At 37.6% G+C, this 72,089-nt stretch overlaps 3 protein-coding genes across 3 annotated transcripts; 1 reads left to right on the forward strand and 2 right to left on the reverse strand.

Moving 5' to 3' along the window:
• The first annotated feature begins 29,668 nt into the window (after nt 1-29,668).
• On the forward strand, nt 29,669-30,428 carry LOC110606263. The gene is made up of 2 exons (XM_021745017.2): nt 29,669-29,987; nt 30,084-30,428. The coding sequence occupies exons 1-2, from the start codon at nt 29,841-29,843 to the stop codon at nt 30,207-30,209; spliced, it is 273 nt and encodes a 90-aa protein (XP_021600709.1). The 5' UTR covers nt 29,669-29,840; the 3' UTR covers nt 30,210-30,428.
• Nucleotides 30,429-32,157: 1,729 nt separating this feature from the next.
• Nucleotides 32,158-33,688, reverse strand: LOC110605938. The gene is made up of 4 exons (XM_043953114.1): nt 33,502-33,688; nt 33,325-33,400; nt 32,634-33,227; nt 32,158-32,564 (listed from the first exon to the last, which is right to left on the reverse strand). Exons 1-4 carry the CDS (start codon nt 33,571-33,573, stop codon nt 32,158-32,160), a joined length of 1,149 nt encoding a protein of 382 aa, XP_043809049.1. The 5' UTR covers nt 33,574-33,688.
• Nucleotides 33,689-33,762: 74 nt separating this feature from the next.
• LOC122721188 lies at nt 33,763-35,187 on the reverse strand. The gene has a single exon (XM_043953115.1). It carries the CDS (start codon nt 35,185-35,187, stop codon nt 33,763-33,765), a length of 1,425 nt encoding a protein of 474 aa, XP_043809050.1.
• Between the last annotated feature and the right edge of the window lie 36,902 nt (nt 35,188-72,089).

Below are 72,089 nucleotides of genomic sequence, written 5' to 3' on the forward strand. Positions count from 1 at the left end.
CTTAAACAACTCCCCAAAACCCCTTTAAAAGCTCATAAAACAATCACATAAAGTATGCATAGGAAAAGCTAGGCAGGACACCTTCGGCGGCACCTTCGGCGGCCGAATGTGCTGGACAGATCCGAAAGTCCATTCTTTCGGAGGCAACCTTAGGCAGCCGAAACTGCCTTCACAAGGGGTTCGGCGGCCGAATCCTCCCTTCGGCGGCCGAACCTGAGTTCATCCAGAACTCAGCTTCGTGCACAACCATCTCCTGCCAAGCACCAACTCTATACAATCCTGCATACACAACTCCTCAACTTGCATATACTCTGGTATATGCTCAAAGGGGTCCAAAACTACCTATTAACCCCAACAAAACAGCAACTATAACACATAATCATGCTTACACCATTAAAACATCAAAAACTCAACTTTAAAACCTAAACATGCCACTCTACCCTTAACCACTTTAAAAGCTATAAGAAATCATTAAAACAAGTATAAAGACTTCCCTTACCTCCTGAAAACAGAAGCTGGACAACCTAAACACCAAACTATGCACCAACACCTCTTTCCCTTCACCAAAACCCCAAAACTCTCTTCTTTTGTTTCAAAACGTTCTAAACACTTTACCACCCTCAAACCTGTGCATGAGTGATTAAAAGTGTATAGATGAGTCATGGGAGACGTGGCATAACCCTCTAGCCATGATCTGGAGGCAACAGCTGGCCAAACCACGGACCGAGGCGCATGCACAGCTTAGCCGACCACCCCAGCTTCGGCTGCCGAAACTGCATGCAAAACCATGCAACTTTCGGAGGCCGAACATAAACTTCGGGGGCCGAACATTGGGCACTTTCGGCGGCCGAACTTAACATTCGGGGGCCGAACATGACAGAAACTCCTTTGGCCATTTCTCCCGAAAACTCAACTATTTCCTAATCAAACCGTGAAAATACTTTAAAACATTTTAGAAAACCTTCACTCTACCCTCAGGAAACCTCTGACATCCTTGAATCCCACAGGACGGTAAGAATTCCGATGCCGGGTTTAGCCGGGTATTACAATCTACCCCCCTTACAAAAACATTCGTCCTCGAATGTTAAAAACAAACAAACAAACAAAGAACATCAAGCTCTTAAACTACTCTTAAACTTCACAGCTTCCGCTGCGCTACTCTGATCATTACTCCTCTTTCTCTTTATCTTTTCTTAACTTTCATTTCCTAACTCTCAATAGGTGATACTCAAATCTCGGATTACATCAAAATAATAATCAACTCTTTTATCAAATCAGCTAGTAGATCATCATTCTTACCTAAACTAATCTCTTGGTGAAACTCTCAGTCTTTAATTCTTTCAACAGATACCAATCTGTACTCTGATCATACCAATCTGTAAAACCACTCAACTTTAATTAGAACAGCTAGTAGATCATTCAATCCTATCTAGGAATACCTGTAACTGCTTAGTAGTGATCTTGTTACCTGACAACAGTTATAACAAAATCCCAAGAGTCTATCTTTCGTTTTCCACAACAACACTGGAATCTTCCAGGGTGAGGTACTAAGTCAGATACACCCTTTATCTACTAAGCTCTCTTATACTTTTCTGACTCTTCTGAACTCTCTCTTTCTCTGCAGGTGCCATCCTGTAGGGTAGAAGGAAAGAAATGATTCCGCGTCCAGATATCATTCTCATTCCAAACTCTAATTCCCTAACAGATGGTAAACCTGACAGCTATTCTGGGAAACATCTAGAACTCTCTTCTAGTAAAGGGCACTGAGGCTGATTCCCTGTCCTGACAAACTTACTCACAACCCTCTGATATCCTTTCCTGAATAACCATGAGCCTGATGGACTGACATTAACTTCTAGGCACCACTAGACACTGTCCCACTAAAGGACTGCCTCTGATCCATCCTTAGCTCTGAACGTTGCTACCTTGTCTCTGTGGACTCAGGTAGTACTGTGAGTAGCTAGCCAATCCGCCCTAGGTTGACACTAAGAGTCACCCCTAGAACCATAAGGTCAGCTGGAAGGCATCGCCTACTCTCTATACACTCTGAACTGTACTATCTGACTCTGCATCAGATGGATCATACTCAGGTCCACTGACCTAAAGAAAACACTCTAAGCCTAAAAGTCATCAAACCCATCCTATCAACAGCTCACAACAACAAGAAAAGCGAAACACTAGGGTCCAACACAAACAGCATACACATCCGAATACTCACAAGCAAACGTACCTAACGTCGCCGTATTCGATATGTTAGCCTCCTATTACGTCAGGGTAAAGATCCAGGCTAAAGCTAATGGAACTTCTCTCGGGAATCTGCTGAAGGAAAGGCTCACCCTTTTCCTTGCCTCACTACCACCCAATCCCAGACTAATTCTAATCTCTTTCTAAGATCACTGTTACTTTTTCTTTTCCTCTTTTTCTTTTTCTGATCTATCTCTCTCAATCCCACTAGGGTCCACAAAAGAACCATACACATCAAAACTCTCAAAATGAGCATACCTGGCATCACTGAATCTGATGGGACTATCCCCTGCTGAACAGCTCTACCAGAAAATGTCTGCCGGGACTGAATCATCCAAGGCATCGTACGACACTCACGAATCACATGTCCCTCCTGACCACATCTATAACATCCTGTCATGCCAACAAGACAAACTCCCTTATGAAATCTTCCACACCTCAAACATTTTGGTCTATCTATACCAGAACTCGAATCAACACCACCACCAGAACTAAGTTCTTTCCTATCCCAATATTCTCTTTTCTTTTTCCCTTTAAGACCCCTAACCTTTTTCTTTTTAGCTTTCCCCCACTTTGCTCCTTTCCAGGTAGCTGTACTCCAAGTGGAAGGATCATTTTCTCCTGTACCTGACATTTTGGTATCCTTGGTCTGAGCATCATCTAAAGACTCGTCATCCATATTCACCTGTAATCCTACATCCTTTCTTTGCACATCTATTCCCAACTCTCTCCTATTTCCTAAATCCATGCCTCCTCTATTTTCATCAAAAGATGCTTCAGACGGATCTGAATCAATCTGCGGACTAACACCACTCATCTTAGCTATCCTGAAGAACAACACAAGAAACAAACATTAGCACACATAGAGTTCATATGAAACACATGAACATCAAACATATACATGCATACATAGCATCACATTAATACCCATGAATATACATGTGCATTTCACATCAGTATGCAAAACAAAATTCAACATCCTTATTTTAGTGGACATGATTTTCCTTAATGTGCTTGCCTTACTATGATTCTAGACCAACCTCTTTCCGATGTGGGACCTCGCTAATCCTTGAACAAAAATGCTCAACACACCGTACTTAAGAGGCCCTATGCTCTGATACCATCTGTAACAGCCCGGAAACCGGTACCCTCTTTGTAACGGCCCAAACTGCTCGGCACTAGGATCCAGATCGGCTTAAGGCCGCCGGGACCCGTAGTAAGCCTGCTATGAACTCTGTGTACCTGTTAAAATCCCATACATGATCCGACTGGACTATTACGTTTTAAAACTTGTCTTTAAAACTACCAGACTTAACCTTTAAAACACTGTACCATAGGTCCAATCATATGAACCAAATGCTCAGATATACTAATCTGAACTAGCCCTCTGGCTATCTATAATACACCAGTGATGCTTTACCAAGTAACCTCCATACCCTATGCGCTCTGCAGCATAGAACCCACTCTGTAAGGGTCAGCATATCATAAGTTAACTTGGCTACCATAGAGTCACAGGAATCAAACCTGATCTTCTCTATTGGCCTCTCTATGGATCACAGGAATCAAACCTGGTCTTTCCTCCGCACTGGTCTTGGGTCAAGGGAATTAAACCCTGTCTTCCCTCACAGTTATAATTCACTGGGTTTTCGAAACACAACATGTTATTAAGCCTGGTTTGACTCATTGCTCATCATTAAACTGAAAACAGGATACATGCATAGACAAGGGATAAAACATACTATAGGCAAAGCACATACTAAACCACAAGCACACTATCTAACTGTTTATTACATCTGTAATACATAGCTCTTTAATTTACATCATGTCCACACTAACTATACATAAGCATACTGAAGCCATAACTCTGTTGCTTCTCACTTCCCAGCTACTCTGACCCTGCAAAAACTGGGATTAAGGGAAAGGGATGAGCTTCTAAAGCCCAGTGAGTAGAAACACTGAAAACAGTTCATTCATACGCACTATATATAAAAATGCATCACAACACAAACATCTCAATATATCTTGGATTAGACATGACCCCAAAACTCCCTCGACGGGCTATTGAAGTCGCCTTGGTCCAATCCCCACTAAGGTAGACATGACCCCAAAAATACCCTCTGTCAACACTGGCCCCCCCAAAGGAGCTACACAGGGCATTCCAACAAGTAATTGCCCAACTGACCTGACACAATGACAGGAGCCGAAGCTTAGGCTATTGGAGTCGCCTGGGTCCACCTAATCTCTGATCACATAATATGCAATGCTTCACATTCGTGATTCTAATGCAATCACCCTAATACATATCATAGCATTCATGATGCATGAACTATGCTAAAGCATTATGTTTCTTTAATAAAAGATTAAGTTTAGTTCTACTCACCTCTGCTCCTCTGGCAGAAACTGTACTGACTCTGCAACTGCTAATCCTGACGACCTCCCTGAACTGTCGGGTCCACTCCTACACAAATGGACTCGAATGAGGTGTCAAGCATACTCTTACCAACTCTTAAACAACTCCCCAAAACCCCTTTAAAAGCTCATAAAACAATCACATAAAGTATGCATAGGAAAAGCTAGGCAGGACACCTTCGGCGGCACCTTCGGCGGCCGAATGTGCTGGACAGATCCGAAAGTCCATTCTTTCGGAGGCAACCTTAGGCAGCCGAAACTGCCTTCACAAGGGGTTCGGCGGCCGAATCCTCCCTTCGGCGGCCGAACCTGAGTTCATCCAGAACTCAGCTTCGTGCACAACCATCTCCTGCCAAGCACCAACTCTATACAATCCTGCATACACAACTCCTCAACTTGCATATACTCTGGTATATGCTCAAAGGGGTCCAAAACTACCTATTAACCCCAACAAAACAGCAACTATAACACATAATCATGCTTACACCATTAAAACATCAAAAACTCAACTTTAAAACCTAAACATGCCACTCTACCCTTAACCACTTTAAAAGCTATAAGAAATCATTAAAACAAGTATAAAGACTTCCCTTACCTCCTGAAAACAGAAGCTGGACAACCTAAACACCAAACTATGCACCAACACCTCTTTCCCTTCACCAAAACCCCAAAACTCTCTTCTTTTGTTTCAAAACGTTCTAAACACTTTACCACCCTCAAACCTGTGCATGAGTGATTAAAAGTGTATAGATGAGTCATGGGAGACGTGGCATAACCCTCTAGCCATGATCTGGAGGCAACAGCTGGCCAAACCACGGACCGAGGCGCATGCACAGCTTAGCCGACCACCCCAGCTTCGGCTGCCGAAACTGCATGCAAAACCATGCAACTTTCGGAGGCCGAACATAAACTTCGGGGGCCGAACATTGGGCACTTTCGGCGGCCGAACTTAACATTCGGGGGCCGAACATGACAGAAACTCCTTTGGCCATTTCTCCCGAAAACTCAACTATTTCCTAATCAAACCGTGAAAATACTTTAAAACATTTTAGAAAACCTTCACTCTACCCTCAGGAAACCTCTGACATCCTTGAATCCCACCGGACGGTAAGAATTCCGATGCCGGGTTTAGCCGGGTATTACAGCGGCCGAACCTGGAAATGTCTCCTTGGTCTTTTTCATTTAAAACTCAATTTCTTTTTTGCTTAAAACCATAAGATACATTAAAACATTTTATAAAAACATGATTTTACCCTTCTAGAGGTTTCCGACATCCGAGATTCCACCGGACGGTAGGAATTCCGATACTTGAGTCTAGCCGGGTATTACATTCTTCCCCCCTTAAGAACATTCATCTCCGAATGTTCACCAAACAAACACATGGCATAGGATAAAACATAAACATTCATACAAAGCACATAAAAACTCACCTTAGAAGAGATGAGGATATTGCCGGAGCATAGACTCCCGTGTCTCCCAAGTACACTCTTCGATGTTGTGGTGATTCCAAAGGACTTTCACCATCGGGATTTTCTTGTTCCTTAGCTTTCTGATCTGGGTGTCTAGGATCCGTACTGGCTGTTCAACATAGGTGAGATCCTCTTGGATCTCCACATCAGGCTCACTAAGAACCTTGCCCGGATCTGACACGAACTTCCTTAACATGGAAACATGGAAAACCGGATGGATTCTCTCCATTGAAGCAGGCAAGTCCAGCTTGTACGATACATTCCCAATCTTTTGCAAGACTTCAAAGGGTCCGATGTACCGTGGAGCTAGCTTACCTTTCTTCCCAAACTGAATCACCCCTTTCATTGGAGACACCTTGAGCAATACTAAATCCCCCTCCTGAAACTCTACTTGCCTTCTGCGGATATCTGCATAACTCTTTTGCCTGCTTGCAGCAGTCTTGATTCTTTCTCTGATTATGGGCACCACTCTGCTGGTGATCTCTACTAGCTCAGGCCCTGCCAAGGCCTTTTCTCCAACTTCTTCCCAATAGACAGGCGACCTGCACTTCCTTCCATACAAAGCTTCATATGGGGCCATCCCTATGCTGGCACGATGGCTGTTATTGTAGGCAAACTCCACTAAAGGTAGATGCTGCCTCTAAGAACTGCCAAAATCCAGCACACACATTCTGAGCATATCCTCTATTGTCTGGATGGTCCTCTCTGATTGTCCATCCGTCTGTGGATGGAAAGCAGTGCTAAAATCCAACCTGGTACCCATAGCGTTCTGCAGACTCCGCCAAAACCTAGAGGTGAACTGGGGCCCTCGATCAGATACTATTAAAACAGGAACCCCATGCAGCCTGACGATCTCATCAACATACACCTGCGCCAACTTGTCCACAGAATAGCCACTCCTGACAGGGATGAAGTGAGCAGATTTGGTCAGTCTATCCACAATCACCCATATGGAGTCCAATCTGTTGGACATTGCCAGTAACCCCACCACGAAGTCCATAGCTATATTATCCCATTTCCACTCTGGAATAGGTAGTGGGTTAAGCATTCCAGCCGGCTTCTGATGTTCCAGCTTCACCCTCTGACACACTTCGCAGGCTGACACAAACTGTGCCACTTCTTTCTTCATAGCTGGCCACCAATACACTTTCTTGCATACTGCATTATCTGCACCTGAGCTCGAACCACTTCCTAATCCCAGACCAGACTTGATCTTATTCCAGAACTTGTTCTTCTTTGGCTTCTTGGTGGTACTGCTCCACCTCTTACTAGCTGAACTCAGAGGAGAAGGGTCCATCCTTCCCCCACCTGGGGTCTTGGAACCAGAAGGTTGTGCCACTGACTGTTTGACTTTTCCCTCGATGATTGCACTAGCCTCCATCCTTCGAGCCATATCCACAATGGCATGGAAACTCTCCCTCTCTGCTGATTGAATCAAGGAGGAATACCTGGAATGGAGCTTCATGATATACCTCCTTGACTTTTTCTGATCTGTATCCAGATTTTGCCCGGCAAACGGCAACAGCTCCAAAAACCTGTCTGTGAACTCATCCACACTCATCTCATCCGTCTGCCTCAGCTGCTCGAACTCAATCATCTTCAATTCTCTTGAACTGTCAGGGAAAGCCCATCCTGCAAACTCATTTGCAAACTCCTCCCATGATAGGCTGTCCAACCTCGGGTTCACATAGTTCTTAAACCACTCTTGGGCCTTCTTGCATTTTAGTGTGAACCCAGCCATCTGATTTGCTCTACTGTCATCAGCTCCTATCTCATCTGTAATTGTCTTGACCCTCTCAAGGTACACAAACGGGTCATCACCAGTTTCAAACTGGGGAGCACCCAGCTTCATGTAATCGGTCATCTTGACCTTGCTCCCCCCAGATGAGCTAGGTTTAGGCATTTGGGTTTCTGGGACGGTAGGTGCTGCTGGTGGTGGAGGAGGTGCAGCATCCCCTGGGGTAGGGCTTGCTGTACCTGGATGGTAGGGTAGGGGTGGATACATAGGGTACTGTGGGTACGGTGGGTAGAAAGGTGGGTATGGCATCTGTGAGTGATAAAGGTTGAAACTGGGGTAATCCGATGTACCTCCCATCGAATACCCGGGATTATGTGAAAAGGGTGGGTAGTAAGGTGGCTGAACAAATCCCTAGGCCTGAGTGCCTCCTTGGGACTCTCCCATTCCCTCTTCCGACATACTTACTCCGAGACTGCCATCCCTCCTTTGATCCACATCCATCTGATCCCCCACATCCTCTGACATATCCCCTTGCACTGTTCCCCTCACTGATCTGCTTCTACCCAGATCCAAAGACCTTCTAGGGTCTCTTACTGCTCTTTCTCTGCTGGACCTACTTGACATTGCCCTAGGCAATGCAGGAGGACGGGCATCAGTGCCCTCGTCCTGGGGTGGTACTCCAGTCAATCGTGCAGATCGACGAGTTCCTCTCATCCTGTTTTCTAAAAAACAGCATACATCACATAGAACATTAGAATCAAATGGTTCATGTGCAAACACATGAACCCGCATCACATACATCATATATCAAAGCATAACATTAATGCACATGCATAAAATCATGGCATTTCACATCATCATTCAAGACAGGACTCTTCATCCTATAATAGTGGACATGATTTTCCTATTGTGCTTGACCTTCTAGAACATCTATGAGCCCGACACTCTAGGTCCGACCATATGAACCTAGGGCTCTGATACCAATCTGTAACGACCCGAAAATCGGACCGCTACCGGTGCTAGGATCCAGATCGGCTTAAGGCCGCCAGGACCCGTAGCAAGCCAAACATTCATCCTGTGAACCTGTTTAATCCCATACATGATCAACAACATACATAAAAATTTTGAACTTTTCTTTCCATTCAATCACCAAACTCAACCTGTGCATGCACTATTCATAAACATAAACATTAACCCCACCTTGGAGTCCTCATCAATGCTCCAATGGGGTGACATAACATAAATTAAGTTTGGTTTACAATAATCATCATTAAACATTAAGATCATATACTAGAAAGGGATTAACATAATAGTATGGTCAAGCATAACTCTAAACTTTCATAAGCATCATTACATAACATTTCTATATCATACTTTTACATTACATCATATCCATGTCCACATCTAGCTATTACATAACACATGACTCTACTCCTGCTGACCTCCTGGTCTATCCTGTACCTGCAAACCTGGGGGTTAAGGGAGAGGGGTGAGCTATAAAGCCCAGTGAGCAGAATAATTAAACATTCATTTTAAATTTCATGCTTTCATGAAATGCAACATATCACAAACAATCCACATCAAGGATGAACTTGTCACCAATAGCCCACTACTCATTCCAATAGTGCCAGGGGCATAGACTGGGCCTCACTGGTCTTTCTCTTACATTACATTCATAACACAACATTCCAATATGCCAGGGGCGTAGAATGGGCCTCACTGGTCTTCCATACCGTATCACATCATATCATAACGTAGTGCGGCTAAAGAATCATCCAACATTCACCCACATCAACAACATATTATGCAATGCAACATATTCGCAAATTCTAATGCAAGCACCCTAGTATATCTCATGGCATTCATGATGCGTGTATCATGCTCAGAATTTATTTATTTACTTTGAAACGAAATAAGATATTCCACTCACCTCTGGCTGAAGCTCTAACAGACTCAGAAGCAGCTGAACTCACTACTGGGGTCCTCGGTTCCTCGGGTCTGAACCTACACAGGTGGACTCAAATGAGGGACCTAACATACATAAACATGACTCTAAAATACTCCCCAAAAACCCCCTAAAACACCTTAAAACAATCACATAAATCATGCAAAGGAGGGCTGAACAGGGCACTTTCGGCGGCAGGTTCAGCGGCCGAAAGGCCCTCCAGAGCCGAAAGTCATGCACCTTCGGCGGCACTTTCGGCGGCCGAAGGTTCCCTCCAGAGACGAAACTCATGCATGTTCGGCGGCACCTTCGGCGGCCGAAACTCCCTTCCAGAGCCGAAAGTCCACTTTCGGGGGCAGGGTTCGGCAGTCGATACATGCTACCAAAGGCAGGTTCGGCGGCCGAAAGAGCCTTCGGCTGCTGAACCTGAGTTCTTCCCAAAAGGGCAGAAACTCAGCTCAACATGCATAAACGCCTCCCAACTCATTCAATCATGCATTTTCCTATTCTACAACATGTATACTCAAGCATACAAGATCCTAGGGGCTTCAAACTATCCTAAACCCCATCTACAACACATCAAACATGCATATCCAACATACATTGTTCATAAACGCATAGTAAACCCATAAACTCCACATAAACCTACACATGCATTTCTACCCCAAGAAACTTCATAAAACTTACTTAAAACATTAAAGGAACTATGGATCTACTCTTACCTCTTGAAGAACGAGAGGAGAGACGATCCAACTTGGAGATGGGAGAGATCTCAACTCTTTGGTCTCCAAGCTTCCAAAACTCGCTCTTTTGTTCAAATATCTTCAAATAAACATAAAGCTTGTTAAAACATGAAAGATCGAAGGAAAAACATCTAAAATGAACCATGGGAAAGCAAGAACTCACCATGGCCAAAAATGGGGAGAAAACTCGCCCGTTTCGGCCATGGAGCTCTTATATAGGGACTGGCAGACCACCTTTCGGCAGCCTAAGGTGCCTCCAAAACTCATGCAAGTTCGACGGCCGAACATGAGGTTCGGCGGCCGAACCTTTGAAACTTTCGAAAGCCTAACTTGCCCCCCTAAACCATCCCACGTTCGGCGGCCGAACTTAGGGTTCAACAGCCGAACCTGGAAATGTCTCCTTGGTCTTTTTCATTTAAAACTCAATTTCCTTTTTGCTTAAAACCATAAGATACATTAAAACATTTTATAAAAACATGATTTTACCCTTCTAGAGGTTTCCGACATCCGAGATTCCACCGGACAGTAGGAATTTCGATACCGGAGTCTAGCCGGGTATTACACAAAGAATCCTGGAGAGATGCAAGTAGCGTTTGGAAGCCCCTGGTCTTTCTTTCAATAGGGGCCTTGGCCCATTTCCAAAAGCAACTAGATCAAGGAAATTCGTAATTGTGGTAATGGATCATTTTAGTAAATAGGCTGAGACTAAGGCAGTTCAGTCCATTATCACCCAATAAATGATCTCTTTCATTAGCAAGAATATTTTCACTCAGTTTGAAATCCCACAGGTAGTAATCACTGACAACGGAACTCAGTTTGCGAGTTCTAAGTTTAAAGATTTTTGCAGAAAATGGGAGATTGACTTAAAGTTTAGTTTGGCCTATCACCCACATACCAATGGAATAACTAAGGTTACAAACAGGACTATCCTGCAAGGACTAAAGAAAAGACTCAATAAAGCCAAGGGCAATTGGCTTGAGAAATTGCCCAAAATACTTTGAGCATACAGAACAATCCTGAGAACAACCACAGGGGAAACACCTTTTTCTCTTGTGTAGGGGGTCGAGGTAGTAATCCTCATGACAATCTAAGTAAGCAGTTTCAGGGCACAACACCCTAAGATTTCAGGAAGTCCTGAAGAAATGCAATTCAATTTGGATCAAGCCGAATTTTTATAAGAAAAGGCTACAATCAGAATAGCGGTTTATAGGAATAAAATATCCAGAATGTTCAATAATAGAGTCAAGTCTCGTGCTTTTAATGTGGAAGATTTAGTCCTTAAAAGAACAGATGTAACTGGTGGTAGTATCGAATATAGTAAGTTGCGCAAAAACTAAAAGGACCATTTAGGGTCTCAAAGGTGATTCGCCCAGAGTCTTAAAAGCTGGCCGAATTAGATGGCCGAATTATTCCACATTCTTGAAATATTTATAGTCTGAAAAACTTTTATTAATAAAAATTAACGATGTATTTTTTCATGTGTTGTGTTATTCAGGGACAAGGAACGATAGGGTTGCCTTCTTCAAAAGGATTAATAAGCATTCGTTAAAGGCCTTAAGGTGGGTTCTGCCAAGCCATAATATGGGTGTTAGTCCTACTAAATAAGGCATTCTATGCCAAGCCCACAAGATGGGTTCCGCCAGACTATAATCCAAGTGTTAATCCCGCTAAAAAAAAGGCATTCTATGCCAAGGCAATAAGGCGGGTTCCACCAGGCCATAATCCAGGTTTTAGTCCCACTAAATAAGGCATTTTATGCTAAGGTCACAAGGTGGATTCCGCTAGACCATAATCTAGGGATTAGTCTTGCTAAACAAGACATTTCATGCCAAGACCACAAGGTGGATATCCGCCAGGCCATAATCCAAGTATTAGTCCAGCTAAACAAGGCATTTTATGCTAGGCCACAAGGCGGGTTTCGCCAGGCCATAATTTTGTATTAGTATCGCTAAACAAGACATCTTATGTCAGGCCACAAAATAGGTTTCTTGAAGTCATAATTCAAGTGTTAGTCCCGCTAAACAAGACATCTTATACTAGACAACAAGGTGGGCTTCACCAGGCCATAATCCAGGTGTTAGTCCCGTTAAACAAGGCATTTTATACTAAGGACATAAGGTGGGTATCCGCTAGGACACATGACCTGGTGTTAGTCCCACTTCATAAATAGTTTATAAGGCATTTTATACCCAGGCCATAAGACAAGTGTTAGCCAGGCCATGCAATTAGCCATTAGTCCCATTTTGCAAAAAGTTTTCGAGGCATTTTACACCTAGACCATGCGACCTTAGCCTCGTTTTGCAAAAAATTCTCTAAGGCATTATATGCCTAGGCCATAAGGTGGGTATTCGCCAGGCTACATGACCGGTTGTTTTCCTCACTTATAATTTTCTAAGGCATTTCATACCCAGGCCACAAGGCGGGTACCCGCTAGGCCACATGTCCAGGTATTGATCCTATTTTTGTAAAATTTTTCAAGTTATTTATTTTATAGCCACTAGTTAGGCCTATGAATGGGTGTTATGGTCGAGTGTTAACCCCTTAACAATCTTTTAAAAGAGATTATATAAGTCTTATTTAATGATGGTTGGATGAGGGTTATGAACGAGTGTAGAGTGTATAAACACTTAGTGAAAATAATGACAAGATATTTTCATTAAAATCATGGAAGATTACATAGGAGTAGGATCTTCAGGTTCCTCCTCCTAATTCTCCATTACATCAGTATTTTCTACATCTACTATGTTGTCTACAGAGACCTAGTCGATGGAATTGTCCTCAGCTTGTCCCTCTTCCTCTTGCTCATCCTCATCTCTCTCCTCCTTAGGGAATATGTCATCTATTCAGGAAAAAGCTTCAGAGGAGAACCATTTCACTAGCTCTTTCTTAACCATGTCTTGGCCCTCGAAAAACATTTCCCCTTCCCGAGCCATCGTCCCTTGAAATTCTACTTCTAATTCAACAATCCTGGTAGAGGTGGCCTGATTCTCCTCAACTTGAGATTGCAGCTCCTGGACCTGGCATTGAAGTATGGCCACTTGATCCTCATCTACTTTTGCTTGATTCTCAATGGCTGATTTTGAAGTATTTGCCTAGTCCAGGTCCACCTGGAGCTTATCCACCGACTCTAGTGTCTCTTTCATCGTACCCTCTGCTTCCTCAATCTGAGCCTTCAGCCTCGAGCATTCCTTTTGCAGGAGACCTTTGTTTGTCTCTTGGGCCCCAAATTCTCTCATCAAAGCCTTATTTTGCTCCTGGACCATATATGTATAGAGGACACTCTCCATGGAAAAGTGCATGATATTGTTGAAAAGGTCGTCTGTCTCAATTGTGTTCAAGCGATGATGGTCCTAGGGCCTCAAAGCATTCTTGGCTATAAGGACTGATAAGTGTGGTTCCTCAAGAAGAGAGGTCATCAGAGTCAATGCCAACACCAAGTATTGGATTCTATGAGGCCACAGGGATTCCACACCAGCATTCTTGGATGAGGGCTCAATAAAGACAAGGATTGCTGCAGAGTCATCCCTTATAAAAGACTTGAGCTGAATAGGGGCCGATTTTTCTGTTATATGAGGGTGGAGGAGGAGGAAGCATAATAATCTCCTCGGTACGACGAGCCATTTAGGAGGTGGACCGGTGGTTCTAGAAACTAGTTTGCCCTTACAAGCGGCGCGTGCTGCCTTGGAAAACTTATTTCGTGACCCGACCATATTTGCATAAAACACAAGGTAAGTAAGTAAGGCAGTTTCAAAAATAATAGTGTTAGAAAGAAAAATACCTTGCACACTAGCATGTGACATGCTTTCCTAACTAGTTGGAAGATTGGGCGGGTGAGAAGTCTGAGCCTGGTCAGCCTGGGTATGGCTTTGTTAGGACTAAAGGGCATTCCTCACCGTGATAGTGATATCGATCCTCTGTGTTAAGGCCATCCTCTAGAGGAAGTCTAAAGACTCTTCCTCATCCTGCCGTGGTTAGACTCCATCCTTTCGAAACTCCACATATACGTTTCAGACAGTTTGGAGCTGCCTAAAATCCCCGAATACATGGTGACGTAGGATAAAAAACTTTTTTTTTCAGTGTTTGAGGGATGAGGGTATCCGTAAAAAGGTTTTGACGTTTTCTCCCGCTGAAGTACCAGAACTCTTTGTTCTTTCGGATTCTTAACTGGTACAACTGGGAGAATGGAGCAACACTAAGCTTGATGCTATTGTTGAAGCATGGGAAGCAGAAAGCCACCAAGATCCTCCAACTGTTGGGTTGCAGTTGGGCGACTGCCAGCTTATGAAAATGAAGAATTTCAATGAAAAATGAGTCAATAAAAAATCGAAAATCCGCCTTCAGCTACTCCTTGTAGACCATGATGGTATCCTCAGCGGAGATTTAATCATCCATGCGAATGCTCGAAGATAGAGCTAAGAGATGAAAGATTTCTTGAAAGATGTGGTATTGATTGTAAAGATGGTCTACATCCTTCTTAGTCAACATGGAAGGAGTATCGTTTACCAGGATGGTTTCGTGGTCATGGATTGCCCTCAGCGGGGAAACGGGAGCAAGAGCACGAATGGGGTTATCAGACGAGGAGCTGGAGGTTGAACTTTCACCAGAAGCAGAAGAAGAAGTATTCCTATTCATTGCTATGAAACTGAAAGTGAATAGGTGTAACATTCCAAAACCTGCAGATAGAAATAGAGCAACCATTAGCTTTCAATTGTACCATTCCGAAGTTAGAGTAATTAGCTTCAGGGGAGGTGCTAGCTTGACCTCGAGCTAAATAGGGGAGGTGTTAGCTTATCCATAGCCGTCTGACACACAATTGGTTTATAGATAGAGCACTAAAAGTTGTGTTTAGAGGTCTAACTTGCATTTCATATAGAGTTATTCGTCTAAAGGTAGAGTTAAAATAAGAACGACCAGTAATAGTATTTTAACATCTTCAAACTGTAATAACTGAATCATAGAAAACCCAAATAAGAAAACAGACATATCTTAAAATAAAGTATCTAATGCGATAAGCAGGTCGGAATCAAGTTGCTATCGGGAGGTGCTTAAGGGTTTCCCGACGTGCTAGCTTGAGGTGCTTCCTACAACCGACGTGCTTGCTTAAATGAAATGAACTTCTAAATGTTAAAAATGTAAGTTTAGTAGGTCAATCTATGAATATTGAAAGTTTAAAAACTAAATTGAAACATGTGGAAAAGTTTAGTAGGTGAAAGTGTGAATATGGAAAGTTTAAAAGTAAAATTCCAAGTTTGCCCTCCACCTTTTTCTATATTTACACCTAACCCACCATATGACACCTAGCCATGCATGACTAAGCATGAAAGAAAAGAGTTGTCATTCATTTGGTCCATCATTGCCGTGGCTACACCAAAAGGAAAGAGAAAAAGCTTTTGCTTTCTTATCTTCCATTTCCACCATAGTTCATCAAAAAGATAAAATCTCCAGCCACACAAAATCTGTTCTTAAGTGTAATAACCAGCAAGGAAACCATAGAAAGGGAGGAAAGAAGGAGAGAAGTTAAGGTGCTTTAGTGGTAAGTGATGAAATTGAAAACTAGGTTAGGTAAACATATTCTTTCATGTTTCAATTAATTATATGTTGTTAAATGAATTAAAGCTCCTGTTTTTCTTATTCTTTGTAAAGAACAAACTCAAAGGGAGGAAGGTACATCAAAGGGGAAAGGCAAGGAAAGAGAGTAACTAAGGTGTACCTAAAGCTTTTGAAAAGATTGTGCAAAAGGTTTGGTGATTGTATGAACTTCTGTTTTTCCTTTGATTTTCTCATGAATATGTAACATTAGGGATTGGTTTTGTTTGCTGGAAATGCTCTTTTGATTGTATGGATATGTAATATGAATGTTGAAATGATGATTGGAAGGCTTAAAGTACATAGATACAACATGGAAGCCAAAAACATAAAACTGGCAGAATAGGTTCCAACAGGACAGTCTGTGTTAGAAGCCTCATAACTTATTGTGTGATCATTGAAATTAAGCCTAACATATACCAAATGAAAGCTAAGACACAAATCTCAAACTTTCATGAAGTGACCAAATTCTGAATCTGTAGCTAATTATGTGAAAATGGCTAGTGAACCTAAGCTGGTCACAGGGAATTGTGCATCCGGAGCAGTATGTATCTCCTAGATCATAACTAATGATTTACTCAATGAAATGAATTAATACCAGTTCCAAATGAACCCTGACAAGTATACCTAAAACTTTGTACAAGAAAGTTAAGCTTGAATCTGTATGAAAATGTATGCATATGATAGGTTTTGTTAGATTAAAAACAGATACCAAAACTGTACTGGTTAGGACCTGATTGAGCAGCTTGCAAAGAAAAATTCATAACTTAAGTTAGAAAGGTCAGAATTAGATGTAATATATCTTGTTAGAAAGCTAAGACATAAATACACAACGTTCATGAAGAAAAGTGAGTCTAATTGTGTCCATAAGATACTTAAAAATGTGATACAATCTCAGACAGAAACAAAGCTAAATATAAATATTGACCTAAAAGGGATTGACATGCTAGCTTTGTGGCCAAATTACGCACATGCTACCTTGACATGCCTGCTTTACGCACGTGCTAGCTTAAGAGACTAAAACTTTTCATGCATATTCTTGATGACATAGTAAAATGTTTATGGCTGAATAATATGCTCATAAGTGAATATGTTCTATTACATATATATGAATGCTTTTAAGGACTCTTTTTATTGATGTGATTGCTTATTTAGTACCAATAAATATTTAACATAAAACTATGCATTCTTGGCCCTAGTAAACCTCAGTGGGAGTCATAGATAGCATAAGGGTATGGCATGCCATATACAGTTTAGCAGTACTGCGCCCTAATGGGCTACATGATATGATCTTATCGACACATTATGTGTCATACAGTTTCCCGGCTTTTTAGCCATACAGGCACAACATTCGGCCCCTGGGCCATACAGTTTGGCACTTTGTGCTATACAGATACAGTTTCCCTTATCTAGCTAAATGATCCTGTGAAGAGTTTATAGGGGCTAAGATTTAATTATATGACTTGTTAATGCTTTACTAGCATGCACATAAGATGGTTACAAAAATATAAATGACCTTACGTTTATACAACTGCATGACTTGATTTGGCACTTATCACCCACTGACACATAAAAATTTCATTTGCCTTATAAAATGATTTCATTATATCTGTCATGAGTATTCCTATTATATGTGAATGAGTATATATGTTGTTATTCACCCACTGGGCATAAGCTCAGCGCATTGGACTTTTCCATGCGCAGGTAATAGATAGAGGAAGCAACAGTTAGGAGGTCTGGTTCTGCATCAGCACAGAGACATCATCATAATCAGTCAGTCACAAGAATTGTACAGAGGTTGTTTATGGTTGGCATGTACATTAATAGTCTACCAAGAGTCTGTAAATGAGTGTTGTAAATAGTACAAATATATACAAATGTGTTGACTAATTTAAGTTATTATGTTCTATTTATGGATTTGATAATGTGAAATGAGCAAATATTGAGATTTTATGACTAGTTTTCACAGGGATAATTGCTAATAAACAGGGGAGACTTTTGTGGAGAAACCATTGAAAATTATTTTGTGAATCAATATGCATTTAAACAAACTAAAGAACAATTTATAAGGTCAAAGCTATCTTAAGTCCACATATGTAATTGCATATAGTATAGTATGTGGCATCCTTTACTAAGTTATTGTATAGACGGGTAAGGGGTGTTACATTTTTTGGTATCAGAGCATAGGTTTAGGCGGTTCTAGGATATAGCATAATTTAATGTACATGCCAAGTGTGTCAAGGTTATGATGTATCTCTGTAAAATTGATGCAGGCCTATTTTGTGTTTTTAATTGTTTACAGAGGATGTCTGAGGAATCACAACGTGCTATAGATGAGGAGGTGGGAAGTCATGCCCCCTCAGAACCCATTGAGCCAGCAGTTGCACCAGCCCCTCATGGCGAAGATAGGCCAGGACAGGATGCATTTTTACAACAGTTGGCAGATATGTTTAGACGAGTTTCAGGGGCAGCACCTCAGGTGCCACCACCAGTTGCAGTACCTATGCAGGCTCCTACTAGACCACCAATAGACAAGCTTAGAAAATATGGAGCTATGGAATTCAAAGGCAGAAGAGAAGATGATGCTCCAGTAGCAGAGTACTGGCTGCAAAGTACAGAGAGAGTGTTGCAGCAGCTTCAGTGCACACCACCAGACAGTGTGGCTTGTGCAGTTGCTTTGTTACAAGAAGAGGCCTATCAGTGGTGGGACACCACATCACAGATAGTTCAATCTGAGCAGCGGACTTGGGAATTCTTTCTGGCTGAGTTTCGAAAGAAGTATATAGGAGATTTGTATATGGATGAGAAGAGAAAAGAGTTCCTATATTTGAGACAGGGCAGGATGACTGTTAGCGAGTATGAAAAAGATTTCATCAGACTGAGTAAGTATGCCCGGGAAATGGTGCCTACAGAGGAAGCTAAATGTAAGAAATTTGAGCAGGGTTTGCATAATGACATTAGGGTGCTTTTGGCAGCCCATTCCCTCAAAGAGTTCTCTACTCTGGTAAATGCAGCGTTGAATATAGAGAAGATAAAAGAAGAAGAACAGAGCTGGAGACAGAAAGGGCAACAGAAGAGAGGGCAAACCCAGATGCAGGGGCAATCCTCAGCCTCTCAAGCACCTATGAAGAGACAAAGAGGTGCTCAGTCATCAGGGCAGAGTCAAGTACAAAGACAAAGGCAGCCACTAGCGCAGAGTTTTGCAGGGAGGTTTGGGCAGCAAACTAGTACTTCTGTAGCCAGTTCAGGAAGTGCAGGCAGGGGACAATACCCTATATGTGAGCACTGTGGTAGAAGGCATTTGGGACCCTGCAGAAAACTAACAGGGGCATGCTTCAGGTGTGGATCCACTGAGCATCTTATGAGAGACTGTCCTAGGGGACAGGTATCATCAGCACCACCTATAGAGAGGCCTATTCCTGCTGGATCTAGAGGAAGAGGAAGGGGTAGAGGTAATCAAGGGGCAACTTCAGCCAGTCAAAGGGTGTCTGAAACAGTAGATAGACCAGACTTCAGAACACCTGCTAGAGCATATGCCATCAGGGCTAAAGAGGACAGAGACTCCCCAGACGTGATTGTTGGTACATTCTCAATCTTTGATAAACCTGTGCATGCATTGATAGACCCAGGATCTACACATTCATACATATGTTTACCCATTGTCAATGAGGGGAAATTACAGGCAGATTCTCTAAACCAAGATATAATAGTAACCAACCCCCTTGGTCATAGTGTGATAGTGAGTAAAGTATATAGGGATTGTCCTATATCCATTCATGATCAGACTTTCCATGGTGATTTGATAGAGTTACCCTTTAGAGAATTTGATGTAATCCTTGGCATGGACTGGTTATCTAAGCATCGGGTAATAGTAGATTGCAGATCAAAAAGAATTACATTAAAAACACTTGCAGATCATGATGTGGTAGTTGTAGGGGAGAGATCAGATTACTTGTCTAATATTATATCGGCCGCTACAGCTAGGAGATTAATCAGTAAGGGTTGTGAAGCCTACCTTGTTTGTGCACTTGAAACCAAAAAGGAGAATCCAGGTGTGCATGACATATCCACAGTGTGTGATTTCTCTGATGTTTTTCCTGATGATCTTCCTGGGTTACCACCAGAGAGAGAGGTGGAATTTGCCATAGATGTTATACCAGGCACCGCACCTATCTCTATTGCTCCTTATAGGATGGCACCTACAGAATTGAAAGAGTTAAAAATACAATTACAAGAATTGCTTGACAAGGGTTTCATACGACCTAGTATTTCACCTTGGGGCGCACCTGTATTGTTTGTAAAAAAGAAGGATGGGACACTAAGGTTGTGTATAGATTATAGGCAACTAAATAAGGTGACAATTAAAAATAAATACCCTTTGCCCCGAATAGATGACTTGTTTGATCAGCTAAAAGGAGCCAGTGTCTTTTCTAAAATCGATTTGAGATCGGGTTATCATCAATTGAAGATAAAAGAAACAGATGTCTCTAAAACTGCTTTTAGAACCCGATATGGACACTATGAATTTCTTGTTATGCCTTTTGGGTTAACTAATGCTCCTGCAGCTTTCATGGACCTGATGAATCGCATCTTCCATCCCTACCTGGATCAGTTTGTAGTAGTGTTCATAGATGATATCTTAATATATTCAAAGACTAAGGAAGAACATGATCAACATTTGAGGATAGTATTACAAACTCTGAGAGAGAAACAACTTTATGCCAAGCTTAGTAAATGTGAGTTTTGGCTAAATGATATATCCTTTCTTGGACATGTTGTGTCAGCTGAAGGAATCAGAGTAGACCCTAAAAAGATAGAAGCTATCCTTGAGTGGAAACCACCTAAGAACATAGTAGAAATTAGGAGTTTTCTGGGTTTGGCTGGATACTATAGGCGGTTTGTAAAGGGATTTTCAATCATTGCTGCCCCGTTGACTAAATTGCTACACAAGAATGTTAAATATGACTGGGATGACAAATGCCAGAAGAGTTTTGAAAAGCTTAAAAAGATGCTTACAGAGGCACCTGTCCTTACACAGCCAGAATCGGGTAAAGATTTTGTGATCTACAGTGATGCCTCACATAATGGGCTGGGTTGTGTACTCATGCAGGAAGGAAAGGTAGTTGCTTATGCTTCAAGACAATTAAAGCCACATGAGAAGAACTACCCTACCCATGATTTAGAGTTAGCAGCCATAGTCTTTGCATTAAAGATATGGAGGCATTACTTGTATGGAGAAAAATGTTATATCTATACAGATCATAAAAGTTTAAAGTATTTGCCCACACAAAAGGAGCTTAACCTGAGACAGAGAAGATGGTTAGAGTTGCTTAAGGATTATGACTGCATTATTGACTATCATCCAGGTAAAGCCAATCTGGTAGCAGATGCACTTAGCAGGAAATCCTTTGCTGCTTTAAGAGCTTTGAATGCCCATCTATCTTTAGCTAATAATGGGGCTATCATAGCAGAACTAAAGCTTAGACCCAATCTACTTCAACAAGTCCAGGAAGCACAGAAAGGGAATACTGAAACAGCTTTATGGATAAAGCAAGTCCAAGAGGGGAAAAAGCAGAAACATGTGGTTCAGGATGATGGCTATTTGTATTATGAAGGCAGAATATGTGTACCTAATGTTGATGACCTGAGGAAGAACATTCTGGAGGAAGCACACAGTAGTTCATATGCTATGCATCCTGGTAGCACTAAAATGTATCAAGATTTGAAACTGCATTATTGGTGGCCAGGTATGAAGAAAGATATAGTGGAATTTGTGGCTACATGTCTAACTTGTCAGCAGGTGAAAGCTGAGCATCAAGTTCCATCTGGTCTTTTACACCCTATTTCCATACCAGAATGGAAGTGGGATAGGATCACTATGGATTTTGTTGTGGGATTGCCACTGACACCAAGGAAAAAAGATGCCATATGGGTGATTGTAGATAGATTGACTAAGTCAGCTCATTTCTTGCCAGTGAGAACTAATTACTCATTGGAGAAATATGCAGAATTATATATCACTGAAATAGTTCGATTACATGGAGTACCTCTTTCCATTATTTCAGATAGAGACCCGAGGTTCACTTCCAGATTTTGGGAGAAATTGCATGAAGCACTGGGTACTAAGTTGAATTTTAGTACAGCTTTTCATCCTCAAACAGATGGGCAATCTGAAAGGGTAATTCAAACACTGGAAGATATGCTTAGAAGTTGTGTTATTGAATTCGAAGGGAGCTGGGAGAGATACCTTCCATTGGTTGAATTTGCATACAACAACAGTTATCAAGCAAGTATCAAAATGGCACCTTATGAAGCATTATATGGAAGGAAATGTAGAACTCCATTGTGCTGGACAGAACTCAATGAAGCGAAAGTGATAGGTCCAGACTTGGTGAGGGAAACAGAAGAGAAAGTGAGAACTATCAAGGAAAGGTTGAAAGCAGCTTCAGATAGACAGAAGTCTTATGCAGATTTGAAGAGAAAAGATATAGCATATGAAGTTGGAGATAAAGTGTTTCTTAAAGTCTCTCCATGGAAAAGGGTGCTCAGATTTGGCAAAAAGGGAAAGTTAAGTCCTAGGTTTATCGGTCCATATGAGATAATTGAACGTGTGGGTCCGGTAGCCTACAGGTTAGCATTACCCCCTGGATTAGATAAGATACATAATGTCTTCCATGTATCCATGCTGAGAAGATACAGATCTGATCCTTCTCATGTCATTTCTTCTGAGATAATTGATATTCAACCTGATTTGACTTATGAGGAGGAACCAGTGAAGATTTTAGCACGAGAAATAAAGGAGCTTAGGAATAAGAAGATTCCATTAGTGAAGATTCTTTGGAGAAACCACAAAACAGAGGAAGCTACATGGGAAAGTGAGGACTTAATGAGGCAACAACACCCTCAGCTATTCATGACAGGTAAATTTCGAGGACGAAATTTTTTAAGGAAGGGAGAATTGTAACATTCCAAAACCTGCAGATAGAAATAGAGCAACCATTAGCTTTCAATTGTACCATTCCGAAGTTAGAGTAATTAGCTTCAGGGGAGGTGCTAGCTTGACCTCGAGCTAAATAGGGGAGGTGTTAGCTTATCCATAGCCGTCTGACACACAATTGGTTTATAGATAGAGCACTAAAAGTTGTGTTTAGAGGTCTAACTTGCATTTCATATAGAGTTATTCGTCCAAAGGTAGAGTTAAAATAAGAACGACCAGTAATAGTATTTTAACATCTTCAAACTGTAATAACTGAATCATAGAAAACCCAAATAAGAAAACAGACATATCTTAAAATAAAGTATCTAATGCGATAAGCAGGTCGGAATCAAGTTGCTATCGGGAGGTGCTTAAGGGTTTCCCGACGTGCTAGCTTGAGGTGCTTCCTACAACCGACGTGCTTGCTTAAATGAAATGAACTTCTAAATGTTAAAAATGTAAGTTTAGTAGGTCAATCTATGAATATTGAAAGTTTAAAAACTAAATTGAAACATGTGGAAAAGTTTAGTAGGTGAAAGTGTGAATATGGAAAGTTTAAAAGTAAAATTCCAAGTTTGCCCTCCACCTTTTTCTATATTTACACCTAACCCACCATATGACACCTAGCCATGCATGACTAAGCATGAAAGAAAAGAGTTGTCATTCATTTGGTCCATCATTGCCGTGGCTACACCAAAAGGAAAGAGAAAAAGCTTTTGCTTTCTTATCTTCCATTTCCACCATAGTTCATCAAAAAGATAAAATCTCCAGCCACACAAAATCTGTTCTTAAGTGTAATAACCAGCAAGGAAACCATAGAAAGGGAGGAAAGAAGGAGAGAAGTTAAGGTGCTTTAGTGGTAAGTGATGAAATTGAAAACTAGGTTAGGTAAACATATTCTTTCATGTTTCAATTAATTATATGTTGTTAAATGAATTAAAGCTCCTGTTTTTCTTATTCTTTGTAAAGAACAAACTCAAAGGGAGGAAGGTACATCAAAGGGGAAAGGCAAGGAAAGAGAGTAACTAAGGTGTACCTAAAGCTTTTGAAAAGATTGTGCAAAAGGTTTGGTGATTGTATGAACTTCTGTTTTTCCTTTGATTTTCTCATGAATATGTAACATTAGGGATTGGTTTTGTTTGCTGGAAATGCTCTTTTGATTGTATGGATATGTAATATGAATGTTGAAATGATGATTGGAAGGCTTAAAGTACATAGATACAACATGGAAGCCAAAAACATAAAACTGGCAGAATAGGTTCCAACAGGACAGTCTGTGTTAGAAGCCTCATAACTTATTGTGTGATCATTGAAATTAAGCCTAACATATACCAAATGAAAGCTAAGACACAAATCTCAAACTTTCATGAAGTGACCAAATTCTGAATCTGTAGCTAATTATGTGAAAATGGCTAGTGAACCTAAGCTGGTCACAGGGAATTGTGCATCCGGAGCAGTATGTATCTCCTAGATCATAACTAATGATTTACTCAATGAAATGAATTAATACCAGTTCCAAATGAACCCTGACAAGTATACCTAAAACTTTGTACAAGAAAGTTAAGCTTGAATCTGTATGAAAATGTATGCATATGATAGGTTTTGTTAGATTAAAAACAGATACCAAAACTGTACTGGTTAGGACCTGATTGAGCAGCTTGCAAAGAAAAATTCATAACTTAAGTTAGAAAGGTCAGAATTAGATGTAATATATCTTGTTAGAAAGCTAAGACATAAATACACAACGTTCATGAAGAAAAGTGAGTCTAATTGTGTCCATAAGATACTTAAAAATGTGATACAATCTCAGACAGAAACAAAGCTAAATATAAATATTGACCTAAAAGGGATTGACATGCTAGCTTTGTGGCCAAATTACGCACATGCTACCTTGACATGCCTGCTTTACGCACGTGCTAGCTTAAGAGACTAAAACTTTTCATGCATATTCTTGATGACATAGTAAAATGTTTATGGCTGAATAATATGCTCATAAGTGAATATGTTCTATTACATATATATGAATGCTTTTAAGGACTCTTTTTATTGATGTGATTGCTTATTTAGTACCAATAAATATTTAACATAAAACTATGCATTCTTGGCCCTAGTAAACCTCAGTGGGAGTCATAGATAGCATAAGGGTATGGCATGCCATATACAGTTTAGCAGTACTGCGCCCTAATGGGCTACATGATATGATCTTATCGACACATTATGTGTCATACAGTTTCCCGGCTTTTTAGCCATACAGGCACAACATTCGGCCCCTGGGCCATACAGTTTGGCACTTTGTGCTATACAGATACAGTTTCCCTTATCTAGCTAAATGATCCTGTGAAGAGTTTATAGGGGCTAAGATTTAATTATATGACTTGTTAATGCTTTACTAGCATGCACATAAGATGGTTACAAAAATATAAATGACCTTACATTTATACAACTGCATGACTTGATTTGGCACTTATCACCCACTGACACATAAAAATTTCATTTGCCTTATAAAATGATTTCATTATATCTGTCATGAGTATTCCTATTATATGTGAATGAGTATATATGTTGTTATTCACCCACTGGGCATAAGCTCAGCGCATTGGACTTTTCCATGCGCAGGTAATAGATAGAGGAAGCAACAGTTAGGAGGTCTGGTTCTGCATCAGCACAGAGACATCATCATAATCAGTCAGTCACAAGATTTGTACAGAGGTTGTTTATGGTTGGCATGTACATTAATAGTCTACCAAGAGTCTGTAAATGAGTGTTGTAAATAGTACAAATATATACAAATGTGTTGACTAATTTAAGTTATTATGTTCTATTTATGGATTTGATAATGTGAAATGAGCAAATATTGAGATTTTATGACTAGTTTTCACAGGGATAATTGCTAATAAACAGGGGAGACTTTTGCGGAGAAACCATTGAAAATTATTTTGTGAATCAATATGCATTTAAACAAACTAAAGAACAATTTATAAGGTCAAAGCTATCTTAAGTCCACATATGTAATTGCATATAGTATAGTATGTGGCATCCTTTACTAAGTTATTGTATAGACGGGTAAGGGGTGTTACAATAGGAATTACCCTAAGTGTGTGAATGAAAAAGTGCGTGGTCAAATCTTTTCTAAAGCAGAAAAGTCAGTTTGTGAGCAAAAGTGATATATGAAGGAGAAGTAGGATTTTTTATATGACGGTTTCGATGGTAGGTTTTGAATGCAGCTCAAAGAGCAAGACAATTGTCATTGATGATCAGAGGCAGGCAGAGCGATGCTAGTGTAGAAAGGCAATCTAGATATGCCACGTGCCTAAGATCGTGAAGACAACTACCACCTTCGAATCTGAAGAATCGAGGACCAGCGGGGGACCTATGATGTAACACAACAATTGTAATACCCGGCTAGACTCCGGCATCGGAATTCCTACCGTCCGGCGGAATCTCGAATGTCGAAATTCTCTAGAAGGGTAATAATATGTTTTTCTAAAATGTTTTCAAGTGTTTTAAGGTTTTAAATAAGAAAGAAATTGAGTTTTTGAAAGAAAAGCACCATGAAGGAAAATTCAGGTTCGACCGCCGAACTTGGTGGAGTTTTGGAGTCACCTTTGGCTTCCGAAGGTGGTCTGGCCAGCCACCTATAAAAGGCCCCATGTCCGAAAATGGGCAAGCTTTCTTCCCCATTTTCGGTCAGAGGTGAGTCCATGTCCTCCCATGGTTAGTTTTGATGCTTTCCCTCAAATCCTGCAAGTTTTTAACAAGTTTTAGCTTGGTTTTGAAGTTTTTAAGCAAAGATCAAAGTTTGGAAGCTTGGAGACCTCCGGAACCCATTTTCCCCAAATCTCCAAGTTGGGTCACGTTTTCTCTCGATCTTCAAGAGGTAAGCGTCGATCCTCGCCTCCTTCGATATTTTAAGTAAGTTTTATGAAGGATTATGGGGTAGAAATGCATGTCTAGGTTAGTTGTAAAAATGTTAGTTTAAGGATAAATGTGTGCTTAAATGAGTTGCCATATTGTTGTTTGTTGGGGTATAGGATAGTTTGAGACCCCTATATGCTTATGAATGTATTTATGCATGTTTGGGAGTGTTGTGCATGAGTTTGGAAGGTTTGGAAGGCAAATGTGCATGTTGGTGGCTTGGGTTCTGCCTGCTGGAGGACCCAGGTTCGGCTGCCGAAACCATGTTCGGCCGCCGAACCTGCCTGTGGAGGCAAGCTTTTGGCTGCGGAACCCTGCCCCCGAAAGTTGGACTTTCGGCTCTGGAGGGAAGTTTCGGCCGCCGAAGGTGCCGCCGAACATGCATGAGTTTCGTCTCTGGAAGGGACTTTCGGCCGCCGAAGGTGCCGCCAAAAGTGGCTGAGTTTCGGCTCTGAAGGGACTTTTGGCCGCCGAACCTGCCGCCGAAAGTGCCCTGTTCAGCCTTCCTTTGCATGATTTCTATGATTATTTTATGATGTTTTGGGGGGGTTTTTGGGGAGTATTTTAGAGTTATGATTAGAGTTGTTTGGCACCTCATTCGAGTCCACCTGTGTAGGTTTGGACCCGAGAAACCGAGGAGGCCCACAGTGCTAGCTGTTCAGAGTCAGCCTGAGGTGAGTAGAAAAAATCTTTATGTTTCTAAGTAAATGAATTTTGAGCATGTTCATGCATCATGAATGCCATGTTATATATACTAGGTTGTTTGCATTAGTATTCACGAATATGTTGCATTGCATACTATGCTATTGATGTGGATGGATGTTGGATGACCCAGTAGTTCTCGATATGATATGATGACGATGATACGGTATGGAAGTCCGATTGACCCATTCTACGTCCCGGCATAATGTAAGAGAAAGTCCGTTTGACCCATTCTACATCCCAGCACATTGGAATGTTATGATATGTGATGTTTAAGAGAAAGTCCGGTTGACCCATTCTACGTCCCGGCACATTGGAATGTAGAGGACTATTGGTGACAAATCCATCCTTGATGTGATTTGTTTGTGATGTGATGCATTTCATGAAAACATGAATTTTAATATAATGTTTTACTATTCTGCTCACTGGGCTTTTTAGCTCACCCCTCTCCCGTAACCCCCAGGTTTGCAGGTACAGGATAGACCGGGGAGTCTTCCAGGTTGAAGTTGTGTATATGTAATAGATAGATGTGGACATGTATTGTAAAATGTTATAATGTGATGTAATGTAAAGAATTGTATTAAGGATAGAATTGTGCTTGGCCCTAGTGCATGTTAATCCCTTTTGGTACATGATCTTTTTAATGAAATGTTTTAATGATGAGAAATGATAGTCCAAGCTTGATGTATGTTATGATAACCCACTAGAGCATTTAATGAGGGCTCTAGTTTAGGGTTTTATGTTTATGATGTTAGTGCATGCAGGTCAGGCTTGGAATATTGAAGGTTTTTTTAAATTCTTATGAGAATGTATGATCATATATAGGATATTATCAGGTATATGGCAGGTATAGGAGGCTTGCTACGGGTCCCGGTGACCTTAAGTCGGTCTGGATCCTAGCGTCGGTAGCGGTCCGATTTCGGATCGTTACAACAATCATCCAAAGTAAGCCATGAGCTATCACTATAAGATAGGACCATGTGACAAGAGTCTGATAAGCCAATACGCGGTTCTACCTAGTTCTTCATCAAGACTCGTCATCTCCTGAATAGGTTGAGTTTTCACATAAAGTTATCGTTACTGGATATAATTCGGTATATCTCCATTACATCTATTATGAGATTCCCTATTAATTAGCCAGTACCAACCGGATTATTAGGAGATTCGATAATTACCTCCATCTTCTTATAGTATAAAAGTTAATGATCGCAAATACCAAAATATGCATTCTTACACAACTACTCTTGAGTTTTAAACAATTCCTTACATTCGTTCTTTTCTTCAGTTTACTGACTTGAGTATCGGAATGACTGTCGATACCAACCACCCCAAGTTTTCTTTCTTACAAAGTGATCAATCGCTGCACAAATTCATTTTGATCACATTAAAATTAAAATTTAATTTTTAAAAATTATAATTATGTTAAATAAATATTACTTTCGAAGATATTTGTTATTATTATTACTAGATTGTATTTTTAGTGATTACTAAATTTTTAGTATTTAAAAATATCTAAAGTATTTTTTAAGTTACTATTTCTTACTATTTAAAAAAGTTAATATTGTTTTACTATTATTAAAATATATAAAAAATATAAAAATGAAAAAAAAAAAAAAAGAAAGGGAAAAACCCTGCTGCAGAGTAGCCTGTGTTTAGCAGCAGTGGCACCCTTTGCCCGATATCTCTTGCTCACTTTTTTTAATAATAAATATATTGATAAAAATACATATTTTAATTTTTTTAATAAATTAATATATGTTCTCTTTTTTAACATGCTTTTTAATCTAACTCTTAAATTATTACCTTCTTTTTTAATAAGGATATTTTACTTATAAAATGTTTTTTTATTATTAATAAAGAATAAATTAATACATTTAAATTGATTAGTCATTTAGCACTGCCCCCAATTAAAACACTTCACCGAGCTACTATGGACAAACTAGGTAGGTAAAGGACCACAATCACACACAGTCCGAGAGCCCAGCAATAGTTGGGGCAGCCATTTCCTTTGAAATTTTCTGAAAAAAAAAGAAGCTTTCAACTTCACTCCTAAAATGTTAGGTGAAACGCATTTCTGAAGTGCGTCTTGATCGCTTCTGGAAAGAAAAAAAAAATGTGCCCATTGAGGCTTATTCTGATATTTCTCTCCGCTACTCTTGCTGGCTTTTTCGTTGTAAGAAACTTCAAATCACGGCCCTTCACCGCCGACGACAATGATTCCGATGAATCTTCCTCGACCGAGCGTCCATTTCCCTCCAAGGTCTCTCTTCCTTCTCTAGGTTTCATTTTGACTTTTTCTTTTTTCTTTCTTTTCTCGTTGAGAGCTTAAATTGAAATCTACGCTGTTCAAGTGCAGGTTCGATCGGCAATAGAATCTGGATTTTGGACCTGCGTGGACATGGCGAGTGGACGATACCTTTGGAGGCATTTGGTCTCTTCTCCTTCTTCGTCTTCATCTTCTCCTCCTAAGCATTCTAATTGACGGTTTGTTGTTCCGATTTGCTGTCGGTTAAATTTCTATCAGATAATTTCCATTATCATTTGTAATGTAATTTAATTCACAATGGTGCTTCTTGTTGTTGTTTAGTACTGTTGTTTGTCATTGAACCTTAGCTTTTGCATCAGCTGAATCTCGTCTAGTACAATCTGTAAGATTAATCAGAATAATGAAAGCTAAAGCTATTCCATTGCATGTATTTAATTATGACCTTCCAAACACAACACATATTTTACAGTTGATTCCTATGTACTAAGTACTGGTTTGGGTTGGATAATATACATCTTGCACCTCTACTATTCTTGATGGATTTGTTAAATGGCATACTCCTTACACTAGTTAAGGTTGCAAGTTTTATATATATATATATATATATCATATTGTTAGAGGGTGACTTTGGTGTAAAGGTAAACTTATTCCACTTATAACTTGGAGAACACAGTTTCAAGCCATGGGAACAGCCTCTTTGCAAAGCATGGGTTAGGCTTTTTGCATCAACCTTTCTCAGTGCCCACAAGTGTGGATGCTTCATGCATTGGGTTACCTGTTTTGATGTTATTTCATTTTCTTAATGAATACTAGTTGATTCTAACTTCTCTAAGTTGATAATGCATGCCATAATAGGCCAAATGACAAAGCAAGCATATAGATAGTTTCAGGTATATTGTTCAAAGTGGGGATGGTAGCTTTTGTGTGTGCTAGTGCCTGTGCTTGTAGAGACACCTGAAGTGTATGATACCTAAATCAGCAGTTTGTTTTGCCTTGGGATACATGACAAATGGAAATGTCCTACGGAGTTTTCTACTTCTTTATATTGTCCTTATCTCTACATTGCTGTTACAAATGTTCCTTGGATCAAAAAGTTGCTATTTATTCTACTACTGAATGCATTCTTGATTGTATAAAGTATTATACTCCCTACAAACTAGTCTTATGTCTCAGTAGCTCTGTTTCTGTGTTTTTTTTATCTTCTGACCTGATATTATGATCCTTTGTATGGTACTCATTCTGGATTTGTGTTTTATATTTTAAAGAGACATTCCCTTGTATTGACAATAGGTAGGTACTTTAAATCCTGGTCAAATTCAAGCATATTATTCAGCATATCTAGATTGCAATGGAACAAAACCTAGTTCCTAGCATGGTTTTAAATCGTGGTCGCGGCCACGTTCGTGGTCGTGGTCACGAGTAACAGAAACAGATTTGTAATGGCTGTAACGTAACGGTAACGGTCTGGCGCTACGCAAATTTTTTAAAAAAAATTTGCAAAGTTTATAAATAAAATGAGATTAATTAGATTTAATTTAGAACAATGTATACAAATGCATAATAAATATAAATATATAAAATATAGATTATTTAACTTAAGTTAAACATCATATAGTTTAAAATAAGAAAAATCAACATAATCTTTATAGATCGATTAAACTAATAGTTCAAAGTACAATTTTAACTCAAAACTAACACTTTAATTTACAAAAACTTACAAAGAAAAGGAAAAAAAAAACAACAATTAAAAACTAAAATAGATAAAATTTAACTAACTTTTTAGAAAAAATAAGCTTGGAAATAGAGTAGTTTATAATGGATCTAAGTTTATACGAGAAATATGCAGGGAAGATTGAAATTTGAAAGAGAAAGGGAAGATAAAACTTAAAAAATATAGTCTTTAAAGCTGTTGAAACCATGGTTTTAAATCGCGTTCGCGGCCGCAGTCGCGGATAACGGAAACAGGTCTGTAACAGCCGTAACGTAACGGTAACGGTCTGGCGCTACGCAAATTTTTCAAATCAATTTGCAAAGTTCATAAAATGATATGATATCAATAGATATAATTCAGAACAATGTATACAAATATATAATAAACATAAATATATCAAATATATTACTATTTAGCTTAAATTAAATACCATATAGGAAATTACCAACCTCACTACCACCAAAAAGAACGTCGTGCAGGTTCTTGTTGGTCTTGACTTTGGCTCTCTGAGCTTTGATCATTAAGGTGATGCTGCTGATGTTGATAGTATTGTTGTGGATCAAAACTGAATAAAGAACCACCACCCATAATATCATTAGGATCACCATAAGTTGGCTGAGGGTATGATAAAGCTGACTCTGCTCCTAATAAGGGGTAATATGAATATGCAGGAGGATAATTTGTTGGATAAGGCACCCCTCTAAATTGGCCATGGAATCCATAGTTTGATGAAGTATCTTCATATGATGAGCTACCACCAGGTCCACCACCATACATAAAATTTGGATTATACGTGCCAGCGTTGTATCCATAATTTAATGAATCAATTGACCCCTCCTCCTCATATGCAACATCCTTACCTCTTGTTTGGGATGTTTCAGCACCACCAGTACTAGAACTATGAGAGCCTCGTTATCTTTGATATGTACGCATCGGAGATGGTTCAGAAGCAATTCTAATTCCACTTTGTCTTTGACAAGGTGGATCTTGTGAACTACGACTACCACCTCCTTCAACTGTGGTTCCTCCTCCACCTTGATCACCACCACCATCATCATCATTACTACTAGAGCTGGATAAAATAAAAGTATCATCATCACCAGCAGCACCTTGTTGTCCTTGAGTTTGAGTGGCAGACTGTGATGGAGCATTACCCGCCTCTTCATCATCTAACCATGGATTTGGTTGCCCATCAAGCAATGGAGATTCCCTTTCCTCCAACCAAGAGTTTAATGGATCATATTCTTCAAAAATATAATCCAAATTAATTGGATCATAGCTCCTGTCTAACTCCTGTTGGCTTTTTCTTGTCACATTTCTGATTTTCAGCCTCATGTTGTAGTGCACAAAGACAAGTGCATGTAATTTTTGATACTTCAATCTGTTTCTTGTCTTTGTGTGAATGAGAGAAAATGTGCTCCAATTTCTCTCGCAGTTTGAAGCTGAAGTTGTTTGGCTCAGTACTTTAATAGCGATTTTTCTCAACTCAGGAGCACTTTCTCCATAATTAATCCACCACTCAGCTGCAAAATATTTTAAAATTTTTATTATTTTAATGAACTTAGCTATATAAAAAGGAACGAACAAAAATAATTTATACTTATTTTATAAACTTAGTACCTGGATTAGTGAACTTAATTGCCTTTTGCGCCAAAGCTGTTCCAAAACTCTCTATTTTGTCCCGAAAAAGTAGGGCCTACATGTTCCAAATTCCAGTAAGTTAACTTCAAGTTCAACACTTCAACGAAACTAACATAGTAGTAACACTTGAGAATTAGCTTGTTAGTTGTTACTTACTTGATTTAATGCTTTTCCTTGATTTACTAAATCCCCCTCTAGACGTTGAATCACATTTTTGAGACCCAACATGATCTCATTATCATTTTCAATATCATGTGGGCCATATTGATATTGAGGATTTAGAAAATATCCTGCAAAATAAAATATGAAGATAGATAATAAGTTATCTTTTAATTTAACAATTTAATTTTCTAAACTATCAAATTATAATACAATGTTCTTACCGGCGGCATGTAAGTCATGATGCAATTGAAAATTTCATCTATGATCAATTATTCTCCAATATTCCAAATAGCTTTTAGAATTTTTTTGAATAGCCAATTTTGCTCGCTCCATTGCCTCGTATATAAATCCCATTGTTGGCTTGTCATCTCCATCAACTAATCTTAAAACCTTCAGGAGAGGTTCTTGAACTTTCATTATTTGTTGTGCCCTCTCCCAAAAGTTTCTTCCTTCGCTGCCTAAGCCAAGCACAATTTTCTTGGCTTCAAGCGCTGGACCACTTGTTGCTTGTACATATTTACTCATCATCCATTGCTCCGATTCGAACATATTCCTTAGCTCCACCCTATAACGGACAATAGACTCTAAAGCAATGAAGTTTGTGGCAAATCTAGTGATGCCAGGTCGAATAATATCTCTATTGTCCGTGAATTTCTTCATATAATTGACTACCCAATTATGATTATAAGTAAATTGAGTAATTACCTTGGCTGGGTCAATTATTTTTTTCACACTCTTCTTCTTTCCTATATCTTCCAAAATCAAATCAATACAATGAGCACTACAAGCAGTCCAATATAGATTAGGGAATTTCTCCATTAGTTTCTTCCCTCCTAATTTAATGGCAGCTTCGTTGTCCGTTACCACTTGGACAACTTTTTGAGGGCCTATTTCTTCCACTACTTCTTTCATAATTTTAAAATAGTATTCTCCATCTTTATGCTCCACATTGGATGCATTAACAGACTTGTGGAACACTGTGCCTCTGTCTGAGTAAACAAGGAAATTTACTATACTCATACGTGTTGGCCCACTCCAACCATCACACATTATGGTAACTCCCCTCTCCTTCCATATTCCATCAAATGAGGCTATATATTTTTTCATCTCATTGTACTCATTTTTTAGATAAACTTCTGCAATTTCATAAGCACTAGGTGGAGATACATTAAGCCCGATTTCTGCTGCTGTTCTTAAAAGTGGCTTTGTCCACGGTGACTCAACAATACTGAAGGGAAGTCTATTATGTATAACAAAATTTCCAAATGCTTTCAACATTTTCTCCTTCTGTGTCTTCAACCATTTAGTTTTTAATTTTGGCTGCTTTTGTTGAGCTCTGCTTCTCTCTATCTCAACTTCTGCGGCAGCCAACCGAGATGCCAGTGTAGATATTTCTGCATATCTTTGTGCTTCTCTACCTCTCTCACGTGTAGTAGCAGAACGACCCAACACTTGTCTGCTACTACCAACAACATCAAATCTAGATCCAGTTCTCCTTCTAAATTCATCTTCTTCCAACTGTCTCATGCTCGCCCGTCTCGCCATTTCCATTTTGATGTCCTCCTCCTCCTCTTCATTATCTTCGATTCTATTTATATTCATAATTTCTTCTTCTAATTCTCTTTCTCTTTTTTCTTTATTCTTTTTAGCTAATTGGTATTCTTTCAGGACAGCGGCCATATCCTTCTTAACTTGGGAAGAAACTTTTTGACAACCGGCAATTTGACCATGTATGTTAGCCAAGTGCAACTTCAATCTTGTTATTCCACCTGTGACTTTTCTCCCACATAAATTACAAATCAGTTCTCTTTTTTCCCTGTAGGTGTTGCAAACTTCCACCCAATATCTTCACTTGGTTTACCACCCCCTTGAGTAGAACCAGAACCACTTCCACGAGGCATTTTCAATACAAATATTTAATAACTGTTCATAAAAATTAAAAGATATCAAATGTCAAATTCATGGAAGGCAAATATTTTTTTTCATAACTAATATTTTAATTTTAACCTAACTCCATACATTAATTTTTATTTAACACAAATTATATAAATATGAAATTTTTAATTGTCAGACTACAAGTCTTAGTCTACCACTATTAATTTAACTCAAAACTAATACTTTAATCCACAAAAATTAAAAAAAAAAAATACAGCAACTAAAAATAAATTAATTTCATAATAATTTCTGAAAAATAGTCTAAACTAAATTAACAAAAACCATACAATTTATAGATCTAACAAATTAATAGCCTCAAAATATATTTTTAACTCAAAAATACTAATTTAATCTACAAAAATTAAAAAAAAAATACAGCAATTAAAAATAAATTAATTTCATAATAATTTCTGAAAAATAGTCTAAATTAAACTAACAAAAACCATACAATTTATAGATCTAACAAATTAATAGCCTCAAAGTATATTTTTAACTCAAAAGTCAAAACTACAAATTTAATATACAAAAATTAAAAAAAAAAAAATACAGCAGCTCTCTTTGATTCCTCTGAATTCTGAAAGTAAAAATACACTATTAATTTAACTCAAATCTAACACTTTAATCCACAAAAATGAAACTAAAAAAATACAGCAACTAAAATTAGTTTAATTTCGTAATGATTTCTGAAAAATAGTCTAAACTAATAAAAACCATACAATTTTTATAGATCGGACAAATTAATAGCTCAAAGTATATTTTTAACTCAAAATTACAAATTTAATCTACAAAAATAAAAAAAAAAAAAAAAACAGCAACTTTAAGTAAAAATACACAGAAATATTAACTCACCTTTTAGAAGAAATTGCCTTGAAATGAAGTAGTTAATGGTAGATTGAAGCTTGTAATTGTAAATGAGAAATTTTTAGGGAAGCTTGAGATTGAGAGATTTGAGAGAAAAGGAAGAGAAAGTTGGAAATTTGAGTTGAAAAATGAGGCTGTCTGCTGTGCTTGCTGGAGAAGAGGGACAAAAGTGGTCATGCATAGCTGGTTTCTACAATCTGAACATATTCTCTGCAATCTGAAATTTTTGTTGGATAAAGTAACGGCCATTACCGTTACATCACTGTCGGTAACGGCCGTTACCGTTACGTAACGGCCGTAACGGCCATTACGGCTGCAATTTAAGGGGGGCCATTGGGTAACGGGTAACGGCCCCCCTTGATACCGTTACGTAACGGCCGTTACGTTACGTAACGGCCATTATTTAATACCCTGGTTGAAACGTGTAGAAACTAAAGAAAATGAGAATAGAGAGTAGAAGATAAAGAATATAAAAAATTTTAATTATTGGTAATGGCCGTTACCATTACGTAAAGGCAGTAATGGCCCGGTCATTACCGTTACGTAACGGCGGTAATGGCCCGGCCATTACCGTTATGTAACGGCGGTAATGGCCCGGCCATTACCGTTACGTAACAGCGGTAATGGCCCGGCCGTTAGTGTTACGTAACAGCCGTTACGCCTGCAAATCAGGAGGGGCCGTTGTATAACAGGATAACAGGTAACACCCCCCAAAACCCGTTACATAACGGCTGTTACGTTACATAACGGCCGTTATTTAAAACCATGGTTCCTAGATGTGGTGTTATGCATAATGGCTCTCTTGAATAAAGCGGGTGCCATTTTCATGAAGATCCCATTATGTTTGGTTAATTTGCATAGTCTCCCAATTGAAGTAGATATGACAAAAATACAGGATACCTGAATTGTGGATTTCATGGACCATAGTGAAGATCATGAAGAGGGGTGGTTGATGTGATGTTGAAAGCTTGTTTGAACGAGTATATGGGAATTATGCATATTGTTAGGGAAAAAAGGTGTCTTATTTATGTCATATTCTATAGATGTATAATTTGAGGGTTAGCCTGTGAATCTTTACACACATGGTCTAGTTTTTCTTCTTTTATTGGATGCTTCGTTTGGTTGCTGAATGAATAAATAACATTAACATACCATTCTTTGAGTAAACTTTGATATCGTGCCGATTTGATGTTTGATAAATTGCTTGATTATGTTCCATATGAGTTTCCTTCTATACACTCAACTAGACTTATATTAATAACACTTGATTTGTTATGCTTTTCCTTTTTTCTTTCTTTTTTTAATTTAATTTTTTTGGATTGGATGATGGAAATTAGCCGTAGCTTCCTTTAGAAGTGCCTATTAAATCATGTTCGCTACATTTTTTAAACTAACCTTGTGCTTTACTGTTATTTTGTTATAAATCCTTGTGAATCTTATTTTACATTGTTGCTGATCTCTACATTTCACTCATATCAGAGGGAGAATTGCTGTGACATTTCTCTCCTTCACCTCCTTTTTCTTCTTCTGTCTTCATTTCTGGTAGTAGGTTGCCTGATAATGTAGTCACCAAATTGACGCTGGATTTCAAGAGTTGGTGCATAAGGGCTAACAATTAGCTCCTTTCTTTTTCGAATAGATGGTAATCTACTGGAGCGATCATGGGGTGCTGGGATTTGATAAGATTTCAGTTAAAGAAGGGATAATTATAAAAAACTAGGTTTGGCACTTTTTTCAAGTAGAATACTGTAGTTTAATTTGTGACAAAAAGGGTCATGTAGTTTTATTTTATTAGCAAAATGAAATGTCTTTTTAACATAATTAATAAATGCTAATATGACATTTAAAAGTTAATTAAACATATTTTTTAATTATGGTAAATTACATTCTAATGTTTAAAATTTTATAAAAGATATAATTTGATTCATATATTTATTAAATTTAAAGTCTTGGCATAATACGAATTTAAATTCAAGTTTAAAGAGCTTTTTTTTATTTAATTTTTCCTTTAATGAATTTTTTATTTAATTAGAATAAAAAATTATAGTTTTTATTTTATTATTTTTACATATAAAATATTAAAATTTAATAAATAAAAATTAATTTGTAAATATAAATATTTATTACAATATTTAGAGATTAATTTATAAAAATATAAAAATTAATTTTAATAAAAATATAAAATTTCATTAAAAAAATTAGTTTATTTAGTAAATAAAATTTGATAGACTAAATTTAAAAATACATGAATTAAAATATAATTTTTTTCTAGTATAAAATATAGTTTTTACTAAATACTAGAATGTAAGTTATAATTTACCAGTGATATATATGGCTTTTTTTTATTATAAATTAAAGTATAAAATTATATTTAAAAATGCATTAAATTACAGCATAATTTTTTACAATTATTCATAAAAAGGAAAAAAAAGAAAGGATAATAAACTAAATTCAGTTATTCTCATGTTTGTAAACAAGGAGGCGAATGTGATCGCAATAGGAGAAAGATGAGTTCGCAAGAAACCACAAAATAATAGTTATGAATAATTCTGAATTGAAAATATTGTTCTTTGTTATGGGAAAGCATGGAATTAACAAGGAACTCCCGAGCATCACTTAAGTGTCCAAGCAGAGCTGCACGCAAGCAAACAGGAGGAGCTGGGGCATTGACTTTGTGAGCTGAATGTCCTTGTAAGTAATTGAACATTAAAAAGAAATTTCTTCTAAAAAGTTAATAAACTACTATAATAAAATTATGATAATTCTTATTTATTTTTCATTCACTAAAATATATTTATAATAATTTTATTATCAATATTTATAAATATATCATTCAATGTAAATCTCTATCAATTTATGAAGTTGAGTTTTAATAATAGTTCATTTTTTATTTTATTATGAAGTTGAGTTTTAATAATATTTATTATAGAAAATTTTTTTTAGTTGTAGCGTTCAAATTTATAAAAAAATTATTGTTAAAATAATATAGTAATTTAATACATTATTTATTATTAAAATTAACTTTTTTAAATTTAAATGTTTTAATTCATTATCAAAAATAATATTTTAATTTGAACAGTTTAATCTATTATCTATAAAAAAATAGTTGATTCCCAATGAAGATTTAAAAAATAAATAAATTAATATCTAACCTATATTATCTAATAACTTATATTTTCTAAATAGTTTATGAAATCCATTAAATAATTTAACTTTATGCATAAAACACCATTTTTTAAAAAAACTTAAAAAGAAAGAAAGAGTTTAAATAGTATAATATACATAACTAAAATTATATAAACTAATAGTATAAATATTAAAGTTCAAAATAAAAGAGTTTGATTTTATAAAATACAATAATATTTTAATTAACTTTAAAATAAGGATAAATTAATATATTTTATAAATATATAGGGTATTTAATTGTAATTTTTTTCTTTTTAAAAAAAATTACCTAAATAGCTCAAAATAATTCGAAAATTTTCAGGGGCCTAGATGATTCCTCTGCATCCAGTAGATAATTCCATGAGGATCGTTGATAGGTTTACTACAAACCAGACAATTTTCGGTCCTACTATAGTGCTACATGACTAGAACTGCGAGCTCTAATTCAATGCATACACTGGAAGTCTGGAAGTCCTTAGGCATTGAGCTAGATAAGCCAAGTGATAATTCAATCAAAGTCTGAAATGGTACAACATCCATAAGTCTCGAACCCTTTAGCACTCTTTAAAATTAAAGCAACAAATCATTCGCAAAGGACATAGCATTTTGATGAATTGTGGGACTTGTACATCATGTTGATTCAACAAAAAGGAGCAAGGCATAATGTTTCCATACCTGCTTTCATTTGATGTCACGGGAAGAGGATAAGTCTAATATAGGTTTTTAATATTTTTTAATTAATCATGTTATATCTTCATCTGTATAAACGGATAAGACTAATTCACGATTGAGCCAGTGTTGTATTATAGATGCCATATATCAAGATTATGTATGTGTTTGTGAGTGTATATTTGTACAAACATAAATCAATTATATAGTATATATTTAATATTAAATTATTTTATGTAAATTAAAAATATATAATTGTCAATTAATCATAAATTTAAAAATGTATAAAAATAATGAATGAAATTTAATCTAAATTCTTTTTTCCATAGATATAATTTATTGAATTATTATTTTATTAATAAATTAAAACATTGCCAACTTAAACGATAAATATTTTAAAATTTAAAAAATTAAAAATATAATATATATAAGAGTGATTAATATTTGATTTAAATTGAATAAATTAATTGAATTAAACTCAATAAAAAATTTAATTCGATTATTAAATAATTCAATTTTATTTTATTTTTAAAAAAATTCAATTCCATCAATTCAATTCATTTTAAAAGTTAAAAAAATAAAAAAATTAAACTGATCAGATATATATGATTTTAGAGATATCCTTCTATAAAGAATAGCTGTAGTGTGGTGGTTAAGTGGCTTTTCATTAATGAAGTTGACATCAGTGTTGGATACCTATCCTTTTCTTCTGTTTTTTAATGCTATATATTTATCTTTTCTTCGAAATCTAACCCGCACATCTAATTTTCTTTTTTTCTTAACTTTTATTTGAATTATTTATTCATTTTATTAAATAATTTAAACCATTAAAATAAATGGTATATATTTATCTCTCGTTTCAAACTCTAGTAGCACATCTAATTTTTTTTTTTAATTTATTCTTTCTCTCTACCGTTGATTCTTTGCATCGGCTTTTTTTTTTCTTATAATATTAGCTTTCTTTTAAATCGTTTATTTATTTTATTAAACAAATTAAATTATTAAAATAAATGCTATATATTTATCCCTTATTCTAAATCCTAATCGCATATCTAATCTTTTTTTCTTAACTTTCATTTGAATGGTTTATTCATTTTAATAAACTATCTAAACCATTGAAATAAGTGCTATATATTTTTTCAGTACACTTTGATTTCAAATTGAATTTATATAACTCTAGATATATAAACTAATAATATAAAATATTATGATAAATTAAATTAATTATTATGGTATTAAATATTAAGCAAATTAATCTATTTTTCTCCATTTTTATTGTGTAAACTAAAATTATGCTTAAATAATTAAATATTTTAAAGAAAAAATTAGGGAGAGATGTTGAGGCTGGGAGCATCCTCAAGACCACAGCACTTGGATTGAACACTTTAATCTAAGTTAGTCAAGCAAATTTCATAATAGTCACTTAAAAAGTCAATTTGCTCGTAAACTGTGTAACAAGGCCAAAAATATTATATTTGATCTTTTAGTCTAAATTTGCTAATAAATTATCATTAAACAACTTAATAAGTCTTATCACTGATTAGAATTTCAAAATTTCAGAATGTGAATTATGCTCTCCCCAATATATTTGACCTTATTATTTGAACTTATTTAGCACTCTAATGTGGTTTAGAGACAAATTTAAATCCAAAGATAAAATTTTGAATTTTTGGCCTCCCGATGTATAGTTAGAGAGTAAATTTGGTTTTTTTTTTTTTTGTCTATAATAATCTACGTTAGCAAGACAATTATGTTAGCACACAACTCCCAATAGGAAAACTATCAGACATCATATATCAATAAGCTTCACAATCATCACTAACATGATGAGCAATGCAACATAATTATCTATGAATTGAACATGTATCTTATTCACAAAATATAATCAGTAAAAACTGTAAAAATTTATTGAAATAGCAACGGATATTAGTAGCGGATTTAAATTCGTTATAAATTTATAATAAATTAATAATGGATTTTGTATTCCGTTATTAATTTTTATTATTTAGTAACGAATTAACAAATATGTTACTAAATTTTTTACTTAATAAAATTATTTATAAATTTAATAACTGATTTTGAAATCCGTTATAAATTAGCTAAAAATTAGTAATGAATCTCTCAATAAATTTGTTATTAAATCGGTTACTAAATAAATAAATTAAATAAATAAAATAGTAATGGATTTAATAACGAAATACAATCTATTACATAATTAGTAACAGATTTAGTAACGGATTAATCCGTTACTATTTTTTGACAAAAACTTTTTATTTTTTAAAATTTTATATTTTCTTTTTAAGTTAATAACGGATATAATCTGTTATTAAATTCGTAATTCGTTATTGATTTGAAAATTAGTAACGGATTATAAATTTTGGAGAATAATACCGCGCTTTTATTTTAAAATTTCGTCTTTTTTCATTCTAATTTAGTAACGAAAAAAATCTATTATTAGATCCGTTAATAATCTAAAAATTAATAACAGATTTAGAAATCCATTACTAAAATTTAGAGAATAATACCCCCTTTTTATTTTAATTCGCATGCATTTTTCTTTTAAATTTAGTAACAGATTCAATCCGTTACTAAATTCGTTACTGATTCGCATATTTATACACTCGCACATTTTATCACCCTTCATTTCATTTATTTTATTTCTCTTTCTCTCCTCGTTCCTTCATTTCTCACTTATCTTATTTTCTTTTCCTCATTGATTTTATTTTCTTCCATTTTCTTTCATTTTCTTTCATTTTCTTTCATTATTAATCTTCCTTTTATCTCTTTATTTTTGTTTCATTTTCTTTATTTTTCTTTCATATTTTTTTCTTTTATTTTCTCTTCCACTTTCTATTATTTTCCCTTCCTTTTTCTTTCATTATTCATTCATTTGCTTTTTTTTCTCCCATATATATACTCTAATTTTTTTCTTTCATTCTTTTCTATATCTTCATTTTCTCTTTTATTTTTCTTCATTTTTTCTTCATCTTTCTCTCATTTTCTTTTCTTTTTTTTTTCTCTTTTTTCTTCCTTTTTTCTCATTTTATTTATTTTTTCCTTTTTCCTTATTTTTATCTTCATGTTTATCATTATTTTCTTCTATTTTTCTTTCTTTTCTTATTTTATCTTATGTATCTCATTTTTTTTTCATTCTCTCACATTTTTTTTTCATTTTTTTTAGAATTTTCTCATGTAATTTTATAATAATTTTCTCATAAAATTAATAAAATTTAAAATATTAAAGTTAATATTTAATGTAAAATACAATGAAAAAATTAATAACAGATTTAATAACGGAATATAAATTTAATATATTTTTTTATTTTTTATTTTATCAAATTAGTAACGGATTAGTAACGAATTTATATATATATATATATATATATATATATATATATATATATATATATATTATTAAATTAGTAATGGATTTTGAATCCGTTACTAAATTCCATTATAAATCTGTTACTAAATCTATTACAATATTAGTAACGGATTGCTAATCGGTTACTATTGCATTAGCAACGAGATTCATAGCAATATATATATATTTTTTATTAAATTAGTAATGGATTGTGAATCCGTTACTAAATTCCATTATAAATCCGTTACTAAATCTATTACAATATTAGTAACGGATTGCTAATCGGTTACTATTGCATTAGCAACGAGATTCATACCAACAGATGTAAATCCGTTACTAAACAGGTTAGTAACGAATTTTTAATTGATTAGTAATGGAAAAATCTGTTACTAATCCAGAAAAATTTTGTAGTAAAAGTGATTGATGATTTATACATCATTTACAAGTAGGGAGAACCTACAAAGAATAGAGGATAAGGACTTACAGTACTCACTGGCTAGTCACAATTACTACTTAAGAATTGTCAACTAGTCACTCTATCCTAAAGAGTTCTAGAAACATAATAGACACTACAAAAAAATAGGGTATTAGTGACGGATTTTTCCGTCGCTGAAACTTTCAGCGACGAATTTGCGACGGACTCAAGTCCGTCGCTTAAAGTCATGTCGCTAATTTTTTCCGACGGATCGGGCTGCCGTCGGAAATATTAGCGACGGATTTCCGACGGATTTTAACTCCGTCGGAAACATTTGCGACGGATTTTCCGACAGTTAATTCCGTCGGAAAATTTTAGCGACGAATTTTTTCGTCGCTAAATCCGTCGCAATATCTAAATTCATCCCATAACAATCCGTCGGTAATCTGTAAAAACTAATTAGCGACGGAAATTTTCCGTCGGAAATCCATCGGAAATATTAAGACAAAAAAAAAAATTCTTGCTTTTATTCAAATAATTTATAATTAAGAATCATATTGAATATAAATCAAATATTTCATAATACTTAACAATATTCATAAAATTTAAAATAAATCCATAATATTTAACAATATTCATAAAATTTAAATTAAATTCATAATATTTTACAATGTTCATAAAATTTAAAATAAATCCATAATATTTAACAATATTTATAAAATTTAAAAGTAATCTATGAATTTGTTGAACCATCTGAATCTGCAGTTGTGTTATGCGGTGAAGATCTATTTTTGTTCTTCAATGATTTCATCTGATCTTTTATTTGTTTTTCTATCTGCACTCGCATTTGCTCTTGCATTTGCTCCATGTCTTGTTTCATTTTGATCCGGTTTTGCTCTAATATTTGTTCAACCTCCTCTAAAGAAAACATAGTTTGAGAAGGTCCTCCAGGATGAGCTGATGTGCATGAGAAAGATGCAGTTGGAGTTCCTGATTTTGCAATATCAGAGGATCCAAAACCATAAACTCTTCCTTTGCTACTTCCAGAAATTTCAATCCACTTATTCAAATCAAAAGCAGACTGACTCTCACAATTGTCATTCACATTTTCAGCAATTGCACTCAAATAAGCTCCCTAAGTAAAAAAAGAAAACATAATAAACATTTCATGAATCATACACAACTAATGATAACATAACAATTAGAAAAATAATGTGATAACATTAAATAAGCAAAAAGTAACTTACATCAACTCGTCGTGATTTTCCATCAATGTAAACACCTTGACTCCCCTTTTTTGTGTGAGTTGCACGAAATAGTTCAAGTTGAGTTGGTTGTCTACCCAACTTCTTTGCCTACAAAAAAAAATAATCACACAACACAAGATGCACGAATAATTTCTAACCATATATATAAAATAGAATTGTATAAATAAAAGTAAGAAATAAAAGAGTTATACCAATCTATTCTCATGAACCTCCAATTTTATTGAACCACCAGAGTGTTTCGTAATAGTCCCATCTTTTTCTACGTTTCTATTTGTTTTACCAGCTTCTGATTTCTTTCTCCACTCTGGTGTACTCCAATATGCAACAAGTTCATTCCATATCTCTGTCTCCATCCAATCTGGTCCTAAATTGTATAGATAAGCAACATCTGTCTTCTTGTGCTTGCGCAACAATTTGCTCCTAACTCTATTAAGAATGTCTCGCAGTCTTTCTTTACCTACCTTTTCCCAAGCAATTCGAACCATACCTTCTTCACTCTCATCCCATGCATATCGACTCTACAAATAACAATCAGTGTTAAGTAAATTTAAAAGACTTAAAATGCATATTATAAATTTTAGAATATAAGTTGTATTTACCCGAAAAAGTCCGAAGAGCTCGTCTTTTGTCTTTAAAGGTATTTCTGACCAAGTTTTCCATGGAGCAGTATAGCGCATCTTAATGTCATTAGTGATTGATCTAGTAACCGTAGAATCTAAAAAACTGCAATATTTTTATATATAATGAGTAGTTGTAAGTAATAATACATATTAAATCAATAGCAAAAAGTTGTATATGACTTACACAGTTCCTTTCAATCTAATCAATTGTCGATCAGACGGGTTTGATGGGATAGGATGTCCCAAATTCGGACCTCTAGTTCGAACTGATGATGATGAGGATGCGTTTGCTTGGCCCCCTAATGCTTGTGGAGTGTGCTCTAGTATTTCCTCCTGCACCTGTACTGCCTCATCTATTTCATTCATAGACAGATGCTGGCTATGTTCTCTACCTCTGGATGATACTGCTCTTCGAGGCATCTGAAAAAATAATTGTCCATAAGTAACATATCAAAGTAGAGTTGAAAGGAAGGCATGTAAAGCAAACCCACAAATACTATTTTAATTCATGTCTTTAATTAACTAACTACTTTTAAATATTATTATTTTTTAAAAAAAGTTAAATTAATAGATTAGTTTGTTAATCCATTCATTAATATACTAATCAAATCAAATTAATTTCTGAAATTTATTTTTTTATTCTTTTTTCTGTAATTCCTTAATCACAAGAGTCTTTGCTAAATCCAATATTGCTTTAATAGACAAAAAGGAAAAAAAAAAGCAGTTTAAATGATGACACAATTAGATAAAATAAATTATTATTTGATTTATTGACCCACAATTATTATTTGATCTCTTTTTTCAATTAAAATTATATATATTTTAAATCAAAAATTAAACCCACATTAACTACAACAGCAGCCAGCATGCTGCTGTGCGATGCTGTTGGGCAACAAGCAGCTGTTGCTGCCAGCAGCAGCTGGCTGGCAGCAGCAGCGGCTGCTTGCTGCCCGCAGCTGTTGCTGCTGCTGCTGCTGCTTGCTGCCAGCAGCTGCCCAGCAGCAGCTGCTTGCTGCGCACAGCTGCCCAGCAGCAGCTGCTTGCTGCGCACAGCAGCAAGCTGCTGCTGTGCTTGCTGTTGCCCTCAATTTAATTTTTTTTTAAAAAATAATTAGTAAAACTAAAAATAAATTTTGATTAACACAAATTTATAACTAAATAAATAATATTTTCACTATATCATAACATATTCAAAAACTAAAACTCAAAATTTCAATAATATAACAAAAAGAAACTAAAAATCAAAGTAGACACTTACTTGATAGGCAGTGGCGGAAGTAGCGGCAGTGGCGAGCGGCAACGCAGTGATGGCGAGAGGAGCGTCCAGTAGTGGCGAGCGTCCAGCAGCGGTGACAGTCACGGGATCAACGGCGGCGGCGGCGGCGATTGCGGCAAGGAGAAAGATGTGGCATCCAGGAGAGGAGAGGAGAGGAAAGGAGAGGAGAGGAGAGGAAGTGGGCGGCTAAAATCAGAAGTGAGGATGAATGATTAGGGTTTTTTTTTTTTATATGATTTGTATTTTTTGACGGATTAGCGACGAAATTTATTCCGTCGCTAATATTTTTATAATCCGTCGCTAATCCGTTGAAAATCTATCAGAAATGCCAAAATGCAATATTCGTCGCTGATCCGTCGCTAATTCCGTCGCTAAATTTTTTTTTCCGACGGAAGTAATTTCCGTCGCTAAATCCGTCACTGATAGTCTGTTTTTTTGTAGTGAGAGTGGTAGTAGGAGACAAATATGCTTGAGCCATCATGCTAAAAATAAATAAAAGTAAATGAACATCCTCCTATATGGTCTTTAGAATATTATATATTCTCTTTAAAATATCTTGGCCTTTGATATTCTGCCTCATGTATATGTTGTACATCATTATAGGCGGGATGATCTACAAGGAGTAAATGAACAAAGTCTCATAGTATTTAGTAGCCAATCACAATTGTTTATTAATGATTATCTGCTAATCACTCCTGTATAAAGATGACATGGAGCAATTAGCCTTGAACTTTACGGTAGACTTGGACTAGACTTAACTTTTGCTGCCGACGTCCGATAGAGACCCACGATAGCTTTTCGGAAAGAAAATTTCGAGACGCACGACTTTCAAAAGTGTAACAAGGGCCATAGGCCTGTCACAAAGTTCGATATGAAAATTCCATCGTTTAGGGGTCAATTTTGTATTTTAATTATTTTTTTAGATATTTTGGATATTTTCATAATTTTGCATATTAGGGTTTTGTATTCTATTATAAATAGCCTCCCTTGGCTATTAGAAACTCACTTTTCAATCTTTGACGAATTTCAATAAGACTTTTAGTCTTCTAGCCTATCTTTTCTCTTATTTCGTCTTAGCCAAACGATATTGGTTAAAACTCCTAACGAAGTCTAAATAGTCCTTTGTCAGATTGGTATCAGAGCTAAGTCGACCATGGCAGATAACCAAGAGGCGTGACTTGCTGCGATTGAGGCATCTTTGGCAGAATTGAGGGAGATGATCAAACAACTAACCCTGGAGCAAGGACTCCACCAACCAGCTGTCGCCGTACACCCCCCAGTCGCCAATCATGTGGCCGTCAATCCTGTACCTGCAAATCTCCATCAGAATTATCAGGAAGGTTACAAGATTAAGATAGACCTTCAAAACTTTTCTGGTTCACTAGATGTGGAATCTATTCTTGATTGGCTAGCAAAAGTTGAATATTTTTTCGAAGTTATGAATATGGAAGAGGATCGCAAGGTTCCAATTATGGCTTATAAGTTAAAAGGGGGTACAACAGCCTGGTGGAATTCGATTCAAAATGAACACTATCGGAGGAGGCTAGAACCCATATGAAATTGGGTGTTGATGAAGCAGATGTTTGAACAACGGTTCTTGCCTAGCGATCACGCTCAGGTTTTGTATAACTGATATCATGACTATGTACTGGGGAACCGAATGGTGGATGAATATACCGAGGAGTTTTTGAGGTTGCAGGCGAGGTGTGAAAACTGTGAGAACGAAACCCAACAGGTTGCTCATTATCAAAGGAGTTTGAATCACGAAATTCATTGTATGATGGGAGTAATTGCAATTTTCACCTTGGCAGACACTATTGAGATGGAAAAAAGGGCAGAAGAGCATGTTGATTGGCAGCCACGACAGCAATATAACCGGAATTTCAATTACAGAAATTATGGTTCAATAAGGACGCAGCAATATAGAGGCAATTACAGCGGGCAGCCTTCTAAGATTGTAAATTTTGGCAATCCTCAGAATACCATGGAAGAAAGGAGAGAGAATAACGGAAAGACAGTCACCATTACAACAAACAAAGGAGGCAGAACTAATCCTTATCAGAAGCCAACGGGAGAGATATTGTAACGACTCGGAAACCGGACCGCTACCGGCGCTAGGATTCAGATCGACTTAAGGTCGCCGGAACCCGTAGCAAGCCTACTATACATCCTGTGTACCTGATAAAATCCTATACATGAACATACATTTAAATAAAAAAATTTAAACTTTTCATATACCAAGCTTGACCTGTACATTCATCAAGAACTGTAAACATAAAACCCATACTAGAGCCCTCATCAAATGCTCTAGTATGGTCAACATCATATACATCAAGCTTGGATTAATATACTCATCATAAAAACTTTTACATAAAAACATGTTCACTGGGATTAACAACATAAACTAGGGCAAAGCACAAAACTAAACCATTACATGATACATGTCCACTACTATTCTATTACATAACATGGCATTCATGATGCATGAACATGCTTAAAAGTTTGATAATCTTTAAAACAATGGATTAGTTTAGTTCTACTCACCTCAGGCTGACGCTTGACTGATACTAAAGCAGCTGACTCACTGCTGGTCTCTTCGGTCTCTCAGGTCCGATCCTGCATTGATGGACTCAAATGAGGGACCAAACATAACTCTAGCAAGACTCTAAACATCTCCCCAAAAACCCCCTAAAACATCATAAAACATGTACACAAAACAAGCAAAGGAAGGTTGGGCAGGGGACTTTCGGCGGTAGGTTCGACGGCCGAAGGTCTTTACAGATCTGAAAGTCAGACACTTTCGGGGGCAGGTTTGGTGGCCGAAGGTCTCCACAGATCCGAAAGTCACTAACCTTCGGGGGCAGGTTCGGCGGCCAAAACTCACTTTCAGATCCGAAAGTCCATGCTTTCGGGGGCAGTTTAGGCGGTCAAAGGCTGCCTCCACAGGCAGGTTCAGCGCCCGAACCTTGCTTCGGCGCCCGAACCTGGGTTCGGCGGCCGAACCTGGGTTCTCCAGAATGGCAGAACCCGATTCTGCCTCAAACACTCAGCCACCAAAACTCGCCAAAACCCAACCCAACACTTCAAAAGCATTCATATTCACTTCAATATGCATAAGGGGTATAAAACTAACCTAAAACCCCAACAAACAACAACAAAAACATAAAAGGGAGCATACATTTATTAAAAACCCAACTCCAATCCTATAGCTCTAGATCCAACCATCACATGCATCTCTACCCCTTAATCCTTCATAAAACTTAATTAAAAGCATAAGAGAGGCAAGGATCTAGGCTTACCTTTTGGAGATCTAGGAGTGACAGCAACCCCAACGTGGAGATGAGTCAAACGGTCTCCAAAGCTTCCAAACTTCGATTTAAGCTTAAAAACTTCAAGACAAGATGAAAACTCATAAAAACATTGAAGGATTTGAAAGAAAATCATAAAATAATCAAAGAGAGGGCAAGAACTCACCTTTGCCCGAAAATGGATAGAAAAACTTGCCTGTTTTAGGACTGGGGGCCTCTTATAGGTGGCTGGCCAGACCACCTTCGGTGGCCGAATGAGCTCGCGCGACAGCACCATTTTCGGAGGTCGAACATGAGGTTCGGCGGCCGAACTTGGGCTTGTCCCTCAAAAACGTTTTTCTTTTCAATTTAAAACCTTAACTCAAAACCAAAGAATAAAACCATGAAAAAATCATTTTATAAAAGCATATTTTACCCTTCTAGAGGTTCCGGTACCCGAGATTTCGGATTCCAACGGAGATTCAATCGGAAAGTTGGAATTCCGATGCCGGAGTCTAGCCAAGTATTACATTCTTTCCCCCTTAAGAATATTCGTCCTCGAATGTTCAACAAACACACATGCAAACATAACATCAAGAAAGCACATAAAACATAAAACATTTACTTCAAAAGAGATAGGGGTACTGCCTAAGCATGGATTCCCGGGTCTCCTAGGTGCATTCTTCCATGTTGTGGTGATTTCAAAGGACTTTCACCATCGGAATTTCCTTGTTCCTTAGCTTTTTTACTTGTGTGTCTATGATCCGCACTGGCTGTTCAACATAGGTGAGATCTCCTGAGATTTCCACTTCTGGTTCATTAAGAACCTTACTCGGATCCGACACGAATTTCTGTAACATGAAAACATGGAAAACCGGATGGATTCTCTCCATTGAAGCAGGTGAATCTAACTTGTAGGACACATTCCTAATCCTTTGCAGGATTTCGAAGGGTCCGATGTATCTTGGAGCTAGTTTACCCTTTTTCCAAAAACGAATCACCCCCTTCATAGGAGACACCTTAAGCAATACCCTATCTCCCTCCTTGAACTCAACATGCTTCCTGCAGACATTTGCATAACTCTTTTGCCTTCTCATCGTTGTCCTGATTCTTTCTTTGATAATGGGCACTACCCTGCTGGTGATCTCAACTAACTCTGGCCCTGCTAGAGCCCTTTCTCCCACTTCTTCCCAACAGACAGGTAACCTGCACTTCCTCCCTATAGAGCTTCATAAGGAGCCATCCTTATGCTAGCATGATAGCTGTTATTGTAGGCAAACTCCACCAACGATAGATGTTGCCTACAAGAATCACCAAAATCTAGCACATACATTCTCAACATGTCTTCTATGGTTTGGATGGTCCTCTCTGATTGTCCATCAGTCTGTGGATGAAAGGCAGTGCTAAAGTCTAACCTTGTGCCCATAGCATTCTGCAGACTCCGCCAAAACCTGGAGATGAACTGGGGTCCCCTATCTGACACAATTGATACAGGAGCCCCATGCAGCCTGACGATCTCCTCCACATAGACCTGTGCCAATTTGTCCATAGAGTAGCCACTCCTGACAGGGATAAAGTGAGCAGATTTGGTCAGTCTATCCACTATTACCCATATAGAGTCTAGTTTGTTGGACGTTGCTGGTAACCCCACTACGAAGTCCATCGCTATATTTTCCCATTTCCACTCTGGAATCGGTAGTGGATTAAGCATCCCAGCTGACTTCTGATGTTCTAGCTTCACCCTTTGACAGATCTCACAAACGGACACAAACTGCGCCACTTCCTTCTTCATAGCTGGCCACCAATAAACTCCCTTCAGATCCTGATACAATTTGGTGGCCCCAGGGTGAACACTGTTCCTTGCATTATGAGCTTCTCTCATAATGTCTCCCTTCAAATCCACATCATCTGGTACACATAACCTGTTCCCATAACCTGTTTAGTAATTAGCTCTTTCTATCTGGTGAGGTACTCTTTGTGCCATTAATTTTGGGCGGTGTGTGGTTAAAGCTTAGCCTAAAAGATTTGTTGTAACTAATTTTATCTCATTTGGCATGATATTTTTTTCTTATCTTATGGAAAATCCGTGTGAATCTTTTACTTAATATATTCTATATGCAGTTTATTCTTATTGATTTTTTTAGAACTTCGCTTTGTCCATATCTCTTTTATTCTTTGTTTGAGTAGTGGCCCATGAATGAATTCTAGTATTTAAAATTTATCCTGCCTCACATTTATCTCATCTTGTATTATAATACTTGATAGCGGTTGTCGAAGCTGTAAAAAATAAACCTATTATCAATCAACAAAATAATTTATAGATAGTGGCAATAGGGTCGAACCACAAGGATTTGACACTAAAGATCTTCCTAATTATGACTTGGACAAGTAAATAACAAAAATAAATAAAAAGACGGGGGTTTGTTTTGAAGATAATGTATTAAAACCAAAGGGAAAGCAAAGAGTGAGAGAAAGCAATAATTTAAAATGAGTAAATCAATGGGAGAAGGACTCTATTTGAAGTATGGATCTATTTCAGTTTGTTTAGAATTGATCATTAATTCTTTGATACTCCTATTTATTTCAATAAATTAGTTTAGGTTGTGGAAGACACTTCTCACAACCAAATTCCTCCTTAGTTTTTCGCTAATCAAACACTAGTTAACAAGTTGCCAAGGAACATCCTTGGGGTTTTTTACTTTTCAACTGTTAACTGCATTAAGACTTAGAGAAACCTAATTCTAACAGTGCTCTGCTTGGAACTTTACCAGCTAACAGCTCCACCATTTAAAGTGAATACAAATCTTGACTACGATCTGAAGTAATCTATGTCGGTTTGGAAACTATCATTTGTGTAACCACTTACAACTAGCTCGTCTTTCAAACCTCCATAAACTAGGAATGCATCTTTAGTCCTTCTAAGGTACTTTAGGATATTCTTAACAGCTGTCCAGTGACTCTCACCGGGATCTGCCTGATATCTGCTTGTTGTGCTCAAGGCATATGAGACGTCTGGTCTAGTACATAATATGGCATACATGATAGATCCAATAGCAGAAGCATAAGGAATCTTATTCATCCGTTCTTGCTCATCAGATGTCATAGGACATTGATTCTTGCTAAGATGAATACCATGAGACATGGGCAAGAATTCTCTTTTGGAATCTTGCATGCTGAACCTTTTCAGCACCTTGTCAATATAAGTAGTTTGACTCAGATCGATTATCCTCTTGGATCTATCCCTATAGATCTTAACACCAAGGATATATGTAGCCTCAACTAAGTCCTTAATTGAAAAAGAATTCCCTAACCAAGTCTTAACCTTTTGCAAGGTAGGGATATCATTTCCAATGAGTAATATGTCATCCACATATAGGACTAGAAACACAACTGCACTCCCACTAACCATCTTGTAAACACAAGGTTCATCTTCATTTTTGATGAATCCAAAGTCCCTGACTGTCTCATCAAAATGAAGATTCCAGCTCCGAGAAGCTTGCTTCAATCCATAAATGGATCTTTGAAGCTTGTAAATCTTTCCAGAATTCTCAGGGATTACAAAACCCTCAGGTTGTGTCATATACACATCCTCGAGCAAGTTTCCATTAAGAAAAGCTGTTTTGACATCCATTTGCCATATCTCGTAATCATAGTACGCAACAATGGCAATGAGAATTCTAACCGACTTAAGTATTGCTACTGGCGAAAAGGTCTCATCATAGTCTATACCATGAATCTGTTTGAAACCTTTTGCAACAAGCCTTGCTTTGTAGGTATGCACATTTCCATCCATGTTAGTTTTCTTCTTAAAAATCCATTTGCAACCAATGGTCTTAACACCCTCGGGGGGATCAATTAATGACCAAACTCGATTGTCATACATGGATTGCATTTCAGATTTCATGGCAGAAAGCCATTTCTCGGAATCTAGACCTGACACAACCTCTTGATAAGTAGTAGGCTCATCTTGATCAATGAGCAAAAGTTCACGACTATCAGTCATGAGAAATCCATATCTCTCAGGCTGATGACGTGTCTTATCAGATATGTGTGGGACTTGTGTCACCCTTTCAGTTTCCACAACTGTTTGTGGTTCTGAAAGTGGTTCTATCAGTGATTCAATGCTCTCTTGTGGTGCTTGAGGTTTCTCAAGTTGTACTGTACTCCCACTGAATCTTTGAGAGATAAATTCCTTTTCCAAAAAAGGTACCATTTCGAGCAACAAACACTTTGTTCTCTGAGGGAATATAGAAATAGTATCCTTTGGTTTCCTTAGGATACCCCACAAAATTACACTTGATAGATTTTAGAGCTAGCTTATCTGAAATTCGGCGTTTCACATAAGCCTCACAACCCTAAATCTTAAGAAAAGACAAACTGGGCATTTTGCCAGTCCATAACTCATATGGTGTCTTTTCAACCACTTTCGATGGTACTCAGTTTAAAATGAATGCAGCTGTTTTCAAGGCATAACCCTAAAACGATAAAGGGAGATTTGTTTGACTCATCATAGATCGAACCATATCTAATAAAGTTCGATTTCTACTTTCAAAAACACCATTCCATTGTGGAGTTCCTGGAGGAGTCAATTGTGAAACAATTCCATAATTTCTAAGATGTTCATTAAACTCTTGGCTCAAATATTCACCACCTCGATCAGATCGAAGCATTTTAATAGTTCTACCAAGTTGATTTTGTACTTCATTTTGAAAAGTTCTAAACATTTCAAAAGATTCATGCTTATGTTTCATTAGGTAGACATAGACATACCTACTAAAATCATCAGTGAATGTAATGAAGTACTGATAACCTCCCCTGGCACTAATGCTTAGTGGGCCACATACATCTGTATGTATTAAGTCTAATAAGTCTGAAGCCCTTTGACCTTGTCCAGTAAAAAGGTCATTTGTCATCTTACCAAGCAAACAAGATTCACAATTTTCAAATGATTCAAAATCAAATGAATCTAACAAACTATCTTTATGGAGCTTAGAAATGCGATTCTCATTTATATGACTAAGATGACAGTACCATAAATATGTTGGGTTTAACTCATTTGGCTTAGTTTTCTTAGAAGTTATGTTATAGATATTGTTGTCTCTAGAATCATCTAGATTAAGGACATAAAGGCTATCATATGAATTTGCTATACAATAAAGCAAATCATCTTTATTAATGGAGCATTTCTTATTCTTAATAAGAAATGAAAAATCTTCATCGTCCAAAACAGAAACTGAAATAATATTCCTACTCAGAGTAGGAACATAAAAGCAATTGTTCAAAACTAACAAAAGCCCATTTTCTTTTAGTTTATCCTTTTCAAGGATGGATCGCAGTGATAAAGTGGAATTGTTATTAGCAGCCATAATTATCTACAAAATATGTAAATATAATCAATTTAGTAAATTAATATTGAGGTGATAATAATCTCCCACTAAAATATAACCCTCAATAAGAATAATAATATTTTAGTGGGCTAAAATCCATATTTCACCTAATTCTAAGTCAGCTTTGGCATGACGTTTAGAATTAAGTTATTTAGGTAGGTAACCCCTTACCAATTACATCTAATGTAACTCTTAAAATTATGAGGTGTTGACATCATATGTCAAATGCATGTTATACCCCATCTAATGCCTTAGGCCCAAAACCGTTTTGATAGCCTAATTAAGCTCAACCAAAATTAAATAAATGAGTAACTATTACTCATCCTATCTTACTAGGATAACCTAAGCACTTTGCTTTGGCAAAACCTGCATTTTGGTGATCTTAATCTTGATAGGTATTTAATATATGGGTGGCATTAAAACTTAAAATTTTAGAGTGAGGGTTCAACTTTTAATTTTAATTATTTTGTCTTGCATATATATATTATAGCATCCTATATGCATACATATATATATAGACTATCATGCATAGTATCGCATACTAATATATGACAAAATAATAAAATATAGTCATTTAAATTTGATTTAAAGACTAAAATAAAATAATTTAAATTTATTTTCTTATTAATATTTTTTTATTTTATTTCTAGGGGCAGAATTGTAATTCGGGCATTATCTTCTTCCTCAAGAAGCCCTATCTGCCGCCATCTGATGCTTCACCATCTACCATCGCACGCTCATGTGCACAAGGCAGCTGCTGTGGCCATCACGTGTGATGGGTGGCAGTAGTTGGTCCTTTCCAAATTCTGGGTTCACGATGACTGTTCATCGTGAATCCATTTTTATTTTTATTTATTTTTTTATTAATTTAATTTTTCTAACAAAAATTAAAATTATCTAAATGATCCAATCATTCATCCATAATTATTATGCCATTTTAATAAACATATATCGCATATATAATATCAATCATGGCATAATTAATTTAAACGAAAAGCACAGGTTGGCTCTGATACCACTATTGGGAAATCCCGAGATTATTGCAACCCAAAGGCGCAGCGAAAAAATAAAATTTCTCGAATTTCCTTTTTCCAGAATCCAAGTGCTTCATTTAATTCACAATAAGGATATGAGACTAACCTGTTAATCTCGTTGAGAAGATACAATGTTGGACTGATGGTGCTGCTTTTTCAAACGAACACCCTCTATGGTATCCACACGAACGTCTTCTATCCTTCTAGAGTGCTAGCTCTCTCAAAGATAGATAGATTATGTGCTCCACAATCTACAGCTATTTAGACTGAGTTTTCTCAAAAATATATGTATCTTCTACAATTCGTAGAAGGGGTATTTATATGTTTCAGTCTTTTGTTTTTCCCACAACTCTATTTCCTAAAAGGAGTTGTGTTTTTCCCACAACTCTTTTTCCTAAAAGGAGTTGTGTTTTTCCCACAACTCCTTTTCCTAAAAGGAGTTGTGTTTATAACCCACTATCACAATCTCGCAGATACTCAAATATCTTATGTGATAGAGTCTTTTATATGTAACAGTTACAGATAGACTGCAGATCTTTTAAATATTATTATCTCATAATAATAAATGATTAATAATAATAACACTTTATTATTATTAATTATATTAATGGGCTTTGGGCTTTGGGCTTTTAGCCCATTAATATGACATAGCACATCAACAACGTTCTTTTGTGTGTGACCCAATAGGCTCACATTAATTGGCAATAGGCCCAGTCCCACAAGACCCATAAGTCCTAAGTGGCCTATAGCAAGACATTATGACTACCCAACTAATATGAGGATCAATAGTCCGATAAAGCCTAATAAATAGAACATGAATTAATCTTTTGTCACACGATATCTAGTTTGAACATAAGTCATGGTCACTGTCAAACTTATAATGTTCAAACTTATGATTTCTCGATCTCTAAGTAGACTGATAAAAATCAAATGATATTGATCACACCATCAATTCATTTGAGCACGACCATGCATTTCTCAGTCTCACTTATCGAGGGGCCCAGAAGATATCTCTCTCGGAGAGAGGGACAAATCCTATCTTGATTGTTCATTATCCTCTACATAATTTCTATCATGCTCAATCATAACCTTTATGATTGTCCGATTAAAGACAACGTTTGGCTATGTCAAAACATAACAGTCCTTATGTTGGAAACTATGACAATCTCAAGTCAAAGGATTAAGACATAACTACTTTGAGATTCACTTATGACAATGGCCCATGGAGTGATCTCAATGCGGGTCCATCCAATACTTTATTCTCTAACAAGTATCTATGATTATTGAATTATATCAACATATACATAATCATCTCATGATTATCAATCAATAATCATACTAGCTATATTTTATTATAATCAGCATAATAATAAGTAACCAGGGATGATAATCATTATTATGTAACATGCAAACAAACAATAATGATAAAACCTCTTTTATTAATAACCAAAATGACATACAAAAAGGTCCAAGATAATGGCCTAGGGCATAGATACTAACACTGTCATGGCCTGCTAGCAGAAAGCTGTCCACCAGTAGTTGTATCAGGTGCTCCATATATTGCATTCGGCCTTCTATCCTGTTGAGACGAGCCTCTACTGTCTGGTTTGGGGCTGCATCTTCATGTGCCTAATTTGCTTCCTGCTGAGGTGCCTCTGGAGGTGCCTCATCTGCTGGTTCCTCTACTGCCACCTTTGCTGTTTCCTCTGTGTGGGCAGGGTGCTGAGAGGTTGTTGGTGTGTTGGTGGCCTTCTTCCTGAACACACGCTCATGGCGTGGTGTGATGGGACCTGCAGGTGCAATAGAAAAAATGTCCCCCACTTTGCAAAGCAACCCCATATCATCCAAAGTTCAAAGGTCCAGGGGGGTTGGTTTGTTGGTGGGGGTGAGGTTAGTGTGTGCTGGATGCAGTAATTTCATATTCACTGTAATGGCAGTGATTAAATGCCCAAGGATTAGGGGGCGATGATATTGGATGGTGCTGGAGAGTTATATGGCAACCCAGTAGCCCAAGTGAAGTTTCTGGTGTGTGCTCATGCTCCACAAAATGTATAATTCTATTCTGGTTAGGATGTTGGGTGCATCCTTCCTTCTAGAAATGTGTATGCCAAGAATCTATGGATGTATTTGAGGCTGGAATTTTTGAGTTATAGATCCTTGTATTTTGTGGGGGAGTATATGTCTGGTGGGTTGTCACAGAGTTCTTGATAGGCTGTCTTGGGATTGAATCCAGTAGGGAAATCCCAGGTAGAGTCAGGGCATTTAGAGCCCATGGCAATACTGAACTCTTACAGGGACAAGCGAAATCGCTGTCCTAACAGCCTACAACCAATAGTATCTGGTGTGTGTAGGGTATTCATGGTTGATTTGTCAAAGTAGAAGGTGGTGAAGAACTCATGTGTGAGCTCAGTGAAGGATGGCATGCGAAGGTAGAAGAATGTATCCCAACCAATGGCAGAAATAAGGGAACGTACCTGATCTTGAAGTCCTAGTGCTTCAAGGGTGCCATGGTGTATGAACTTACCTGGATGGTATGGCAGAGAAGAGACTCTGTCTAGCCTGGCGCATTTAGATGCTTTGTTGAATGTCAGGGCCTAAGTGATGTGATCTGGGTGTGTTGGTTTGGGCAAATCACTGGGCAGATTGCCTTCTTCGTGGCTTGCGGGATGTGTGTCAATGGGGGTCTCTGGTTGTTGCTCTGGGCTCAGCGGTGGTGGCGGTGAAGGTGTTCTTGGCCATTTCTGCCCAAGGCAGGTGGAAGTGGTGGCTTCTGGAGGTGTTTCGTCTTCAGGGGTGTCCATCGCGACTGTTGGAGAGGTAGGTGGTGGGGCAATCATCGTCGCTTTGTTTCACCGGCTGTATTCCTGGACAGTCGGCGTGTCGGGGCGTCTGGTCTGTGCTTCCTCGGTCGTTCTGGTGTCGGCGTTGTTGGGGACGGGTGGGGGGTTGTCCATTGCCTTCTCATCATTGTCAGTGGGAATGCGTATAGGTCTGGGCATCCCTCATCTCCTCCACATGCCGGGGCCGCCGGTGACCATCATCTTGGTTCTGGCCATGTTGTTTGATGTCATCGGTGATGGAGTTCTTGGGGAAGAAGAAAGAGATTAAGCAGAGAGAGATAGCGTGAGGAAAAAGGAATTAATAAAAAAAACTACTTAAAGTAATTTGGGGTAGTTAAACTGCCTTGATCATTTAATTCTGGGTCTGTGACTTCTTGGCAGGATGATTTGGTCAATGATTTGGGCAAATCACTTGGCCAAATCACTTCCTCGTTGTAATTACTTGATTGGCCTTGGTCTCGCCATTTCTATTATGGTTGAATCTTGATGATTTGGTTTGTCGATTTGGGCAAATCACCTGCCCCAATCACTTTAGTGGGGCTGCGTCCCAGTAGCGCCCTGTTTTCTGTCCTGGTCTGGACTGTTTTCTCTTGATCAGCAGATTGGGAGAGGGGGATCCAAGGGAACCTCCTCCACATGGTGCACAGTAAATTCCTCATAGAATTGCTTCAAACGGTGCCCATTAACCTTGAAAACTTTGCTTGTTTGTGGACTGCGAATGTCCACATCCCCATGTGGGTAGATGTGCTCTACTAAGAATGGCCAAATCCACCTAGACCGAAGCTTCCCAGGGAATAATTTGAATCTTGAATCAAAAAGCAAGACCTTATCACCAACCTGAAATTGTTTTCTGGAGATATTTTTGTCATGGAAGGCTTTAGTCTTAGCTTTATAATCCTATGAAGCTCATATGCATCACGCTGAATCTCCTCTAGCTCTTGAAGTTGTAATTTTCTGTTGGCTCCAGCTTCTTTCTCATTAAGATTACAGCTCTTTACAGCCCAATAGGCTTTGTGTTCAAGTTCCACGGGTAGATGGCAAGCTTTTCCATAGATCAGCCTATATGGGGACATTCCAATTGGTGTTTTGTAGGCTGTTCTATATGCCCATAAGGCATTATTAAGGTATACACTCCAGTGCTTGCGATTTGGGCAAACTGGCTTCTCAAGGATGGACTTGATCTCTCTATTTGAGACTTCGGCCAGCCCATTTGTTTGAAGGTGATAGGCAGTAGAGGTTTTATGGATGACATGGTGCTTTTTAAGGAGATATTCTACTACCTTGTTGCAGAAATGGGTGCCTCGATCACTGATTATGGCTTTAGACAGATCGAATCTGGAGAAGATGTGGGATTTCACAAAGTCAACAACTGTTTTCGCATCATCAGCCCTTGTTACTTTGGCCTCAATCCACTTGGACACATAGTCCACTGCCAGCAGTATGTAGGCGCTGCCAAAGGAAGGTGGGAAGGGTCCCATGAAGTCAATGCCCCAAATGTCAAAGATTTCACATACCATGATGAGCGCTTGTGGCATTTCACTTCTACCACTGAGGTTTCCTGTTTGTTGGCATCTTGCACATGACCTGCAAAATAGATAAGCATCTTGAAATATGTTAGGCCAATATAACCCATATTCAAGGATCTTCAGGGCTGTCTTGCGAGGACCAAAATGTCCTCCACAACTATATGAGTGGCAAAAGGCTAGGACAGAAGAAATCTCATGATCAGGGATGCATCTGCGTATCACTTGGTCTGCACAATGCTTCCATAGGTAAGGTTCATCCCATACATAATATCTTGCATCTCTCTTGATCTTGTCTCTCATGTATTTGGGCAAATCAGTAGGTAAATCACTTGTAGCTAGGTAATATACTATATCAGCATACCACGGTTCCTCTTCTTGGACATCAAATAGATGCTCATCGGGGAAGGTCTCATTGATGGGGTATGGCTCCATTTTTGAAGGTATTCGGCTGAGGTGATCAGCTACAAGGTTCTCCTTCCCCTTCTTGTCATGGATTTCTAAATCAAACTCTTGCAACAGTAGTATCCATCGTATTAGCCTTAGTTTGGACTCCTTTTTCTTGATTAAATATCTCAATGCAGCATGGTTTGAATAAACAATCACCTTTGTCCCAAGTAGATAGGACCGAAATTTCTCTAATGCAAAAACTACAGCCAACAACTCTTTTTCTGTGGTAGAGTAATTACATTATGCTAAATCTAAGGTGCGTGAGGCATAGTGAATGACATGAGGAGAGTTACCTATACGCTGTCCTAATACTGCACCTACAGCAAAGTTGCTGGCGTCGTACATGATCTCAAAAGGAAGGGTCCAGTCAGGAGGCTGGATGATTGGGGCAGTGATCAGCAGTGATTTTATCAAATCAAATGCTATTTTGCAGCTTTCATCAAAGTCAAATGGCACGCCCTGTTGAAGCAATCTGCACAAAGGCTGAGTTATCTTGGAAAAATCTTTGATGAACCTTCTGTAAAAACCAGCATGGCTAAGGAAAGATCAAATCTCCCGAATGCTGGTTGGATATGGTAAACTTTTGATTGTGCCTATTTTAGCTTTGTCTACCTCTATCCCCTTTCTTGAAACAATGTGGCCTAAGATTAGGCCATGGTTGACCATGAAGTGACACTTCTCGTAGTTCAAAACCAGATTTGTCTCCAAGCATCTTTGGAGTATCTTCTCCAAGTTGGCAAGGCATTCATTGAAAGAGCTGCCATACACCGTGAAATCGTCCATGAAGACTTCAATAATCTTCTCTACATAGTCAGAAAAAATACTCATCATGCACCTTTGGAAAGTGGCTAGTGCATTGCAAAGACCAAAGGACATCCTCCTAAATGTTAAGGTGCCAAATGGACATGTGAAAGTTGTCTTTTCTTGATCTTCAGGTGCAACAGGGATTTGATAAAATCCCGAATATCCATCTAGGCAGCAGTAATGGCTTTTTCCAACAAGTCTTTCAAGCATTTGGTCCATGAAGGGCAAGGGGAAATGGTCCTTCCTTGTGGCTGTGTTGAGCTTCCTATAATCCATGCATACCCTCCACCCATTTTGCACATGAATGGGTACTAGCTCTCCTTCAGAATTGGGGACAATAGTAATCCCAGTTTTCTTTGAAACTACGTGGATAGGACTCACCCACTTGCTGTCAGAGATGGGAGCTTCACTATTTCTTTCTTCGCAACCTCCATCATTGGTGGATTCAGCCTTCTTTGGGCCTCACGGATAGGTTTGTACTCATCCTCCATAAGTATCCGATGCATGCATGTTGAGGGTGAGATGCCTTTGATGTCCTCCAAGGTCCACCCAATTGCTTTCTTGTGTTTCCTTAATACCTCTAGGAGTTTTTCCTCTTCTTGCTGGCTGAGTTGATTGGATACTATGACTGGAAGTGTATTTCCAGCCCCAAGTAGGCATATTTGAGGTGCCCTGGTAGAGTTTTCAAGTTTGGTGCAGTTGCTGTCTGATCTGGCGCTTGCTGTCTGCTCACTGATTTGGGCAGATTGTCTGCTTCTTGTACTGGCGATCTGGCCAAATTGCTCCTGGTTATATCTGGTTGCTCCAGTGATTTTGGTAAGTCAGGATCTGCTAGCTCCAGTGATTTGGGCAAATCATCCGCAACCAGTAAGGTACAGCAGGTTGTTTCTTCTATCTTTGTGCTGTTGCTGTCCATGGCTTCTTGCCTGCAAAAACCATCATAAAGTAAATTATCTTGATCAAAATAAAAAATTTCTTGACTTAAATCATCAATAATATCAAGGCCATAAACAGAAGAAACATCATTGTGAAATTTCATGGCATCATAAACATTAAACTTGATAACTTCCCCTTCAAACTCCATAGTTAATTTGCCATCATGCACATCAATTTTGGTTCTAGCTGTGCTCAAGAATAGTCTTCCAAGTAGGATGTCAGAGGTTGTGTTGCTCTTGTCTTCCTCCATGTCAATTACATAAAAATCTGCTGGGAAGACTAGTTGGTCCACTTGCACCAACACATCTTCTAGCACTCCCTTGGGATAGACAACGGATCAGTCGGCTAATTGGATCACTATGCTGGTGCCCTTGAGTGTACTTGCATTTAAAAAGTTAAAGATGGAAAGTGGCATGATATTAATTGAAGCCCCAAGGTCACACATGGTCTTCTTTATCCCCACGTTGCCTATTTTGCATGAAACGGAAAACATTCCTCTATCCTTGCATTTGGTTGGAAGTTTTCTTTGAATGACAGCTAAGACACATTCCCCCACACTTACTTTTTCATGTTCAGCAAGTTTCCTTCGGTTGGTGCATAACTCTTTAAGAAATTTGGCATACCTTGGAATTTTCTTTACAGCATCCAATAGGGGATTGTTGATTTCTACCTTGCGGAGTGTCTCAAGTATTTCTTTCTCCTCTTTCTCCTTTTGGGATCTTGCAAATCTTCTTGGGAAGGGGGGAGGTATCTTAAATTTCTCCACTGGTTGCAAGTCTGCTTTGGTGATAGAGCATATTTTAGTCCACTTTATCATTATATTCTTGATGTTTATTTGCATCTTTTCTGCCTAATTTTGTGGTTTTAATCATGTTTTGTAGATAATAGGTGTAAAGAGACAATCTGGAGAAAATACTCTTAAAACTGTCAAAAAGTACCAAATATGGAAAGTGGCAAAAAAGGAAAGTTTTCAAATAAGGAAAGTTTTCAAATAAGGGAAGTTTTCAAATAAGGGAAGTGCAGAAGCAAAAGCAAATAAGGAAAGCTCAGTCAGAAGATTATTTCAAATTCAAATTGTAGATATTTCTTTCCTTGTTCAAAGATGTGCACACATTGCAGCAGTCATATCTTCCTATTTAGGCAGTAAGATCTCAAGAAGACGCACTTGCCTCTTCAGCATTCAGCATTCAAAATTCAAACGAAGGCTCCACCTAAAAAGGAAAGACTAGACAGATTCACTTTCCCTTCTGCATTCAACCTGCCTCCAGAAAGCCAATCCGCGCGCCACTTTCCCTCTGAAGAAGATGTGCACGCTTCTTTCGTTTCAAATAATTTTGCAACGCGAATCTTTCCTTTTCAGAAACAACTTGGGCAGCAAGTGCCTCTTGGGCAGCAAGGTCAGCATCTAAACTTAATTAGGAAGCACAATCTGCGCCTCTTTCCCTTCCTGAGACCAAGCCGCGCGCCTCTCCTTCTCTTGTGCAAGCTTCCGCGCCCTTTCCTCTTCTGACACCACTTGGGCAGCACTTTGGGCAGCCTCTTCACTAATTGGGAAGCAAGGGAGACCTAGGGCAGCACTTTCAACTATAAAAAGACACATAAGGAGCCTCTACACAACTTTTACACTCTCACTTGGACACACCTACGGGATTGCAATTGATACCATCTCTTCTTCTTCCTTCCTTTATTTTTTTGGTTTTTGATTCAGCCATGAGTGGCTGAAACCTTTTATTCTAGTTGAAGATTGGTTGAAACTAAGGTTGTTTAAAGGATTGTGAGATCTGAACACATATTGTTTGTCCTTTGGTTTGTTCAATATTCATATAGTTCATGCTTGAATTCTATTATTACTTTGTTATTTTGATCGAATTCGCCACTTGATTCTTGATTGCAAGGTAATTAATTGTTAGTTTGGATAATTTTAAGTCCGTAATTGCTTGAATTGTTCAAACATAAGAACACTTGGTGTAACAACTAAGGAATTATATGATCTAGCAACATCTCATGCGTTTGAGTAGTTAGGATTGGATCTCTCTCTTTCTTCATGCAATTAACAATTGTTTGATGCCTAAGGCCCAAGGACGTTCCTTGAAAATTTGTTAATTAGTAATTAATTAGAGGACGTTCCCTAATTGGTTTAATCGTAAGGAGAGACATGGTGGTGAGAAACGTTTTCCATCTCCATAACTAATCTATTGAATCAATCACAAGAACATAAGTTTCAATGATCAATCCAAACAACTAAGGTGGATCCATCTCTTTAACTAGACCTTTCTCATATTGAATTCCCCTTTTATTTTTCATATTCTGCTTATTTAATTGCTTTCAGTAGTTGCTAATCAAATCAATCTCAAAACCCCCCCATTTTACTTTACATGCACTTTTATTTTATTTGCTTTCGGTTTATTCGTTCTTAGTGCGTTCTCTTGGTCCTGATAAGGAAGGTTGGTAAGTTTACAATTCTCTGTGGATTCGATCCTTTACCACTATCTGCAGTAGTAATATTGTTGATAACCAGAAAGGTTATTTTTAACCAGCTTCGACAACCGCGAGTCAAAAATTTGCGCCGTTGCCAGGGAATTATTCTAACTTGCTTATTTTTCTTTTATGACCAGATCTGAACGTAGGGAGACTCTGCCTTACAATCTGGAAATTGAACGCACCATCAGAAAGCTAGGCAAGCAAGTTATTCGGCCTGAGGAACCAACACAAGCCGAACCACCCATTGCACAAGCACCAATCGCAAACCATCATCTGAACACCACCGGAACACACCACCAAGCCACACCGATGGCTGAAAATCATCCACAAGCTGCTGCCCATAATGGACATGCTGTCCATGACCAAATAATTCAAGAAAATCCAGCCATGAGAGCACCAAGACCAAGAGAAAGAACCAAGAGGGAGTTGGCAACACCTGTAGGTGATCAAGCACCACTTTGCATCAACTATCCACCTCTGACAGTTCCCTTTGAATTGAAAACAGGTTTGATCCATCTTCTTCCCAAATTTAGAGGTCGAGAAAATGAAAATCCACACAAGCACTTGAAAGAGTTCAATATTGTCTGTTCATCTATGAGACCTCAAGGCATTTCTGAAGATCATGTTAAGTTAAGAGCTTTTCCTTTTTCGCTTGATGATTATGCTAAGGATTGGTTATTTTATTTGCCACCTGGATCTATTACTTCTTGGGATGATATGGTTATAACTTTTCTGAATAAATACTTCCCAACATCTAAAGCCATTGGCATAATAAGAGAAATCACTAGTATAAGACAGAAACCATCTGAGGACTTATATGATTATTGGGAAAGAGTTGAAAGATTGTGTACAGGTTGTCCTCAACATGATATGTCAGACAAGTCACTCATAGAATTCTTCTATGGAGGACTGTTGTCATCAGAAAGGAAGTTCATTGATGTAGCCTGTGGAGGATCCATTACAGACAAGACACCTAGGGAGATGAGAGAACTGATCTCAACACTTGCAGCCTCATCTAGGCAATATGGAGAAGAAAAACAACTATAAAGAGAAGCCAATGAGGTAAGTACATCTAACCTTTCCTCTCAAATTTCTGCACTAACCTTTGCCATGACAAATTTCTTCATAGGCCAACCTCAACAAACCCAGCCAACTAGGCTATGTGGGATCTGTGCATATGTAGGACATCCAACTGATCAATGTCCTACACTGCAAGAGGATAGCCAGCAAGTGAATGCCATTGGAAGGTACAACAACCAGCCCAGACATGATCCATATTCCAATACATACAACCCAAGCTGGGAGACCATCCCAATTTCAGCTATGGAAGGGCCAACAATAATCAGAACTATCAGAACTACCAAAGGAATCAGGCCCAGCCAGCACCTTCAAGTTCCAATCAGCACCTTGAAAGGATGATAGAGACACTTACAAACTCTGTACAGACTCTCCAACAATAGATGGGACAGCTAATGAGCAAATTTGAATCCCAAGGGAAGCTTCCTTCCTAAACTGAAACTAACCCCAGACAGAATGTCAGTGCCATTACCTTGAGAAGTGGGAAAGAACTTCAAAATGTAAGATTCGAGGAAGAGAAGCAAGTTGCACAAGAGCCTGCGCAAGAACCAATTGATTCAGAAGCCTCTCCAACGCAATCTGAAGAGCCATCTGCGCAAAGGCAAGCCTCTGCATAGTCTCCAGCACAATCTGAAGCCTTTCCTGCGCACAAGGCTGATCAAAAGGTACGTTTTCAGATTCCACCTACTTTTCCAAAGAGATTTGAAAGAACATAAAAAGAAAAGGAAGAAAAGGAGATCCTTGAGACTTTCAGAAAGGTGGAAATTAACACACCTCTGCTAGATGTTGTTATGTAGATTCCCAGGTACTCAAAATTTCTGAAAGAGCTTTGCACCAATAGAAGAAAGCTTGCTGAGAGAGAGAAAGTAAGTGTAGGTGAAGTTGTTACTGCTGTAATTAAAAGAGAGCTCCCTACTAAATGCAAAGATAAAGGTATGTTTGCGATTTCTTGTAAAATAGGGAATGTTGGCATTAAGAAAGTTATGTGTGATCTTAGTGCATCCATAAATGTTATGCCTCTTTCCATCTATAATTCTCTGAATGCATGTGCACTGAAAGACATAAGAGTTGTGATTTAATTAGCTGATAGATCTGTGGTATATCCCATAGGTGTTCTAGAAGATGTGTTAGTCCAAGTAGATGAACTTGTCTTTCCTGCAGATTTTTATGTGATTGATACTAAGGAAGACAGTTACAATGCTAGTTTTGACATCCTTCTTGGACGTCCTTTCTTGAGTACTGCTAGGACTAAGATTGATGTGCATGATGGTACATTGACTATGGAGTTTGAAGGGGAAGTAATTAAATTTAATGTCTATGATGCTATGAAATATCCACATGATAAGTTCCCTATTTATAGTCTTGATATTATTGACTGCTTGAGTCAGGAAACGTTTGATGAGAATCAAGAATGTATTCTGAATGATGATCTTTTCAGGAATGAGAACCAGAAAGAACCAAAACTGAAAGAGACTGTCTGTAGCATCCAACAGGTAGTTTGTAGTCAAGCACAGATTGAAGAGATCTCAGTTGCACCATTTCAGAAGAACCTTGCGCAAATTGAGACCATCTCCAGCGCAACTCATCAGCCTCCAACGCAGTTAAGCCCTTCCAGTCCTCCCTTTTAGTCCAGTCCTGTGCAAAAGGAAGCCTCTGAATCTAGTTCTGCGCCACCTCCATTGCAGTCAAGCCAATAGCAACACAAACCAACAGAAACCAGTCCAACGCAGACACCCTTGCAGCACCTTTCAGAATCTGAAGAATGTGAGAATGGCCTCTTTGAACAGATCTTCCATGCCCAAACTGATGAGCCATGGTATGCAGACATGGTAAACTACTTGGCTATAGGTAACTTGCCTTCTGATATGCCCAACACACAAAAGACAAAAACAAGAAAGATGCCAAATACTATGTTTGGGATGAGCCCTATTTGTGGAAACATTGTGCTGACCAAATGATAAGGAGATATATTCCAGATCAAGAGATAGCTTCAGTTCTTACATTCTGTCACTCATATAGTTGTGGTGGACACTTTGGTCCAAGAAAAACTGCTCATAAGATACTTGAAAGTGGCCTATTTTGGCCCACTATTTTTCGAGATGCCTTTCTGTTTTGCAGATCATGTGCTAGGTGTCAACAGACTAGAAATCTGAGCAACAGAAATTAAATGCCACAGAACCCCATCATGATCTGTGAGGTATTTGATGTGTGGGGTATAGACTTCATGGGCCCATTCCGGCCATCCTTTGGATACACCTTGTAACACCCCTTACCCTATCAAAGAGTAGACAGAGCAAGGAATGTCACAAACTATACCTTTTTAGATATATCACAACTAATCAATTACCTTTATCTGTAAATACCAAGTTTTAAGGTAATGCATGTAAATTTCATCAAATAAATGTGAGATTTTAAACCAAAAAGTTAACAGTGTCTTATCTGTTTCATTAATATTTCAAACTGTAGCACATGAAAAACACATGAAAAATTATCAACTGATATTTGACATCTTACTATTCTTTGATTACATAACCTTTACAACATAACCGTTACAACTCACTCTATTAAATATGTACATGCCAAAATATAACTGCACTATGACTCAGAGACTCAAAACAACCAGCTATGATAATGGCCTTGGTATCTGATGTAGATCTCTGATGAACTTCACGTGCCTACGTTATCTACAACCTGCGTGAGGTAAAAACCAACACGCTGAGCTAATGCTCAGTGGGTGATAACAACAAATAACAGAGTAAAACAAACAAGCTCGCATAAATAGATAATCAAGTAAACAATTACAAGCTAGTAGATGTAAACATGTTAACATTCACCAATAAGTTCACAAAATCAAGTATTAATCTTAATTAAGATCTTAGCCCTTATAACCACATAGTAGGATCGACTAGGTAGATAAGGAGTTATAACGGTAGGCACAGGGTGCCGAACGGTAGGCTCAGAGGCCAAAACTGTGATAGCAGGGCTTTGTGGCCATGCTTATGAGGTACCAAATATGTAACCTCTAATATAGATCATGTATCGGTAGCAGTACTGCGCACTCTGTATGTTTATATGGCATGCCATACCCTTAAGCTAACCTCGACTCCTATTACGTTTACCAGGGCCAAGTATCATTAACTCAATGTATCAATGTAAATGCATGTCATTTGAAGCTATTTGATTTCTGTTTCCAAAGTACATATATCATATGCCAAGGTTTACAATATGGAAAACTCATGGCAAATAGTGCAAAACTTTATTGACTTAGCATTTCAATATAGAAAACTACATTCTGCCATATAGTGCATAAACTTTTCAAGCAGTTTAGAGTTACAATTTGACTTCAGTTTCTTCATAAGAAATATACATTTATGTCTTATCTTTCCAACAAGGTATGGTTCATGCAAATCTGATCATCCTAGCTTAAGTTATGAATTTTTCTTTACAAACTGCTCAATAAGGTCTTAATCAGTCCAGTATTGGTACTTGTTTATAGTATCACAAAACTTATCAGATTCATGCATTTCCATACAAATTCAAGCTTAAGTGTCTTCTAAAAAGTTTTAGGTATACTTCTTAAGATTCATTTGGCACTGATCTTAACAAATTTCACTGAGTATGTAATGAGTTATGGTATAATCAATAGACTCTGTTCCGGATGCACTACCACTGTGTCCATTTTAGGTTCACTTGCAATTTTCATCATTTTAACTACAGATTCAGAATTTTGTCAATTCATGAAAGTTTTAGATATTTGTCTTAGCTTTCATTTGGTATATCTTAGGCCTAATTTCAATATATACACAATAAGTTATGAAGTTAGTAACACAAGCTGTCCTGTTACAACCTATTCTGCCAGATTTACACTTTTAGCTCCCATGTTAAATTTCTTTACTCTAAGCCTTTCAAACATCATTTTAACATTCATATAACATATTTATACAATCAAAGAAACATTTCCAGCAGGTAAAATCAACCCCTAATTTCACTTATTCATGGCAGAATCAAAGGAAAACAGAAAATCATTAAAACACCAAACCTTTCTTGAATTCTTCTTTTCTTTTCCTCTTCTAATCTCTAGCTATCTCCTTTCCCTTTGATGTTCCTTCACCTATGCCAATTTATATCTTAGGGAAGGATTGAATAAATTGTAAATTAAAGCTTTATAATTCAAATTCATGCATGAAGAAATGAGATGATGCTATTTCCTACTCATTTCTAAGCTCACCTTTGATTTTCAAGCTTGGTGCATATGGAACCCTAAACTTTTCTTCTTCAATTCTTTCACTATATGGCTGTTCCTTTAGCTCTTAATCTTAGGATGAATTTTGGTTAAAGAAAGAAGCTGATTTGGTGAGGTTTGGTTTGGCTTTGGTGAGGTTTAGCTTAGCTTTGGTGGGAGAAAGAAAAGCAAAGCATTTTCTTTTAACAAAATGGATGACCTACGGCAATGGGAAGGAAGAAAGAAGACAGCCACTTTTTCTATTTTGCTTTGTCATTCTTTCATGCATAATTAGGTGACACATCATCCTTTAACTTTCCATATTTATACTTTGACCTACTAAACTCTTTACCATGTTTCAATTTAGTTTTCAAACTTTCAATATTCATAGATTGACCTACTAAACTATACATTTAGCCTTTAAAAGTCCTTTTCACTTAAGCAAGCATGACGGATGTGAACAAGCACCTCAAGCAAGCACGTCGGGAAACCCTAAGCACCTCCCGTAAGTGACTCGTTCCCGACTCGCTAATCACACTGTCTGCTTTATTTCTGGATATGTCTGTTTCTTTATTTGAGTTTTCTATGATTCAGTTATTAGCAGATTAGAGTTAAGCTAGCACCTCCCCTAATGCCACTTACTCTAGGAATGAAATAGCCTAAAGATGGCACTACTCTACCTATGGGTTTGAGGATGTTACAACTCTTCCCCTCTTAAGAAATTTCGACCTCGAAATTTTACCTGCTGTAAATAGCTGGGGATATTGTTGCTTCATCACTTCTTCACTTTCCCATGTAGCTTCTTCTGCCTTGTGATCTCTCCACAACACTTTCACTAAGGGAATCTTCTTATTTCTTAACTCTTTCATTTCCCTTGCTAAAATTTTCACTGGTTCCTCTTCATAAGTTAGGTCAGATTGTACATCAATGGTTTCAGTTGGAATGACATGTGAAGGATTAGATCTGTA

Source organism: Manihot esculenta, chromosome 18 (genome assembly GCF_001659605.2).
Source record: "Manihot esculenta cultivar AM560-2 chromosome 18, M.esculenta_v8, whole genome shotgun sequence".
In the NCBI taxonomy this organism is placed as follows: Eukaryota; Viridiplantae; Streptophyta; class Magnoliopsida; order Malpighiales; family Euphorbiaceae; genus Manihot; species Manihot esculenta.

Bases quoted from the DNA above. Each gene is read 5' to 3' on its own strand.
- LOC110606263 (XM_021745017.2), top strand. From the start codon at position 29,841: ATGTGCCCATTGAGGCTTATTCTGATATTTCTCTCCGCTACTCTTGCT. The intron at 29,988-30,083 runs GTCTCTCTTCCT...GTTCAAGTGCAG, and splicing joins AGCGTCCATTTCCCTCCAAG to GTTCGATCGGCAATAGAATC.
- LOC110605938 (XM_043953114.1), bottom strand. From the start codon at position 33,573: ATGTTGGGTCTCAAAAATGTGATTCAACGTCTAGAGGGGGATTTAGTA. The intron at 33,401-33,501 runs GTAAGTAACAAC...TGGAACATGTAG, and splicing joins AAGGAAAAGCATTAAATCAA to GCCCTACTTTTTCGGGACAA. The intron at 33,228-33,324 runs GTACTAAGTTTA...AATATTTTGCAG, and splicing joins AATTAAGTTCACTAATCCAG to CTGAGTGGTGGATTAATTAT.
- LOC122721188 (XM_043953115.1), bottom strand. From the start codon at position 35,187: ATGGCCGCTGTCCTGAAAGAATACCAATTAGCTAAAAAGAATAAAGAA.